At 48.3% G+C, this 69,993-nt stretch overlaps 3 protein-coding genes and 1 pseudogene across 10 annotated transcripts; 2 read left to right on the top strand and 2 right to left on the bottom strand.

Moving 5' to 3' along the window:
• Nucleotides 1-2,867: 2,867 nt before the first annotated feature.
• On the top strand, nucleotides 2,868-7,681 carry HPCA (hippocalcin; the record flags this gene model as incomplete). Its single annotated transcript, XM_080802546.1, has 3 exons — nucleotides 2,868-3,245; nucleotides 7,352-7,457; nucleotides 7,584-7,681. The coding sequence occupies 3 exons, from the start codon at nucleotides 2,868-2,870 to the stop codon at nucleotides 7,679-7,681; spliced, it is 582 nt and encodes a 193-aa protein (XP_080658672.1).
• Nucleotides 7,682-8,328: 647 nt separating this feature from the next.
• TMEM54 (transmembrane protein 54) lies at nucleotides 8,329-14,863 on the bottom strand. 2 transcript variants are annotated; one of them, XM_080802544.1, is made up of 6 exons: nucleotides 14,723-14,863; nucleotides 12,183-12,376; nucleotides 9,742-9,801; nucleotides 9,409-9,597; nucleotides 9,136-9,270; nucleotides 8,329-8,763 (listed from the first exon to the last, which is right to left on the bottom strand). In XM_080802544.1, exons 1-6 carry the CDS (start codon nucleotides 14,736-14,738, stop codon nucleotides 8,689-8,691), a joined length of 669 nt encoding a protein of 222 aa, XP_080658670.1. In that variant the 5' UTR covers nucleotides 14,739-14,863; the 3' UTR covers nucleotides 8,329-8,688. The 2 variants fall into 2 exon arrangements, with proteins under 2 accessions (XP_080658670.1, XP_080658671.1); XM_080802545.1 differs by having other exon boundaries at nucleotides 8,337-8,763; nucleotides 14,535-14,746.
• Nucleotides 14,864-35,867: 21,004 nt separating this feature from the next.
• RNF19B (ring finger protein 19B) lies at nucleotides 35,868-59,386 on the bottom strand. Of its 6 annotated transcripts, XM_080800358.1 has the most exons (10): nucleotides 58,657-59,386; nucleotides 48,778-48,983; nucleotides 47,455-47,599; nucleotides 45,476-45,638; nucleotides 44,918-45,032; nucleotides 43,738-43,878; nucleotides 42,576-42,783; nucleotides 39,734-39,865; nucleotides 38,440-38,941; nucleotides 35,868-37,174 (listed from the first exon to the last, which is right to left on the bottom strand). In XM_080800358.1, the coding sequence occupies exons 1-9, from the start codon at nucleotides 59,289-59,291 to the stop codon at nucleotides 38,479-38,481; spliced, it is 2,208 nt and encodes a 735-aa protein (XP_080656484.1). In that variant the 5' UTR covers nucleotides 59,292-59,386; the 3' UTR covers nucleotides 35,868-37,174; nucleotides 38,440-38,478. The 6 variants fall into 6 exon arrangements, with proteins under 6 accessions (XP_080656484.1, XP_080656487.1, XP_080656488.1 ...); XM_080800361.1 differs by lacking the exon at nucleotides 39,734-39,865; XM_080800362.1 differs by lacking the exon at nucleotides 35,868-37,174 and having other exon boundaries at nucleotides 38,116-38,991.
• LOC308341725 (epidermal growth factor-like protein 7) lies at nucleotides 59,290-69,528 on the top strand (annotated as a pseudogene). Its single transcript has 3 exons — nucleotides 59,290-59,554; nucleotides 65,954-66,133; nucleotides 68,681-69,528. The product of its transcript is annotated as an epidermal growth factor-like protein 7 (transcript).
• Nucleotides 69,529-69,993: the final 465 nt, after the last annotated feature.

Below are 69,993 nucleotides of genomic sequence, written 5' to 3'. Positions count from 1 at the left end.
CCTCGCGGAAGAGCCCCCAGCTCAGTTAGTTCCCGAGTTGAGGCGCGGGGGCGGGGAGGGTGCCTATCGAACCGCCCAGACTCCGGATTCCGCCCGCGGAGCGACCTGCAGCTCCGCGCCCAGGTAGGGATGGGAGAGGAAGGCGGGAGGAGCGGGGGTTGTCCCCGGTTCGGAAAGAGGTCTCTGGGCACTGACCCCTCCCACCCCGACCCCATTTGGGCTACCTGGGTCGAGATGCTGAGAAGGATACCTCTGTCCTCCTACCCCGGCGGGCGCTCCCTCGTGAGGGGGCCAGGGAAGTGAGGGCGTCCCCCTTCCCTCTCCCGGGCAGGGGCGGGGGCGGAGTCAAGAGCCCCGCTCCCCCCCGCCCCGGGGGCTGGAGGGAAAGGGGAGGAACGGGGACCCCTCCGGGGAGGGGCTCTGGGCGAACGCCGCGGGGCGTCTCCCTGGCAGTCCCTCCCCCCGCCCCCCGCCCGCCCCTCCGGCCGCCTCTGCCGCCGCGCGCCGCAGCAGCGCCGCCTTCCCTGCGCAGTCGGTGTCTCCGCGTCGCTGGGTGAGTGGGGGCCGCTCCGGCCGGGGCTGGGGGATGCGGGGAGGGGGCAGCCCGGAGGGAGGGGTCCCCGTCGAGCCTCTCCAACCCCGCCGCTCCCGCGCCTCCCGGGAAGCCTGCCTCCGGGGGCGCGGGGAGAAGGGGGCTCCCCAGGGGCAGGAGCGCAGCGCTCTCCAGGGTCCTGACCGCCGAGTGGCCGGCCCGGAGGAGTCGCGTTCCGGCCGCCTCGGAGCGCCCCCTCCAGGAGGGGCCCCGCGCCCGGCGCTCTGAAGCGTGGGCTCCGCGCGAGAGCTGCGGAGAGGTTTGGAAAGGGTCCCCCGGGTGAGTTTCTCAGGTCGAGCTGAGGGTCCTTCCTATCTGGGGGACTAGGGGGTCTTTGCGGAGACGACAGAATCTCCTACCACCTTCGTTTCCAAGTCTCCCGATTGGGAGGGGCAGCTCTGAGGGTGGCAGGGAGGAGGGGGCACTGGAAGAGCTCTCCCGCTCTGTGCATCTCTCTGCCCCCGCCCCGATGACCCAGTTCCTTGGACCTTGAGGAGGGGACTAAGGGACACACTCCTCCGCCTCAGCCCCACGCATTTCCTCAGTCCCCTCCCACACACTTGTTCACTGGGTCCTCAGTCTGGGGCAGAAGAGGCTGCTCTGGAAAGGAGGGTCACCAACTTACAAAAACATGCGTGTGACACACTGCTGAGGACACACACAAGTCCCCAAATGGCCATGTAGGCACATCGCCCTCTTACTGTGATGGGTGCATACCTAGTCACAGGCACATATATAGACTGAAACACACGAGAGTCAAATGCAATGCAGAAACCAGGGGCATCCATGCATACATGAACACAAGCACTCACACACATGCTCATTACATGCACTCAGCTTCGTGCAGATGCACACACAAGGAACCCCCCTCACTCTGTCTCACTCCCAGCGCCAAGCTAGGGGGAGGGATTCACCAGCCTGTGCCCCTCCATCCTGCCTAGAAATGCCTGGCTGTCTCCTCTCCCTTGCCTTCCCCTCAGCCCCCCACACCCTAACCTCCTACACAAAAAGGTAAGTATTGGGGGAGGGTTGGCTGGCCAAGGCTCTCCCTGGAAAAGAGACCCCCTAGGAGGTCTGAGAAGGGCGGTGGCTCCCTCTCCTGGGACCTGGAAGCACCTCTGGGAAAAGAAAAATGGCAAGGACGCCTGAGGGTCCCACGTGCAGCTGCCCATGTGAGAGGTGTCGGCATGGGAGTTGGCTTGTGATGGCATGTGTGAGACATGTGGGGTCGTGGGCTGCTGTCTTGATGCACAGAGTAGGGGAGCTGTTGTGCCGTGTGTCAGAACATGTGAGTTGTGGAGCTGAGGGAATGCTGTCGTGTGTGGAGACATGGTGACCCATGGGTGGCTGTGGGCTGGTATTTGAGTGGCATGGGAGCCGGTGTGTGGATTTGCTGAGCTGTGGAGCATAATATATGTAAGTGTGTGTTCATCTGTATATTGTCGTGCATGAGCCTTGTAGCATATGGGTCCACGTAAGTCACTTTTGTTTAACACTTAGGTGGCACATAGAGGTGCAGGCATCATTCCAAGTGCTTCACATGTATTAACTAATTTAATCCCCCCCCCCCAAGTAACGAGGTAGGTACTGTTACCCTCACTTTACATATGGGGCAGAGAGAGTATAAGGAGCTTGTCTAAGGTCACCTGGCTGGTAAGAGGCAGAGCTGAGATTCAAACCCAGGTGGTCTGGCTCTGGTGCCTTGTGGTGGCCTTTGTCAGGACCATGTGTGCAGTCAGTGTCTGGGCCGCAGGTGTATTTTGTAGCAAGCAGGCATACGTGAGGCAGTGAAGGAGCAGGAGGGAAGAGAGAGGACGAGAAGGCCTTTTGCACCTCCCTGGGTAACTCTGGGAGTCGGCCCTCTCACTCCATGCCTGTGCGACCTGAACCAGGTCGCTTTGCTTCCTTGAGCCCGCCTTCTCATCTGTAAAGCGGGGCTAATCCCCAGACTTCCCTTGGTGAGGGAGAAATGGTATACATCTGTGACAGCCCAGTGGCTGGCACTGAGCAGGCCCTCAGTAGATGAGCCCCTTCCTCTGCCTCCTGGTCTGTTCCCTGGGAACGTGTAAGGTAGGGGACATGGTGTGGAGCAGGTCACAGTGGCAGGGGGAGGACTCTTGGCCAGCTCCTCTCTTCCCCTGGGTCAGATGAGAGGCTGGGGTGGCTGGTGTCTGGGGCCCTTCCTGGAGTGGTGACAAGGGGCCAAGAGGGCCTGACCATTCCTCTCTACCCCTTGACCCCCTCGGGGACCCAGGTGGGACTTGGCTTGGCGGCCATGGGCAAGCAGAACAGCAAGCTGCGGCCGGAGATGCTGCAGGACCTGCGGGAGAACACGGAGTTCTCCGAGCTGGAGCTGCAGGAGTGGTACAAGGGCTTCCTCAAGGACTGTCCCACGGGCATCCTCAACGTGGACGAGTTCAAGAAGATCTACGCCAACTTCTTCCCTTATGGTGACGCCTCCAAATTCGCCGAGCACGTCTTCCGCACGTTCGACACCAACAGCGACGGCACCATCGACTTCCGGGAGTTCATCATTGCGCTGAGTGTGACCTCGCGTGGCCGCCTGGAGCAGAAGCTCATGTGGGCCTTCAGCATGTACGACCTGGATGGCAACGGCTACATCAGCCGTGAGGAGATGCTCGAGATTGTGCAGGTGGGCCCCTGGGCCCCTCAGGATGCCAGGTGCAGGGCCTGGCCGCAGGCACCTGCCATCCCTTTTTATCCTCTCAACAGTCCTCGTGGGTAGGTAGTGGCAGGTGCTACTCTTGTGGCCCATTTGAAAAACCATTAGGAAATAATTTCCAGTTTCAAGAAAAGTTGAGAAAACTCCCATATATCCTTTACCCAGATTCACCAATTAACTTTAACCATATTTGCTTTATCATTGTGTGTGTGTGCGTGTGCATGTGTGTAATGCTTTGCTGTTGTTCTCAACGTGACCCTCTAACCCTGACTACACCAGGATATATTTCCTAAGAACAGGGACATACTCTTACATAACCCATAATATGATTATCGAAGTCAGGACATTTAATGTAGAAACAATGCTATTATCTAACTTACAGACTATATTCCAATTTTGCCAACTGTCTCAAAATGTCCTTTATAGCCCCTTTTTACCCAGGTCCAGGATCACATGTTGCATTTCGTTGTCATGTCTCTTTAGTTGCCTTTAATTTGTAACAGCCTCTCAGCCTTTGTTTTTCAAAACTTGACATTTCTTCAGAGTACATGCCAGTGATGTTTCATTGATCCTCAATTACGCAGGAGAAAATGGATGGTCAGAGATGTAAAAACATTCACCCAAGGCCACACAGCCCATGAGTGGACCACCTGGCTCCACCATCCACTTCCCATCTGGATACCGGCCACCTTTCAACTGACTGAGGGCCCATTAAGAGCCTAGTACTAACTGAGATGTCTATATCCATGAGCCAGTGCCTCCTTTCATTAACTCCATGAGGCTCAGAGAGGTGAAGTAACTTGCTCAAGGTCACACAGCATGTCAGTGGAGTTAAGTTCAAGCTGGCCACTACTCTGAGCTGCCCCTAGAAAGGGGTCTGGCTTCCAGTTCTGGAGTTGGCTTCAACTCTTAGATTTCTCATTTGTAAAATGGGGTGATGATACGGACCTCACAGGGAGATTTAAGGACCTGATATGAATGCCCTTTCTTAGTACAAGTTTAACTCAGAAAACTTCCCAAGTGCCTACCCCTTTGGCCTGTCATTGAAGTCCATCAGGGCTCTGGTTCTGTTTTATCTATCCAGTTCCTAGTTCACTTTTTGCCTGAGCCTGTGTTTCTTCACCCAAGTGGTGGGGTGTTAGCTCCCTATTTCACCAGACTATTGTAGGTACAGAGTGGGATAAGGGCTCCAGGAGACGGTCCAGCATCTAATTGTTACCGGTAAAAGTTAGAAGTTGTCAGTTACTGTTGTCTCTGCTCTACTCTAGCTAGAATGGCCTTTTCAACATCCTTGGGATATGCCCCGAGTAATCCCACCGCTCAGGTTTGCACATGCTCTTGCTCCCTTTTCTTTTGCCTCTCTGAAATCTTTCTCTCTGGTCCCTCAGCTCTGCTGCTTCCCCTTCCATCTCATCCAACCCATCCTGGATTTTTGCTTTGGCTTCTCTCTTGCAAAGCGTCTAGCTCATGCGATGCCCTCCCTGCCTATCGTTAGGTGTAAAGCCTTAATGTCTGTCTGTGACCCCCCCCTCCATGGACCAGGCATTGACTCTCTAGCTGATGGCTAGTGGGACATTCTGGGGGTCCTGGTGGAAAGGCTGGGGCAGGTGGGGTGATGGAAGATCACTCAAGGGATTGGATACCAACCAATATGAGGGATGTTCACGTTTTACCACTTAGTGTGGTTGCACTGGTATAGACCGGTAAATCTCGGCCCAGCGGGAGGTGCCAAGCCCAAGACTTCAGTCAAGCCAGCCTCATTCCTTGGGCATCCTTAGGACCCCTTCCTGGCTGGCCTCTGCTACCTACGCCCTCATTTCCTTTATGGCAGCCGCGGGCCCCGAGACGGCCAGTGCAGTCAGAACTCTGCAAACCCCAGTGACTGATTAATTACAAGCCAGTTCCCGTGAAACAACGAGTGCACAGCAATTCCAGACAATTAATTAGGAGGCCCAGGAGAGGCTTGTCATGATTGGAGCAGTCACTCTCTAAGTCATTCGCCCATCCTTCTCAGGACCCAACCCTGTGGTCCGGTGGTGGACACACTGCAAGGGAAAATGCTGCCTCTTGGCCTCTTGGGGCCCCTACTCCGGTGGGAGAGAACAAGTGTGCAGCAGCCCACTCGGACTAGCTAAATGCGGCATCTGGGAGTCTAGGGGACTGAAAGGCAGGCAAGACCTGAGGATGCAGTGGATGAGGAATGATGATACTAGAAGCTTCTGTTTACTGACCACCTACTCTAGCCAGCTACTATCCCAACTATACACACCGTCTCCTTCAATCCTCGAGGCAGTCCCCATGGGGGAGACATGAGTAAACTGAGGCTCACAGAGGCTAAGGACTTGTCTGATAAAGTGATTAGTGGAAGCAGGATGCCACTACAGGCACATCTCCTCCAAAGTCCCGGCTGGTCACTACCAGCCCCAAGCATCTATCCAGCAGCTATGAAAGAGCGGATTCTAATTCAGTCTCTGGCATCAATCCCCCTTTCCAAGCCCCCATTTCTTATCTGGAAAGTGGGGATCATGATACCCTCTTTTCAGTGCTGTTGTGAAGTTGAGAAATAATGCGTGTGAAGTATCCGGCACACAGCAGGTGTCGGGTAAGTGGTAGTCAGGGTTACTGTTCCAGGCGGAAGCTGTCCATTCTGGGAAACCCAAAAGGAGTAGAGGTGTTTGGTTGCGGCAGGATCACCTACCAGGGGAGGCCTGGTGATGGAGAGGTCAGCAAGCACCTTGGGTTCCTGGGGCTGAACGGTTTGGACTTGGTAGAAAGAGCAGTGAGAGGTGTCAAAGACTTTTAAACTTTTAAACAGGTGGAGTCCCTGCCAGATGCCGGGCACTGTGCTGAGTTCTGAGGATACGGGCACTAGCTAGATATCCATGATCTTTATCTGTAGGCTGGGGACTAGGAGCAATCCTACAAAGGCAAAATTACTTCCAGAGAGGTGTCCCCAAAGGAAAAGCCCTGGAGACTCTGGGCCAGCATATGGGCCTTGACCCAGCGGGGATCAGAGAAGGTCCCCCTGAGGAAGTGCCATGTAAGTTGCCTCCCAAGGAAGAGTGGGAGGCAGCAGAAGGAGCGTGGGGCAGTATCCAGGAGCTGGGTGCACGGTGGGCTTGGAGGGAAGCCTGTGTGTGTGATAGGAACGAGGGGGCGGCCCATTGGGCTGAGGATGTGGCAGAGATCTGTGTTTGGAAAGATTTCAGAAGCAGTGTAGGGGACAGACCTGGGACAGCGCAGGGAAGAGACCAGTAGGGAGGCTGAGCCATATCTAAGGCAAGGGAAGTTTTTGGGATGGGAGAAGGGAGGCTTCTTGGCGGAAGTGTCAGTAGCAGAAAGCTGGAAGATTGGGGCCATCCGTCTGGTCTTTTGAGTTATGGGGCGCAGGGACCCACCTATCCCACAGACCAAGCCCTACGTGCTCTGTGTACATTTAGCACAAATACCCTCCTTCGCGTTGCCTCCAGAGATCCTGCACGTGGCAGCTGCAGTTCTGGGCTCAACTGAGCGCATGCTGTCCCCGCCCCTGACAGATGCTCACTTGAGTTCATTTGCATAACGTCTCCTCCCGCTCTGGGCCCAGCTGCTCCGGGCCCTCCAGCCCTTGGTGCGTCCCTGCGCCCCCTGCTAAGCCGGTACTTACCCTGGAGCCCGCGGCGCCGGGTGTTCTAGGCCCTTCGCTCTCTGGGCCCTGATATTCTCCAACATCTCTCCTGTCCCCCTGCACGTAGGCACCCCCAAATTCTCGGTGCCCACTCAGAGCTTCCCGCCGCCGCTCCTTTGTACGTGCAGATTGCTCTGCCAGGAATGCCTTTCCCACCTGGCGCTCCAAGGGAACTTGGTCGGGGCCCGCTCCAATAGCCCCCCTCTTTTGGGAAGCCTTCCTAGGTAGTCCTTCCTGAAGCCCCCCTCACCCGCCCTTCCGGTTCTCCGTGACCACCTCTCCACCTCACCCAGGAGGAGCTGCAAACTGCGTGTCTGGGGGCGGTTTGGGATGATGGGTGGGGGTGGGGGTGGGGGTGGAGGGTCGGGCAGGCTCCTCTCACTCCCTGCCTCCCCCTCCCGCCCCTCAGGCAATTTACAAGATGGTTTCGTCCGTGATGAAGATGCCGGAGGACGAGTCGACCCCAGAAAAGAGGACCGAGAAAATCTTTCGCCAAATGGACACAAACAACGACGGTGAGGGGGCAGGGGCGGGGCTGGGTGGGGCGGGTGCCACTCCCCCGTCCTCTCCCGCTGCTCTGCTCTGCCTCCCCTCGCTGCGCGGCCGCCTTCTCCCCCATCACTGCTCCCCTTGCCCCGCAGGCAAGCTGTCCCTGGAGGAGTTCATCCGCGGGGCCAAAAGCGACCCGTCCATCGTGCGCCTGCTGCAGTGCGACCCCAGCAGCGCCTCCCAGTTCTGAGCGAGAGGACCCAGGTTCCCCCTCCTCCCTGCCTTCACTGGCCCTCTCCCGGCTATCAGCTTCCTCTCCCTTGTGTCCATCCAGCCTGGGGGTCACACTGGGCACCCCCCAGGGCCTGCACTGGAGAAGGGAACCTCGCAGTATCCCTAAGGCCCAAGCAAGCAAGCGGTCAGCACCGTCAATCCGAGAGGCAGTATCTCCCTTAGGCAAGGATTGAGACGCAGGCTCTGGCTGGGTCTGCCCTCCCTCGCCCAGACAGAACTTCGACCATTCCCCCACCCCCCACACACCCGCACCCCCACGGCTCCCCTACTCCCACGCAGCCTCAAGCTCCTCCCCCAATCACCGGCAAGCTCCCCAACCCCCACCCCACCCTAGTAGCTCTCAGGGTGGAGGGGGGAAGTATTCCCAGGTGTGGAGGCTGTCTTCATCTGGAAAGGAGAGAAGGATTCCAGAGGCGGCCGGATTTGAGGAAAAAGCCTCCTTGAGCCATCCTTTCCTGCAGGAGGGCCTCAACCCTTCCTGTTCCACTGCTTTTGTTCTCCTGGAGGCCAGGAAAACAAGAGGAAAACCTTGGGGTTCCAGCCTCCCAGCTGTGGGTCCCATGAACCCCCACCTGCCTTCCAGCACTTGGATGAACACAGACCCACTGATTCCGCTGTATATGTTTCCTCCCTCAGACACACACACAGGCCCACAGATGGGCAGACACCCCCAGAGCCCCAGCCACAGCACCCTTGTGGGAAAGCAGCACAGCCCCTCCCATGTCCCTTCCCCTGCTGCATGCATCCACGTGGAGCATCTCTGTTCTTTTTAATAACTTCAGAATAAAGTCTCATTTCAGTGCAGTGGGCTGGGTAGCTGCGGGAGTGGGTGGAAAGCCCCACTGGGGTCCCTGAGTGACCGGCGAGCCCTCTCAGGTCTGCTCCAGGAATCCTGGCCTGGCCACAGTGCAGACTGGGTTGTAGGGCCCTAGTGGTCATGGGGCCTGGATGGGGTATCGGCTCTCAGAGGGTCAGCGGCTCAGAGCTGGTGCAGCTCAGCAGGTCACGGCCCTCCACAGGCTCTGGGCTCTCCGGCCTCTGCGGAGACACAAGAGGGTGCCAGGCTCTGGGTCTGCTCCTCCAGGACACCTAGGGGCTGGTACGACTGCGAGGATCTCAGGGGCAAAGGGGCATCACTATTCCCTCCCATGCAAGAGCCAGGCCATACCTTTGGAGTACCCCCAGTTTGAGCCCAGATACCCCTCCCTCCCCCTCAAGATTCATCCTGGCCCTTGGTTGGGGGAGCCAGGTTTCAGTGCTGTGACCAAGCTGCTCCCTTTTGTCCTGGGGGAAAAAACTTTTGCCCCACTTCTCAAGGCAAGGGGTAGGGGCAGACCAGCCTGGGCTCCCCAGCAAGGGCTCCCACAAATACGGGGAGTCAGGGCTGATGGAGGGGGTGACAGGCCTTACCATGTGGTGACTGCTTTTCCCCCACCAGGGCCTCAGTTCCAGCAGCTGGTGGGTGAGCTGGGCGCAGCGCACGGCAAACACGCTCTCTGTCACGCAGAACACTAGCGAGATGCCCCAGAGGCACAGGCTGGAGCTCTGGTGGGGGAGCACAAGGATAGAGGGGGTGTCTCTAAGAATCCGCTCCCACCTTTGATGAGCACCTGGGTGTCACCCTCCAACCCCCACCCGCTCCCCTACCTCCACCCCCTGCCAACCCCAGGCCTAAGCACTCACATAAATGCGTGTGGGGTCGAAGGGACAGTCAGGCACCAGTACGAGCACTTTGGGGCTTCCAAAAGTACAGGCGGCCAGCAGGGCCCGGCCCTGGGTGGCAAAGGTCACGGCAATCGAAGCCAAGAGGCCCAGAGCACAGGTCAGAGACAGAAGGGCACAGGCCACGCTCGAGCTAAACACTGTCCAGCGCTGGATGGGAGAGGCCACTGGTCAACGGATGTCAGGCTCGGCCCCCATGGGGTCAGCCTTGCCCCCTCCAGGCAGGTGAGGCCCTTGGGGGCAGCTGCTGCCCCTGAGCCACCCCTACAGCCCCTCCCAGGAGGAGCCACATACCAGGGGGACGCTGGGGAGGTAGCGGGACAGCACAATGGCTGCAATGCCTGAGGTGATGACCTGCGGGGAAGGACAGTAGGCAGGGTGTCAGGGCCACTCTCGACAAAGACTCCACTGACGCCAACTCTGGCCCTCCCAGACCCCAGCCCCCCAGCCCAGTTCTGCTTTGGCCCCACTACCTCCGTCTGCACGAAGCCACTGCCTCCTCACAGTCCAGACCTGAAGAGATGTTTCTGGCACCTAGTAACTCCCTGCCTACAACCTTCCATGACTCCCTACTGCTTCTAGTTGTGTATCTCAAACAGGCACCTGTGTCGCCCAGGGCTACAGGGGCAATGTCACAGGATAATATGACACATCTCCCTGGAGGGGAAAAGATTCTGGAAGAAACTAAGTAACTCGACTGGCAAGGAACTAAATACGGAATTGTTATTTTAACAAGTCAGAAAACTTTGTGGAATAGGGACGCCCAGGAGGGCTCAGTCGGTTAAGCCTCCAACTCATGGTTTCAGCTCAGGTCTTGATCTCAAGGTCCTGAATTCAAGCCCTGTTTTGGGCTCCAGGTTAGGTATGGAGCCTACTTAAAGGGAAAAAAAAAAAAAAAAAAAAAAGGAAATGTTACAGAGTAAAATTCTGTGCGCTGGGCTGGTGGGAGTCAGGTGTGTGATAGAGAACCAGCAGTGTCTTTAATTCCCCAAGCAGACACAAGTCAGTGTCCCAGCCTGCTGGGGCCAAGCTCGTGCCACAGTATGAGCTCACAGAAAGGACGCTAGCTGTGGTGTCAGACACAACAGTTTCAAATCCAGTTGGTTTCTTTGTATCAGCAGGGCTCTGGGTGAATCCTCAGCGTGGTCTCCCGCTCTGGGCAGGGAAGCTGGGAGGATTAGCTGAGAGAATGAGGGCAAAGCTGAAGGGGTGTGGCCCAGGGCCCATCCCTGGTGGATCTCCTGACCCCAGCTCACCTCACGGCTTTCCCTGACTTCCTTAAGGCTGGCAAGAGGAAGGAACCAAAAAAAAAAAAAAAAAGAGGAAGGAACCAGAGTAGCAACGAGGCCAGGGGACACCGCACACAGCTCTGTAGCCCCGCCCTGTCCCACTGACTGAGGCTGTCCTGCTTGCTGGGGCCTGTGATCTCCATTCACTCAAGGCTTGGGGCCAGCAGGCTGTATGACCTTCACCTTGTAGAGGACAGAACAGGCTTAGAGACAGAAATAAGCTCCTCATCCAGGATGTGGCAGAGATGGAACTCCAGACTTTGAAATATGGCTGTTGCTCCGAGGCTGCCGCCACCTCTGCCAACAGGTGGAAAAGACCTTTCTGACCTTGGGACTACCGGGTTCCTTCATTCCCGAATTCCTCAAACAGGTACTGGCATCCGGGCCTAACCCTGGCCACCATTCGTTGAGCACATCTCACAGACCAAGCCTAATGCTGAGTTCCTGCCAAGTTGGCTTTTTCAGGGTCTCCAGAATAGATCTGAACCATTCCCACCTCCACACCTTTGCCTCTGCCATTCTCTGCATTTGGAATGTCATCCCAGCTTCCTCTCCTACTTGCCGGCTCTGGCATGCCTCCCATCTGGGTTATGGTAATTACAGCCTATCTTTGAACTCCTACTCATCCATCAATACCCAGCTCTGGGGCCTCCGCCTCTGGGATCCCTCCTGGACCCTCCCAAGCTGAGCTGATGTTCCTTCCTTTTGCCCAGCACTGCCTTCACTACTTCCCTCTTATGTTTTTTTTTTTTTTTTAAAGATTTTATTCATTTATTTGACAGACAGAGACCACAAGTAGGCAGAGAGGCAGGCAGCGAGAGAGAGGAGGAAGCAGGCTCCCTGCTGAGCAGAGAGCCCAATGCGGGGCTCGATCCCAGGACCCTGGGATCATGACCTGAGCTGAAGGCAGAGGCTTTAACCCACTGAGCCACCCAGGCGCCCCTGTTTTTTTTTTTTTTTTAAGATTTTATTTATTTATTTGACAGACGGAGATCACCAGTAGGCAGAGATGCAGGCAGAGAGAGAGGAGGAAGCAGGATCCCTGCTGAGCAGAGAGCCCGATTTGGGGCTCGATCCCAGGACCCTGAGATCATGACCTGAGCCGAAGGCAGAGGCTTTAACCCACTGAGCCACCCAGGCACCCCAATACTTCCCTCTTGTCATGTTAATCCTAGCTCACAGTAATGAACATGGACCAGATGCCGGATACTCATTAATTCTCACCGGGACCCTCTAAGTGGACACTGTTCCCTCCCCCATGTTATAGAAAAGGCAGCTGAGGCAGAGAGAGAGGCTGAGAGTCTTGACCAGTGGCTAAGGTGCAGAGCAGAAGGCGTGGGGCGCTCTACTTGCCCCCCACCCCCAGGCTTGGGGAGGGGACTCACCAAAGGCCTTTCAAGCCCCCAGCCCCCCCTCTCGCCAGTCCCCCTCCTGGCCCAGCCATACCACAATGGCAGACGTGACAGACAGGATGTTGACCACGCAGTACTGCAGGGCCACCGCATCGTGGGGACTAGCCACGTAGCGCAGCACAGTGCCATGGAGGAGGGCAGCTGCGATGAAGCTCACATGACCCAGCACCACAAGCACCAGCCCTGTCTTCATCAGCACCCTCCGGAAGTCACCCACGTTCAGGCCACCTGTGGGCGACAGCCATGTCAGGGTCCGGGGAGGAGGGACACAGCCTCTGGAGGAGAAGACCGAAACCCCAGCAGGAGTAATGGATGCTGGGCTCTAAGTCCATTTCTGCATGACTTGGGGTCATTAACTTGTCTTGAGCCTCAGTTTCCTCATCCGGAAAAGAGGTTCACAATGCCTTCCTGAGAGTCTCCCAAACTCCAAGGCTGGAAAAGCACACCAGTGGTATTTAATAAAGCGTCACAGTCCACATGAGTGCTCAAGGTCCTGAGGGGCAGGGCCATGGCTTGAACCTGGGTCTCTAGCTCCAGATCCATGGTCTTTCCGCCAAGCTCCCCAGTCACTGATTTATTCACTCAGGAGTTTTTACACAAATGTTCACTGAGTGCCTGCTCTGGGCCAGGCCCTTTATAAAGCACCCTGGTGAGTTTGACAGTGACTGTCCCAGCCCAAGGAGCCCCTAGTTCATGGAGCAGGAACCAGGTCCTGCTCGGGATTCACTTTGGAACACAGAGCTGGACACACAGTAGAGAATGAACTCACAATTGCTGAACTGACTCCGGGCAAAAAACTCAAGCATCTGGGTATCCATTTCCTCATCTTTAAAATGGGAAGAATAACTCCCGTCTCCCAGTGGAGAAGGAGGGTCCCACCAGGAGACAGGAAGTGGGGGGAGGAGGGAAGGTGGGTGGGACATACCGCGCAGGTCCTGAGAAAAACAAGCTCTTGGTGCAGAGGCACCAGACAGGGACAGGGCAGGTGGGGGAGGCTGGGGTCAGAGAACACCAGAGAGGCATACGCAAATTCCTTCTGAGTGGCCAAGTGGCTACTATCTGCACACCCCAGGAATAGAGAACCCTCTTTCTTGGGCAGCTCAGGCTGTTCCATATCTGTCCTCTGGAATGCCCTTTATGGGTGCTGGCTTTGTCCCCGAGGCCACACACCATGCTAGCCCCCTGGCCCTGTCAGCTTCCCCATTCCAGCCAGCTCTGGGAGACTGGGAGACTGGCCAGGCGCCAGCAACCCCCCTTCTTTGCTTAGCTCTTCCCAGTGGGACCTGAGTCCCTTCTTAGACCTCAGTCTCCCCATCTGTGGCAGAGAGGATTGGATCATATTTTGTATATTAGCTCTGTAGCTAAAAGAGATAAAGAAAAGAGAGAGAGAGAGAAAAGAAGGAAGGGAGGGCGGGAGGAAGGGCGGGAGGAAGGGATCATTACTTGGGGGCCCTGGGCCAAGAGGCAGTCCTTAGGGAGCAGGGAGGGTAGGGCCCAGCTCACAGCCCTTCTGTGTGACCTTGCCATATATAAAATGGGGAGGGGCTGGCCTAGCTGTCTCTGAGAGCCCTGGAGCCTGCAGGGCCCTCTGGAGCTGGACCAGGTCTGGGAGCAGAGGGCGGATGATGGGCTTGATGGGCACAGTGCAACTGGAATGCCACTGCGTAGATTAGCTGCCAGCCGAACAGGAAGCTCCTTCCCGGGGGCCTGACCCACCTCACTCCATCCACCCACCTACCTGGCAGCCCAGACACCACCTGGCTTAGGGCTGGGCTCATGAACAACAACAACATCCTAGGACCCAGACTCTGTCAAACCCGAGACACGGTGCCAGTGCGGGGCTGTGCCCGGAGCCCTGGACGCAGTCTCAGGGCAGTGTTGGGCTCTCTGTTTCCAAGTGACCATTCTTAGAGCACTGAGCAATGTGGTTGGCACGGCGGGAAGCACTTTACTCTTGGGAGCTCACTTCCTTCTCACAGCAGTCCTAGGCGGTGGTGCTACCATCCCCATTTTACAGATGAGGAAACTGAGGTTCACGGAGAGTGCGTGGGGAGTCCCCAGGTCCGTCTGATGCCCCAAACCAGCATCACTGTGGGTAGGGAGTGAGGGGAGAGGGCACATCGGTCCCACTCTGTCTGCCTCCTGTTCCCTAAAGGCCCTCCCATCCCCACCCGGCCGGAAGAGCAGAGGCTTGGAAGTGCGAGCCTTTTGCCAGGCTGAGGAGGGGAAGGGGCAGGGAGCCTCGGGGTCAGAACTCTCTGGGCCCCGGATCTCTATCCCTCCGCTCTCCCTCGTGCTCCCTCCCCCAGGGACTCTCCTCCTCCCGGAGGGCTCCTTCCTCCGCAGGAAAGGAAAGAGGGGGCGAGGGGCGGAGGCGCTACCCCACCTCCAGAAGAAACCAGCAGCCCTCCTCCCTCCACCTTCGTGCTGGGGAAACGGAGGCCGAGAGCGGCAAGCGACTCGCAGGGAAGGCGGCGCGGACCCCGGGGTTCCGGGCTCCGGCCGCAGCGCTCCGCCCCCGCGGGAGGATCCGGGGCGGCGGGGGGCCTCGCGGGCCGTCCCGCCGCGGCTCACCCAGGCGCAGACACATCTCGGCTCCCGCGCGGGCTCTCCGCGGCCGCTTCAGCGGGGCTCCGGGTGCCGTGGCCGGCGGGGCCCCGCTCGCATCCCGGTCCGCAGCCTCCGCGCCAGCCCGCCGCCCGCGCCGCCCGCGCTGCCCGCGCCACGCCTCCGTCCCGCCCGGAGCCGCGGGGTCGCCGGCGCCCGGCCTCCCTTCCCGTCACCCCCCGGGCGGCCCAGCCCCGGGAGGGCCCTGGCGGCTCGTTTGCATCCCGGGCCGGTCGGACCGGCTGGGCAGCCCTTCCCGGCCCGCCCGGCTGAGTCACGGCGCTGGCCCCACCCACCGGGCCGCCTGCCTCGACGTCTCCCCCCACCCCCGAGCCCACCCCTCCGCGGTGGTTCCATTGCACAGATGACCACTGAGGCTCCGAGGAGGCGCGGTCCTTCGGATGGGGGCCGCGTGCGTGTGGGCTGTGGCTGTCGTGACCCGGTGGGCGCCTGGACGGGGCAGCCCCAGGGTGAAGGTTGAGAATCTCCTTCTTTCTAGAAGATGGGGAGCTGCAGCCGCGGCGGTGCGAGAGCACTGCTTGGGGAACCAGAGTCTGCCCCCGACTTACTGTGTGACCTCAGGCAAATCACCTTCCCTCCCTGGACCTTAGTTTTACCCGTCCTGGGAGGCTTCAGTCCTCGACGCGGAGCAAGGCGCTTTATTTCTCTGTCTTGGGGATGGGGGTGGGGGTTCTCTGTTCTCTCACTGAAAAATCAGGGATAACAATTGTTGTCCTTTAAGGCCGTGGTGAGACAAAAGGAGATACAGAAAAAAATGAGATAAGAAAACACTTAGGAAATTCTCTAGAGTACCTTCAAAGACCAAGTATAGACCTCGAAGAAACACACAGTGGGGGCTTTACTTATCCTGGTTGCTGGTTACTGAGCCGCTTTACTGGGCTAGGATGGACCCTGCCCTCCCCTGTTTGGTCCTCAGCATCTGGAAGGGGACCCACCCAAGAACACCCAGCCGGAAGTGGTGGCTAAGGGGGATCCCAGAGTCCCATTCAGGTCTCTGTGCCCACCTGCCCCGGGGTGGCTGTGCTGTGGCTGCCTCCCTGGGCTTTCTCAGCCCCTAGAGCAGGCCTCTGGGAGGCCCTCTCCTGGTATCCAGGCAGCATGAGTTCCTGGTCTGCACCCCTACCCCACTGGGCAGCGGCCTTAAAGGCAGGGGCTGGCTTGCTGCGTGGAGGACCGGATATCCACCGAATGTGTCCTCTCCTGCACACCCGTACTGGTGCCAGCCATGTGCCCTGTGTGTCAGACACCCGGTCAGCACACAGAGCCAAAGGTGCGAGTGGGGCCATCTGACACTGGGGCTGGGGAGCCCCCTTGGGTGTTGGCCACAGTGGGGCAGGCTGGTCTGATAACCCCCAGCAGACAGGCTTCCCCGTTATCAGCGGTCTGAAGGGGGACCATGCCCAGCAGGGGCAGTGTAGGGAGAAATCTTCTCAGGGTGGAAGACAAGATGCGGCAGGTCAGGAAGCCCTTGGGCTGATCCCCTCCCAGGCTGGCATTTGGATTTTTATGTCCTCAGAGGCAACCTTTTTGCAGGGCGGCTGGGCAGTACTTACCCGCATTGAAGGGGTCAAACACTTGTATTTGCAACCCAGCAGTTCAATTTCTAGGTATTCGTCTTACACACCAGAAAGTGCAAAAGACGAGCATGCCTTTAATGGTGGTTATGGACGAGCCGTTCCTAACAGCAAGCAAAGCACCAAAGTGACAGCTGAGGGAAGGGGTGGCTCCCAAGGAGAGGGAGGGAAGGATTTGGCTTTTTGTTTTACACGGGGTTATACTATAGAAGTCTACAATGCACCTTGATTCATGTCTTGCTTTTGTTACAAAGAGAGCAAAAAAAGTCCCCCTCATTGCCACCACCCTGCCCCACTTTACCAACAACTATCTGTGGACACAGGCCACCTCCCAGGGACCGCGCTGGACAGCCCATCCGTCCCTGCAAAGTGGATGCCAGATCTCCTGTGCCTGAGCGTGTGTGGACTGTCCAGTTGTGTCAGGCAGTTCCCTGGACACTGAGACCACCTGGGCCTTCTGGGAGTTAGGCTGGGGACCCAGGCCTCTTCAATGTCTCTGCTTTCAGATGCATAGAGGAGGGTTCTCTCTTTCCATCCTTGGAACAATACTGAGCTCAAGATTATTACCCTATTTTAAAGATGAGAAAATCAAGGCCCAGACAGGTAAAAGACTTTTCAGAGATGACACAGCAGGGACACCTGGGTGGCTCAGTTGGTTAAGCAGTTAAGCATCTGCCTTTGGCTCAGGTCATGATCCCAAAGTCCTGGGATCGAGCCCCACATCAGGATCCTTGCTCAGCGGGGAGCCTGCTTCTCCCTTTGCCAGTCTCTTCCCCTGCTTGTGCTCTCTCTCTCTCTCCGATAAATAAATAAATAAAATCTTAAAAAAAAAAAAAGATCACATAGCATGTGTCAGTGGTAGGGCTGAGTCTTGTGTACTTGTGAAGACTCCTGAGTGGGGGAGGGGACCGTGAGGGACGAGAAGGAACCCCAGCCTCCAGGGGTGGGTCTGCTCGCCGGGACCTCTGAGAAGGGTGAATTGCCCATCTGTTTCTTCCCAGTTTCCCATGCCCCAGCCTTAGTTGCCTGAAGTTATTTCCATTTTTCTTCCTTATTGCCAAGTGGCCAAAGTCCAAGCCACCCAGTGTTCCCTGCTTCTACCCCACCCTTCCGTGCACTGGCCTGAGCTTCGGAGAAGAAAGCTAGGCCAAGCTCTGGTCCCTTGTCCTCTACCAACTCACTGTGACATCGGTGCAGCTCTCTGCCATTCTCAGGCCTCAGTCTCCCCACCTGTCAAACGGGGATAATGATTGCCTCCCTGCCTCTCAGATCTCTGAGATGCAAATGACTTGTGAGACACGAGAGCACATAGAAACCTGGCCAGAGAAATAAAAGTAGAAATTCCCCCTCTTCCTGGAACAGTTAACGGCCAGGTGTGGCCCAGCACTGAAAGCTGGGACTTCCAGGGGCCGGGCCTCCCTGCTGAGCCACTCCACTGGAGAGGGGGTCAGCCCCGTCTGCTCCTTCCCCCCGGTTACTCCCCCCCCCCATTACTGGAACACTTCCCCATGTAAATGAAACACTCAGGCACAAACCTACCGTCTGTTTGACGTGTGCATATACATGTGCACGATTCTACCACAGGAGTCTGTACACGTGTGCGAAACACAAAAACCTACTGATCCTGCTTGTCTGAGAGGAGGTGGGACTCACAGGGGACTGGAGGATGTTTACAATGACGGATTCTAGATGCTGTGAACGGGGGCGTTTGTTATTTGTATTTTTTTCCCTATCTTTTACATTTCTACAAAAAAAAAAAGATCATTGCAGGAAACTTGGAGGGAATCAGAGGAAGGTGTAAAGAAGAAATCTGAATGACCCACAGTCCTCCCTGCCCTCACAGACAAGACACACTTAGGAGGGTTTTCTCCTGTGCACATAGGTCATTTTCTCCCCCTCTGAGACTCCTGGCCCCTGGCTCTGCTCTCCCAGCCCTTCTCATCACCCTGGCCTCTTGCCGTCCTGGTCACCCCCCACCATCCAGCAAGGACTTGGGTTTCAGAATTTCTGTCAGGTGATCTGTCCTACTGCTCTGATCATCCATGTAAATGACCCTCTGACACCCTTCCTTGACCTCCTCAGTGACCTTCATCGGGACCGCATCGTGTTCTCTGGGGCCACGCCTTGAATGGGCCCCTCTGGAACCCCAGCCTCAAGGGTCCCGCCAGGGCCCCTCCTGCAGTTTGCCGGTCTTCTGCCTCCCAGTGCTTCAACCCCTGACTTCACAGAGGCCACTGGCTCATTCTCTTTCCTTCTGTTCAGTCAGCCCCTCCTGGCTGCTTGTCTGACAAGCCCGCCCCACAAGGCTGAGCCTCTGAAGGTGGTCGGGGTGACGCCTGGACTTGAACCTGGGGAGGAGGGGGGAGATTTGAGGTGTGTGATGGGGGTGCCCATTCGCATTTGGAAAACACTATTCCAAAGCCACTCACCTGCTTGTTCCTCCTCCCAGGCAGGCCTTGGGACTCCACGTGGACCTCACCCCCTCTCTAATTCTCCCCCTTTCAGCTAATGCTCCCCACCAGCCCGGAAACACACCCGAGTCTCTTCTATCCTAAGACCACATCCCCTCCCTTCGACTCCCTTTACATTTCTGGATACTTCTTTTCATGTCCATTCCCTTCCCCTCCAAACTTCTGGAATGAATGATCCTGTGCTGCCTCCATCTTCTCAATGACCCCCTCCCCCTCCCCCACTGCACTGTGGCTCAGCCCTCCGCTGAAGAGCCCGGTCCAGGCCCCCAGCACCTTCTAACTCGGTGAATCCAAGGGAAGCGGTTCAGCGCGGGGCTGGTTGTTGTTAGCCGCTCCCCCTGCACGCAGCACGCTGGTTCTCCCCCTGCACGCAGGACACTGGTTCTCCCTGCTTGTTCCTTCTCAGTCTCCTTTGGGCACAATTTTTTACTTTTTTTTTTTTTTTACTTTGTTTTATTTTAATTCCAGAATAGTTAACACACAGTGTTCTTTTAGATTCAGATGTACAATATAATGATTCAGCAATTCTGTACGTTATTCAGTGCTCGTCAAGGTAAGTGTCCTCCTAATCTCCACCCCCTATTTCCCCTATGCCCCCACCCACCTCCCCTCTGGACACCACTGGTTTGTTCTCTGTCCTTAAGAGTCCGTGTTTTGGGAACATCTGGGTGGCTCAGTCGGTTAAGCAGTTAAGCGGCTGCCTTGGTCTCAGGTCATGATCCCAGAGGCTCCTTGCTCAGCGGGGAGCCTGCTTCTCCCTCAGCCTGCCGCTCCCCCTGCTTGTGCTCTCTCGCTGTCCCTCTGACAAATAAATAAATAAAATCTTTGAAAAAAAAAAAAGAGTCTGTGTTTTGGTTTGTCTCTCTTTTTTTTTTTCTTTGTTCCTTTGTTTTGTTTCTTGAATTCCACATATGAGTGATACCACCCACTATTTGTCTTTCTCGGACTGGCTGATTTCACTTAGCACTATCCTCTCTAGATCCATCCATTTTTTTTTTTTAAGAATTCATTTATTTATTTGACAGAGAGAGAGATCACAAGTAGGCAGAGAGGCGGGCAGAGAGAGAGAGGGGGAAGCAGGCTCCCCGCCGAGCAGGGAGCCCGATGCGGGGCTTGATCCCAAGACCCCGGGATCATGACCTGAGCTGCAGGCAGATGCTCAACCGACTGAGCCACCCAGGTGCCCCTATTTCTTTTTTTTATATTTATTTATTTATTTGAGAGAGAGAGAGAGAGAGAGAGCGAGTGCACTCGGAGAGAGCGAGTGCACTCGGGGAGAGCAGAGTGCAAGGAAGAGAATCCCTAGGAGACTTCCCGCCCGAGCGCAGAGCCCGATGCAAGTCTTGATCTCAGACCCCCCGAGATCATGACCTGAGCTGAAATCAAGAGTGGGTTGCTTAACCGACTGAGCCACCCAAGTGCCCTGTGCTCTACCTTTAAATATTGGTAATCTTTTGCATCCTTTCTGCTTCCTATATTGTTCCTGTTGGTTGGTTCATGTCATCTCTTGGCTCTCCTTTTATATGATAATTCTCAAATCACTGCAGCCAGACTACGGTCCCCTGAGCATTAGACTCAAATATCCAGTCGCCTGCCCTTTCTGCCGGGTGTCCCAGTCATCTCAAGCTCAACATGTCTCAGCTGATGTTTCCTCTTTTCTCCCAGACGGCTCCTTGAGTATTTTCTTAGTATCACCGTGTACCCAAGACAAAAACCTGGGGGTCATTCTTTACACTTTCCTCTTTCTACACAGAGTCAATCATCAAGTCTTGCTAAGTTACCTCATAAATGATTCTGTAACAAGTGCTGTCCTCTGTCCCTGCTACTACTGCCCTTGTTCATGTAGCATCTCCTGTGGCCCCCAGTTGTTTTTCCACACACTCCCGAATAATCTTCCTAAAGTATAAACCAGATCATGTCACTCTTCCGCTTAAAATCAGTAACATAAAGAAAATTGAAAAGACATAAATAAATGATGAGCCATTCTGGTGTCATGGATTGTAAGACTTAATATTGTTAGGAAAGCCATTCTCCCCAGCTGATCTACAGATTCGTTGCAATCCCTATCAAAATCCAAGCTCCCCCTGCCCTTGTTTTGCAGAAATTGGCAAGAGGATCCTAAAATTAGTATGGAAATGCAAAAGATCCAAAATAGCCAAAACAATCTTGAAAAAGAAGTAAGTTGGAAGGTGCATACTTTCCAATTTCAAAATATACTACAAAGCTACAGTAATCAAGACAACATGATACTGGACATAAGGATAGACATATAGGTCAATATTTGAGATTTGAGAGTAAAAACATATATAAAGAAACTAAGAAATAAAAATACACACGTGGGCAATTTTTTTTTTTTGACAAGGGTACCATGGTGATATAAAGAAGAAAGAGTGGGACACCTGGATGGCTTGGTTGGTTAACCACCTGACTCTTGATCTCAACTCTGGTCTTGATCTCAGGGTTGTGAGTTCCAGCCCTGCACTGGGCTTTAAGCTGGGTGTGGAACTTTACTTAAAAAAAAAAAAAAAAAAATCAGTGCTTTCTTAAAGTGTGGTCTCCAAATCCCTGAGCATCCCCAAGAGCTTTTCAGAGGCTCTGTGAAGTCAAAATTATTTTCATAACAATACTAAGATGTTATTTTTGCCTTTTTTGGTGGTGAGAAAGCCATGGCGGGTAGAACAGCTGGCCCCTTTAGGTAAAGTGAGGCATGGCTGCAGGTACACTTGTGGTCATTGTAGTCCTCCCTGCCCTGTCCGCACAACAAAGGAAATAAATAAAGCAGTTTTGCTGAAGAATGACTTGATAAGGGACATTTGGGTGGGTCAGTTTATTAAGCGTCTGCCTTCAGCTCAGGTCATGATCCCAGTGTCCTGGTATGGAGCCCTGCACTGGGCTCCTTGCTCAGTGGGGTGTCTGCTTCTCCCTCTCCTTCTGCTCCTCCCCCTGCTTGTGCTCTCTTTCTTAGTCTCAAATAAATAAATAAAATCTTGGGCTCCTGGGGGCCTTAGTTGGTTAAGTGACTCCCTTCAGCTCAGGTCGCGATCCTGGAGTCCTGGGATCGAGTCCCACATCCGGCTCCCGGCTCTGCAGGGAGTATGCTTCTTCCGCTGACCTTTCTCCACTCATGTTCTCTCTCTCCCTCAAATAAATAAATAAAATCTTTAAAAGTAAATAAGTAAATAAAATCTTTAAAAAGAAAGCATTTTGACAAGTGGGAAGAATTCTGCTAGATGCCTAAGGACTGTGGTTTTCCCAGGAAAAGCACTTGTAATATTTGAGCGGCAAGCTGAACTAGCTGCTTGTTGCAAGTTCAACACCGTTTCTACCCGAAAGAAGGATGGAAAGACACACCTTGATTATGCAAATCTATATCTATAGTTATATCTATTTTTTTTGGTGGACATTTTCTCTAAAATAAAAGAAATAATAAAATAAAAGAAGTGAGCCAATTGATTCAAGGGGAAAATTGACAATAATTGCTGCTAATAATAAAATTTCAGGTTTTGCATGAAAATTAGTCTTTTGGAATATTTGTATCCACCCCTGTGAGCTTAGTAGCTTCCTAACACTTAAAGACTTTCTGATAAGATCAACGGTGACATTAACATTTTTTAATATTGTATAATAACATGTGGACATTTGGAAGATCTGTGGAGAAGAGCTCACTGAACCCTATATTCCGAGTGTTACAAAATCATTCCTAGATAAAAGATGCATTCAGGGGTGCCTGGGTGGCTCAGTGGGTTAAAGCCTCTGCCTTTGGGTCAGGTCATGATCACAGGGTCCTGGGATGGGCATCAGGCTCTCTGCTCAGCAGGGAGCCTGCTTCCCCTTCTTTCTCTCTGCCTGCTTCTCTGCCTACTTGTGATCTCTGTCTGTCAAATAAATAAATAAAATCTTAAAAAAAAAGATGCATTCAAAGTGGAAGATGGACCAATGTGTTTTAATTTAATGAAAAATTGACTGGTTTCAGGTTCCACCCTGAAACTAAATTTTACAGAACTATCATGTGTTACGTTTTGATAGAATATCAAAAAGAAATATCCACAGACTTACCCGGCAGGGGAAAACCATGATCATGCAGATGCTTTGCACAGTTCTAGACCCACCCATTGCACTCTGAGTGTGCTGACCCTTTTGATTTCCTCAAATGTGGGAGACCTGGTTGCATGATTTATGGTAGTGGGGACCGTGTTCACTTTCTTCCCTTAAAAAAAAAAATAAAGAGGAATATCCACAGTTATCTGAATAGAATTTTAAAAATAATTCTCGGGCGCCTGGGCGGCTCAGTGGGTTAAAGCCTCTGCCTTCGGCTCAGGTCATGATCCTAGGGTCCTGGGATTGAGTCCCGCATCAGGCTCTCTGCTCTGTGGGGAGCCTGCTTCCTCCTCTCTCTCTCTGCCTGCCTCTCTGCCTATTTGTCATCTCTGTCTGTCAAATAAATAAATAAGATCTAAAAAAAAATTTAAAAAAAATTCTCCTTTTTCCATTTTTATATCTGTATGAGGCTGAATTTTGTTCATATACTTCAACTAAAACAACATATTTCAACAGATTGAATAAAGAAGCAGATATAGGAGTCTAGCTGCCTTTTATGAAGCCAGACATTAAAAGAGATTTGCAAAACTCTCAAACAATGTCATTCTTTCCACTAATTTTTTGATTTGGAAAATGTAGTTATTTTTCACCAAAAAGGGTGTTGTTTATGTTACATTAGTGGTTTCATTATTTTTATTTTTGAATAAAGAAATGTATTTTTAAAACTCTTAATTTTGGGGCGCCTGGGTGGCTCAGTGGGTTAAGCCTCTGCCTTCAGCTCAGGTCATGATCTCAGGGTCCTGGGATCGAGCCCGAGTCAGGCTCTCTGCTCGGTGGGGAGCCTGCTTCCCCCTCTCTCTGCCTGCCTCTCTGCCTACTTGTGATCTATCTCTCTGTCAAATAAGTAAAATCTTAAAAAAAAATAAAACTCTTAATTTTATTTTTAATTTTTATGTTTTTTGTTTGTTTGTTTGTTTTTAAGATTTCACCTGAGACAGAGAGAGAGCATAAGCAGGCAGAGAGGCAGGCGGGGAGAGAAAGAGGGGGAAGCAGGCTCCCTGCTGAGCAGAGAGCCTGATGTGCGGCTTGATCCCAAGTCCCTGGGATCATGACCTGAGCCAAAGGCAGAGAGGTTTAACCCACTGAGCCACCCAGGCGCCCCTTTTTTTATGTTTTTTTTTTTTTAAGTTTTTATTTACCTATTTGTTAGAGAGAGAGAGGGAGAGCACAAGCAGGGGGAGTGGTAGGCAGAGGGAGAAGCAGACTCCCCACTGAGCAGAGATCCTCAGACCCTGGGTTTATGATCTGAGCCAAAGGCAGGTGCTTAACCCATATAATCAAAAGCTTTTTCAGGTCTTCAGTGTTTCAGAGTGTAAGGGGATCTTGAGACTGAGAAGTTTGGGAAACACTTGTTTTGTTTAGATGTTTATTAGATATTGTTATAGATAAACAGTAATGTGAATCAGCTGCATACACGATACCTTGGTGCACAGGTGGAGGAAACACAAGGTAATTCTAAATAAACACTCCTACCTGGAAAAGGAGACAAAATAGCACCCAATGGTCGGTGGTGTGTGTTGCATATTGGGGAGAACAGCAAGGATTCCCTGCCGTGGTAGAGTGAAGCCAGTCTGTCGGCTGTGCCCTGTTAGGGAGGGTATCCCCTATTTTTTTTTCTTGAAGATCTTATTTATTTGACAGAGAGAGACACAGTGAGAGAGGGAACACAAGCAGGGGGAGTGGGAGAGGGAGAAACAGGGCTCCCACTGAGCAGAGAGTCGGATGCGGGGCTTGATCCCAGCACCCTGGGAACATGACCTGAGCCAGAGGCAGGTGCTTAATGACTGAGCCACCCAGGCCCCCCGGGGTCTCCCCTATTCTTGTAACTTTGTGGCCACCTCTTAGAAGGATTTTGAAGACGTCCCGTTAGTGTTGTTGGGAACCAAGACATTGCCCTGGGGTGGATCACTGCAGGCTTCCTCGTGCCAGGATTTGGGTTTCTTGGGGAAAACCCCTCCCTTAGAAGATGTGGGAGGTTTTTAAGTGTTCATGTTTGGATTACTCTACTAAGAACCAAGTCAGAAGAACCGTGAACTATGGTGTCTGAATCTTGATGGGGGTGGGGAGGATGGGAAGGTGGAGGGATGGGGGGAGGGGTGGGGGGGGCATCTGTCAGCAACAGGACCTCCCAGTCCTCAGCCCAGGGCCTCCCTCTTCACTTCTGCCTCGGGGTCAGCTCTGACCACGAGGCTGCATTCCAGGGGTAGGCTCTTTACCTCCATTTCAGGGGAAGGCTCTTTACCTCGGGGAACTGTCCTGTTACTGGGGACAGGCAGGAAGGGCTGGGGCGGGGTTATGTTTCCTGCCTTCCTGCCTTTGTTCCCACTCACGTTAGCTTTGACCTGAAGAGACAGGCTTTTTCAATCCTGCAAAGCATGTGACCATCAGCCGGTGCCGGCCACAGGCAGTCTGTCTTGGCAAAGCTGTAGGCATGCACCATAGGGGCCAGGCTGCCTGGATTCAAATGGTAGCTCTCGCCTGTCTAGCTTCATGACCTTGGGCAAATTGTTGTGTGTCTCAGTTTCTCAAAGGTAAAATGGGAGAGTAACAGTGGTACCTACTTCTTTGTGTTACTGGGAAGATTTGGTGAATTCTTTTGTGTAAAGCTCTTAGAGCCCGGCATAGGAGGGGTGCCTCAGAAATATTAGCTTTTTTCTTTTTTTTTAAGATTTTATTTATTTATTTGACAGAGGTCACAAGTAGGCAGAGAGGCAGGCAGAAAGAGAGAGGGAGGGAAGCAGGCTCCCTGCTGAGCAGAGAGCCCGATGCGGGTCTCGATCCCAGGACCCTGGGATCATGACCCGAGCCGAAGGCAGAGGCTTTAACCCACTGAGCCACCCAGGAGCCTCAGAAATATTAGCTTTTATTATTCATTATTCTGGCTGTAAAATTTGTGTCTTTGACTCCAAATGAAAGGCTTGAGAAAAGAGCCGACATGCACAACCTCGTGACAGATTTCTACCAAGTCCCCGAGCTCCCACCTGTGTTAGATACGGGGTCTGAGTTTCAAGCGCAGTCGCATTGCAGGGCATGCTGACCTCCCGGACTGGGATGTGGAAAACCTCACTATCTGTACCCCTACCTCAATCCTGCCAGTTGCGTGGGTCAGGGGTCATCACCCCACTTCCTTCAGGTACAGGTGACAGAAGCCTAACAGAAATGGGCTTCCGAGACATGGGAAGTATTTGTTGGATTATGGTATGGGAAAGTTCAGGGGCTTTAGGCATGGTTGGATCCAGGCCCTGAAATGATGTTGTCTGGTGTTTTCCCACGGTGTCCCTGTCTCTTGCCTTCCACTTCTCAGTTCTGCCTTTCTCTGTGTGGTTTCAGTGTCAGGAAGTGTGTCCCCACAGTGAAAGATCCACACTTACTTATGTCTTCCCAGCTTAGGAGTCTCGGGAGAAAGCACCTTCTACCCTCCGAAATTCCAGAAAAGTTTGGGATTGCCTTGAATTTCTCCAGCTCTGGCTGTGTTCTTTAGCCTTGGAACAGCCCTGAATGACGTCACGTGTGGCCTCAGAGGACTGAGGCGGCACAGCCAGAGCGGGGGGAGGAAGGCCTGGTATTTATTTATCAGCCATCTGTTCTGTTGTAGGCATTGTATATCTTCTCAGAGTGAAGATTAGCCCCTTTGGGAAGGACGCTAAATCTCATGGTTGTCTTCATGTCCCTCCAAGCTGAGAGGGGAGGGGCCCCTTCTGTGTCCACAGCCAACCCCTCTGCCGGAGCCTGATTTTGTCTCTCTGGCTTCTAGTGGCAGAGAGCCACGAAATCGCTTCCTTTCTCCCCCTGTTTCCTCCTGAGACTCCAAACATGCACGAGTCTCTCCTAAAATATCTCCCCTTCTTAGGAGGGAGTTGTCTACCGTCTCTACCTCCTTCCCGTCCACTCACACCTCAGCTAAATGAAATCCGTTCTCTACTGCTGCTGTCTCCTGAAATTGCTCTGTCTGAAGTTAGCCATTACTGCCCATCTGACAAAAAAAAAAAAGTTCTCGGGCGGCTTGACCCGTTCCACACGTCAGCTCACCATGCTTTCCTTCCTGGACTTCTCCCCCAACTTGGCTTCCGGTGTTTTGACCCCTCCTGGCTCCCCTTCCCCCTTCTCTGGTTGCTCCTTCCACTGCTCTCATCAGTGAAAGGTTTATGAGAAGGGAAAGACCAATCCTCCCCTCATTCACATCTTTGGTTTCCGGTGCCATTTTGACCTCGGTGATTTCCCAGCCCTGTGGCCTGGGTCTGCCTCTGGGTGTCAGTTTCAACGCCCACGCAGAGAGTCTGAGCAGGGCCCCTGTCCGCATACAGTGAACAACGAATGAACTTCCTCAAAGGCAGGGGCCTCAGAAATGGCCAAGTGGTAGGTGACCTAGAACTCTGTCCCAAGCCACTCACAAAGGCAGACCCACAGAAGAGAAGGGAAGCAGCATCTCCAGTGAGGGCTAAGATGAGGGGCCGTTATCCTGCCCTTGCTGGATCCCTCTGACGACAACTCAGGCTTCAGAATTCAACCTCCCAGAGCCAGCAGCCTCTTCCACTCCCCCTGCATTCAAGAAGCCCCCACTCGCATGTTGCACGGTCTTGTCCAAGTGGAAAGAGCACAAGGTCTGGAATTGCAGATCTGCATCTGTGGCCTGCTTTTTTTTTTTTTTTTTTTAAATCTAGCTGTGATCCCCAGATAACCAGTGGCCACGTTTGGGTATATTCCTGAGTTTCTTCAGGTGGACAAGGAAGAGCCAGGCTCAGCTGACTTTCAGTAATGGGGGCGAGGGAAAGGACAGGGAGGAAATGAGGTTGGCAGGGAAGCCACGTCAGCAGGCCCCGAGGTCCCTGGAGAACAGGAACGATGACATGGTGATGTTCTCTGGGTGTCCTTTAGCACTTGTGTCCCCCATACCGAGCAGTCTCACACCCATGGTTGGCTCCTGTCACATCTAGGTTGTTCACGGCGACATTTGGCTTGGGCCCAAATCCTGTGTCCAATCAGCTGCAGGAAGGTTGGCAGGGCTGGATTTATGTGACCTAGATCACAGATGTCGCGGAGTAAGATCAGCTCAGGTCCACTGGCCGCAGCAGAAGCCGCAGGAACTGCGGGCACTCAGCCTCATGGCTTGTGTGTCTTCCTCATTGCGTCTCAATTTCCTTCTCTGTTTGACAAATGAAAGGGTTGGACCAGTGGATTTTCAAAGACGCTTCCAAATCTGACTTTCCAGGATTGTATTATTGTTTTAGCGTGGTTTCCCATCAGCTCTGGTAAAATGCCACGTCCTATCCCTGCTGGAAGGTTTCAAGGTGTGGTTTTTATCAGTCAGGGCTCAGTCACAGGACACAAAAACTGCCCTTATTAGTTCAAGCAGAAAAGGACTTAACACGGGAAATCCTATGTTAAAAGAAATAGTTGGACGGGCTGGAGGAGCGGGTTCTGGGATGAACCTCCCGGAATGACTCTTAGAACAAGACCCCAGAGCAGCTGCTAACTCTGGCACAATCAGGAAAGTGATGAGTCAGGAGGCCACCCCTAGAGTCCTCGCACTGAAGAACATACCAAGGGAAAAGACAGCCCACGGAATGGAAGAAAGAATTTGTGAGTCGTATGTCGGTTAAGGGAATTTTAGGTATTTCTTCAAATAAAACCTACAAACAGCCAAGGAGTGAGGGAAAAGATGCTCAACATTATTAGTCATTAGAGAAGCGCAAATTGTAACCGCACACCACTTCACGCCCACTGGGATGGCTACAACCAAAAGACAGATAGTATCAAGGATTGGCAGGGATGTGGAGAAACTGGAACCCTTGTGTACTGCTGGTGGAAAAAATGATAGAGCCTCCGTGGAAACAGGATGGTGGTTCCTCAAAAAATTAAACATGGAGGGGCGCCTTGGTGGCTCAGTTGTTAAGCGTCTGCCATTGGCTCAGGTCATGGTCCCAGGGTCCTCGGATCCAGCCCCACACTGGGCTCCCTGCTCAGCGGGAGGCCTGCTTCTCCCTCTCCTACTCTCCCTGCTTGTGTTCCCTCTCTCGCTGTGTCTCTCTCTGTCAAATAAGTAAATAAAATCTTTAAAAAAAAATTAAACATAGATTTTCCATATAATCCAGCAATGCCGTGTCTGGATATAGACCCAAAAGAATTGAAAATGGGGACTTGAACAGATTTTCATACACCAATATTCATAGAAGCATTGGTCACAATAGCCAAAAAGTAGAAAGAATTTACCTGTCCATCAATTGATGAATGGGTGAACAAAATATGGTATATCTGTACAAAATACAATGGAGTATTATGCAGCCATAAAAAAGAATGAAGTTTGGACACATGCTACAACATGGATGGGTCTTGTAAACCTTGTGTCAAGGGAAAGAGGCCAGACATGAAAGGTAATTTATTGTATGATTCCATTCATACAGAATGTCCAGAATGTCCAGAGCAGATAAGGTCATAGAGACAGAAAGTAGATTAGTGGTTGCCAGAGCTGGGCTGGGGAGATGAGGGAATTGGAACTGACTACTACAGATTCCTTTGAGGGTGATGGAAATGTTTTGAGATTAGATAGTAGTGATGGTTGCACAATTTTATGAATATATTTAAAATCTACTGAGTTGGACAGTTTATTTTTTGCTGAGTTGTACAGTTTAAAATAGTGAAGGGATGGTTAAACCCATACACACACACACACACACACCCTTGTGGCTGCAATCTCAGGCTCAGAAGCCCTGCCTCCTGCCCCCCCAACCCCGCCCCCCTCCCCCCCCCCCCCCCCCCGCCTTCCCCCCTTCCCATCACTGCTGCTTTTCAACCTCATGGAGAAATGACTGCATCCCAGAATGCTGCTGGAGAGTAACCTAAGGTTGCCAGGAACACAAAGCAATAACCATATAGCTGGGAGGTGACCTTGACTTTACTTTCTCCTCCCAACTCTTATATAAATGGATGCAACTTGCAGACCCTAATTTGCGTGCAGAATGTTAACCGCAAGGGTTTCTGGGAAATAGAATGTTTAACTTTTCAGCCTTGGCAGTATGAGGAAGAGATTGGCCAGAGATGGCCAGTTTGCCATATTTATGCTAGTTTGGCCTTTTAGGGATCTAAACATGCTCCCTAAAAGGAGATATCCAAAGTCTCATTAGTCATGTATCCACCTCTGGGTGATGTTCATCCTAGTTGAGTCGGAATTCTACCTCAACAACTTAAGGATTACACGATCAAGCTAGCAACAACATATTTTATAATACCAGGGAAAGTGTTGGTCCAAAGGACTCGTTGTTGTGTGTGCTGGTGGAAGTATTTCTCCTCTGGGTATTGAGGCTCTTTTTTTTTCTTTTTTTCTTTTTTCTTTTCTTTTTTTTTTTTTTGAGACAGATTGAGAGAGAGAGAGAGAGAGAACAAGCAGGGAAGGGGCAGAGGGAGAGTGAGAGAGACTCTTAAGCCGGCTCCATGCCCGGTGCGGAGCCCCACGAGGGGTGCTCGATCCTCTGACCCTGAGATTGATCATGATGTGAGCCGAAATCAACAGTCAGATGTTCAACCGCCTGAGCCACCCAGATGCCCCTGGGTGTTGAGACTTTTCAACTAGCAAAGACCAAAGTTGCAGGGACAAGCAGCAGAACAGATAGTGGTCACTGTTTCAGAGCATATACCTCATACTGTGGGATGGAACTTCAACCTCACAAGAGGTTGTTTTCCGGTATTCTTCAGACTGTTCTCTGGGGCCACAGGTCTTAGCCGCATTGGCCCTAGCTTACTTAGCTCACCAATGAGAGGCAGTGTGTAGAACACTACGCGATGAATATGGTTTTATAAGTTCATGGATGATGGTAAATGAAAATGGTATTAGCTAATACATGTAGCACTAACTACAAGCTAGGCACTGTTACATGTATTCACTTAATCCTCACAGTCCCAAATGATGAAAATGAGATAGAGAGGTTGAATGATATGCCCAAGGTCATAAGCTACTTAAAATGATGGCATTAGAAATGTCTATCCAGGCATTCTGACTCTGGAGTCTCTCCTTTTAATCACCGTGCTTCTCAAAGTGAATGCACAGTCAAATTTACAATCAAATTTAGAGTAATGGGAAGGGGGAGAAATGCCTTTGGTTTCATAATAATTGAAATTTAATTTAATGTTTCTTTGTGAATATTTTAGGTTTGACATTCATGGAAACAATCCGTATTTTGAATGTGTCTTTTCCAGTGAGGAAAATCCCAGTGTTCTCAGGGATGGGAAGGATCTCATCTGCTAGTAAGTGTGCAGTTAGTACCCCCAGAGCATGGAGCGGGCTCAGAAGTCAGTCAACATGAGCTTCTCAAAAGGATAGGCATTGGTTGGGGACCCTGGGTGGCTCAGTCATTAAGTGTCTGCCTTTGGGGGTCGCCTGGGTGGCTCCATGGGTTTAAGCCTCTGCCTTCGGCTCCAGTCATGATCTCAGGGTCCTGGGATCGAGCCCCGCATCAGGCTCTCTGCTCAGCAGGGAGCCTGCTTCCCTCCACTCTCTCTCTGCCTGTCTCTCTGCCTACTTGTGATCTCTCTGTCAAATAAATAAACAAAATCTTAAAAAAAAACTTAAAAAAATAGGCATTGTTAAAATTAGCATGACTTTACTCCAAAATCTTAGGGCCCAATGCTATGGTTCTATTTATTTATTTGAGAGAGAGAGAGAGAGCAAGATAGAGCATGAGAGGGGAGAAGGTCAGAGGGAGAAGCAGACTCCCCATGGAGCTGGGAGCCCAATGTGGGACTCAATCCTGGGACTCCAGGATCATGACCTGAGCTGAAGGCAGTTGCTTAACTGAACCACCCAGGCGCCCCCCAAGTGCTATGGTTCTTTTATGGAAGTTTGCTGGGAGTGTATGTGTATGTGTATGTGTACACTCATTTGCCCAGGGACTTTGAACACCACTACATCTCCTGGGTCAGAAAACCCAAACCGGTTACATTGCAGCCTATTCCAACTGGTGACCATTCTCTTTTCCTTGGCCCGTCAAAGTCAGTAGCTGTATGAGTTACTTGATAAGCAGGTCAACACAGCATAACCAAATGTGGTAGTTTACCTTCGATATCAAGAGATTGAATTCTCAGGATTTTTCTTAGTGGTGGCCAGTGAACAGTGCAATAGTTTTGTCTTTCACTGTAGATAACCTACCATGCTCCCGGCTACTGCTCTGGATTTCTAAAAACTTCATGGAGGTGGAAGGGCCCCTAATCTTCACAGGGATTATCTCCTAGCCTCTAGAACACGTGTGTTTTACCAAGGCATTTAGACACCTGCTACTTGAATTAGGTCCCAAAACACGATGTTATCACATGAAGAGTGGTGTTCTGGGAAATGAGATGATTTAAGTGCCTATGGATGAGATTTCAACAGAGCCGGAGAGGTGATATGACCCAGATGCAGGACAGTAAGATGGACTGTTGACCTTGGCAGGTGAAAGTCATGTGCGCGTGATGTTTCCTGCTCATAGTGCTAGAGAAGAAAGCAGCTTCCAGGTCACTGTCCAAGGTGCTGGGGCAGGTGCTGACCTGCTTCATAAAGACATTGTATCTGAAATAACAGCTGCGAGTCAAGTCCTGTACAGGGCAAACAAATACTTTACATGTCACTAAGATAGAGATCAAGTAGCTCCTGAATTTCTCAGTCTTTGACGGGGGCAGGGATATCCAGCATGCCCTCAGGGATGCACTTTCTGCTTTTGAATTATGATTCTGCTGGGGAAGGACAGTTCCAGGGGCTTTCTTTTGTTCTTCTTATCACAATAGCTTTAACTCTAGAGGTCAATGCGGAGACTCTGCCAGTTGCCAAGTATGTCTGTTACAACTATACCTACCGGAACTGGGAAATAACCACAGGATGGATATGTGAAATAGATCTAGGCCAAAATTCCTTTTAAATTACTCGATCCCCATGTTATTAGTTTGCAAGACACGCTATAACAAGTACCAGAAACTGGGTGGCTTGAACACCACAAACCGACTGGGCTAGAAATCCAAAATCAAGGTGCTGGTGGGTTTGGTTCCTTCTGAGGGGACGTGAGGGACAATCTGTTCTAGGCTTCTCTTGTTTCTGGTGGTTTGTTGAGCCTCCGTGGCATCGTCCTGATCTCTGGCTTCATCCTCACACGGCATTCTCCGTTTTTGTGTCTCTGAGTCCAAATGTTTCCTTTTACATATGGCGCCAATCATATTAGTCTAGGGACCTATCCTACCCCAATATGACCTATTAATGCAATTACTTCTGCAGTGTCCTTATTTCCAAATAAGGTCACGTTCTGAGGTGTTAGGGGTTAGGACTCCCAACACATACATTTTGGAGGACACAGTTCAACCCGTAACACCCCATACACCTCTATTCTAACTAGTGGACCACAAAGACCTTTTAGGCTTCTTAAGATTACTGCTAGCATGGGGCTCGTTCCTAAGTATTCCCTAAAGGCCTGGATATTTCCATTTCCCTAAGCACAGGAACATGGGTAAATGCCTTAAGATTCCATTAGGGAGGATCAAAAGCTTTACAATTGTAGTTATGGTGATATTGTTGGGTACTCCGTCCAGGGTACTAAGTAGCCCTTTATTCAGGACCTTGGGTCTAATTTAGTGAGAGTTCATAACTCTCCATTTTGGTGACTCAAAACAGGTCTCTTTTTTGCCAGATCTGAAGTCTTGCTTTGGGTTATACAAACCAAACAGGACCATCACCCCAGCTCTGTTGCCTTGGTACTGCCCTTTGCCCACTGCCACTCCAGGATCCCATCATCCCCACTGATACCGGGGATTCCGTTTCAGCAGCAGCATCTCCAAGTTTCATTCCCAGCCTATGGAGGACATAAACTACAGCATTTTCCCAGGCAAGGTGTTCCACTTATCTGTGTACTTTCCAATTCCTTGGGGGAAAGAAATACCCTCTGAGCAATTCTGGAGGGCAAAATTAGATGAGTAAGTCACACATATGATAAATACGCATCAATATTTTTATCTTCATGTTTTTAGGTTCATCTTCTAATGCCATACTGAGGAATGTTAGGCATTTCAATTTGAGTGTAGACCACTGTTCAGTCCAGACTTCATCTAACCGACCAGCTAAGAAACACTCTTAGCCGCTAAAGCCAAAATATTGAATTCGGTATCTCTAGAATTTCCATATTAATAAATTCAACCCAAATTAAAATAATGTTCTTTTTTTCTGGTCTAATTTAAACTTTTAAGATCCAGGCTTCTGCTGATTCAAATTAACAAAACCTGACAATTCTTCTGTAAGACGTCTCTCAGATCACACTTTGTTTTTGCTTCCAAAAACGTCCTGGGATCAGACTCTAGTTACAGATCTGGTGGCAATATAGGGTAGTGGGTGGGACATAAGTACTGGCTTTCCCTTTCAAGACAAGTACCCAAGGGTGTCCAAGTAAGACAGAACCAGTCATATCAGTGAGGGGAAGAAAGGCTGTTTCTGTTGGTGAGAAGGTAAGTGGAATCTGGATTCAGAACGCTGGAGTTTATCCAAATCTGTTCAAATGTCCCCATTTCTTTTTTCAGGGTCCCCTCTTTCCCAAACAATGCTGTAATTTTCACATAAGAGACATCATAAGGCTATGAATTTAAACTTATGTTGTAATTCTATAACCCAGAATCTCCTTTTGATTTTCGTGTACATGAGCCTTGCAGTTGCAAGAGATGAAATTCTTCTGGGGGCGGGGGGCACCTGGGTGGCTCAGTGGGTTAAAGCCACTGCCTTCGGCTCAGGTCATGATCCCGGGGGTCCTGGGATTGAACCTTGCATCGGGCTCTCTGCTCAGCAGGGAGCCTGTTTCTGTTTCTTCCCCTCTCTCTGCCTACTTGTGATCTTTGTCAAATAAACAAACAAAATCTTAAAAAAAAAAAAAAGAAAGAAATTCTTCCAGGGCTTTCCTATACATGGCTTGAGCTGTAAACTTAAAGCTCTTGAGCCTTTGGTTTTCTTTCCTTTACTTAAAAAAATTCTTATTTGAGAGCATGTGTGTGCAAGTGCACCCATGTGTGTGTGTGTGTGTGTGTGAGAGAGAGAAATGGAGGGGCAGTGGGAGAGGGAGAGATAATCCGAAGCAGACTCTGCAGCTGAGCACAGACCCAATGTGGGTCTCAATCCCAAGATCCTGAGATCATGACCGCAGCTGAAACCGAGTCTGATGGCGCCCCCCCCTTTCCTTTACTTCTTTAGCATAGCCGCCACCATCTAGGCCCTCATTTCTTACATGATGATCGATAGTGGCAGCCATTTGATCTGCCAAAGTTCTCCAAAAGACATTTCAATTCAAGTGACCATAAATGTAAGTAATCTTGTCTACTGCTTCCCAATGGCAATTTTATCCTCATTTCCTTCAAATCCAACCAAGTCATAACTAATCTAGGGGTCCCGTCTTTGAGGGTGTATTGCCTATAGCCATTTTTGGAACCAAATACCGTTATCAGCGTTTCGTAGCAGTAGGAAGCAAAACCCTTCTACCTATTTTAAGTAGAAAAGGATTCAGTACAAGTAAATTAGGTGCTTGTAAGCACTGGAAAGCCTGAGCAAGTGGGCTCTGGGCTGGACTTCCAGGAAAAACTGATCAGTCTACCCTAGTAGCTGTTACATCTGCGACCATCCACATGAGGCATCAGGCGGCCACCATAGGCTGACTACAAGAACACACATCACTGTTATTTACAGATCAGGAAGCCCTTCCTTTGAAAAACTATGGAAAGATACTGGAATACCATTGAAGAGAAACCCAAGGTCTCTATATCCTTGCAGTAGCAACCAGTCAAAGTAGCTGAAGATGATTCCTCGATCACTTCTTCTTCCACATCTTGTTTGCTCATTTAATTGGCAAAACTTAAATTATATTCAGAACCTTGGTTTAAGGAAGTTTAAGATGTGTAGTTTTTAGCTTTCCAGCCTCTGGAGTACAATAAAGTACTAGTACAATAATATTAGGAAGGGTCAGAGTGAGTAAGTACCCATTTACCATATCCATGAGTTTCTTTACATTAGCCCATCCAAGCAGGACTGGTGACCAGACGCACCCTCCCCCAGTTTTAGCCCCTTTGAAAGTTGACTGCAAGCATCCCATCTGTCTGGCTTTGAAGATTACCTCTCTTCCTGGCCTCAGAGTCACATCCCTAGCCATACAGGTCTCTAAGCTGTGTGTGTGTACGTGTGTTTTAATCAGACTAAGTATGTTCTACTGAAGGGCCTTTGCACTCTATTCTTGCTGTCTGGTATGTTCTTCCCCTAGATATTCACTTGGTCCTTTCTCAATCCCCTTAGGACTCTGATAAAATTACGAAAAAGCCTATACTACCATCTGAAGTAGCACCATCTACCATTCTCTTTTCCCTCTCCCCGCTTTATTTTCTTCAGTGCACTTATCCTCATCCAGGCTATAGATCTTATGGTCTTTCCCCACTACAGTGTCAGTTCCACGGGGACGATAATTTCGTGTTTTCTTCTTTGCTGCATTCCACACTTGAAATGTAGGCATTTCAAAATGAATGAATGCTGTACAAAGAGCAAGTTACTTTCCCCATTTTCTAAAGGGAGAACTAACTTTTCCAATGCATTACTCACGGTGTCCTCCAGGTGGCGCTAAAGGGCTTTTTAATCCTTGCTACTGTCTAGGATCTACAAGAGCGTTGCAAAGGATTAGAGTAAGCTTAGTTTTTCATAGCCTCTGGTCTAGAGTTCTGGGCTTTTCTTAGATGACACCCATAATCTCCCTTATTTCTTCTTATTCCTGCAGGAGGAAAAAAACACGGGTCTTCACCAAAAGCATTTCAGTACACTATGTCACTTTACACCATAGTTAAGGATTGTTTTCCCCATGTTGGCTAAGTGAAAGCCAATCAGAGGCAACTGCCCAAGTCTCACAATGGGAAGAAGTGGAGCCGAGATAACAACACAGGTTTGGCTGCCAACTCTTGTCCCTCCAAAAGACTTCTTTGCTTTTATCCAAGTTAACTGCTGTTCTGGTGAGCCTTCAAGAGAATTGTAATCTTGAGTTATTTGCATTTCAGGGATTTTCAGACTGTCTGCCCCTTTCTCCACCAGGTTCCCTTTTTCACACAAGGACATTAGGGCATTTTCTTCCACAGACCCGAAGTCCACTAGGAGCATCTCCTGTTCCATGTGCAGGAAAAAGTGCTCAGTCTAGCTGCAGTGCCCAAGAGACAAGGATCTTCCAAGTTGTTGTCCAGACTCATCCTCCTCATTGTGGTAAAGCACAGGTCAGCAAGACGAGGGGCAGGTGCATCTGTGAAAGGAAACAGAAAGCCATCTGGTCCTCAGGGAAAGGATGTTTGCAACTCTTCCTCTGGGCCCAGGACTAAGGTGCTAGAGAAGTCTGGCACTGGAAGCTCCTTAAATATTGTTTAAGAGTGGGAAATCAGGGGCATGAGAGAGATACTGATTCACAGTCACAAAGTTACTGCCAGATTTAGAATCTTACATCAGGTTTCATGAATCTTTTAGTTTTTCTGCTACACTATGTATGAGCTTTCTTGCTAAGGTCATTATTCTAGACAGAGCCAAAATCCCAAGTAGTACTAACTTAGCTCAATTCTGATGAATTTATAAGAACAGATAAAATTAAAGTTGAGATTCTGATGGCATGTTTCCTTTCTCCTTTCATTACAAATTTCAGTCAGATTCCCCAGGCCCTCTTACTTAAACTACATTGGCAAAACGGAGAAAGATTTTTGGAACAGGGAATGTGTACCAGAGAATTTAACAATCACCTGGGTTATTGCTTGTTGACTATGCGAGTAAGAATACTCTGTCCCCAACTAGTAACCCTGCACCATTCCCTAGGATCTCTCTGAAGAGCCACTGGAACAGCCACCTCCTTTCCCCTCAATGAAGCACATTTCTACCAGTGACTACAATGAGGAGAAGAAATAAAGCTTTAACAGCAAAACTACACAGCTGCCTCTAGAGGGCAAACAAGGTTCATTGTAATCTACAGCTTCTCCATATGGCTAATTCTTTAGTCTAACAGCCCAGTCCAAAACAAGCTACCTTTGCTTCCTGGCAGGCCAGGAGCCGTGGGTTCATAAAGGACTCCACTGCAGTCTAATTAGAATATAATCCTTTCCTGGGACTGGGAAAACTCTGGTCTAGAGACTGTTAAAGACGTAAGTGGTCTATTCAAATACTTGGCTCTGTAGGACTATCCAAGCCAAGGAAAATGAGATTGAGTTGAATTACGACAGAAATCTTTATTAAAATGTGTCCTTCAGTAATATGTTAGCATACATACAATATACACACATACATCTGTACACTCTTTGACACACCTCACGGATTGCCACCATCAGTTTAACCAATAAATTAAAACTAAAAATGGGAGGGAGGGGGTGGGGGGGTAGGGCTAAGGGCAAAAATCTCCATGTTTTTTCCTGGTAAGAAATTGCAAATTTCTCAGAATTTCCCTGGGGAAAACCTGTGACCAGAGAATCTTTGAAATAAAATACATAAATCCCCGCCTTCCCAAAAAAAGATTCCAAAAGATGCAGTTACAACAAGTGTGCTTCTCAGAACAGGAGCATTCATTCCACTTCATACTCTGGCTTCTGCACCTTCTGGCTTCAAGACAGTCTTCCCCTCGGCTGGGGCAGAGAGGTTCATATGGGCACTTGGGCTCGGTGCACCTTGGGCTCTGGGAGTTGAGGGGCAGGCTGCCGTATGGGAGCGAGGGGAGCCACACTCATCTGAGGTGATGTCTGGCACATCGTCTGACTGCGTATCAGAGCTCTCCAGGTCACTGCGGATGCTCTCGGGCTGGGCCAGGCTGATGTCCCAAGCTTTGCTGGCCACGCAGTCTTTCTGTTCACAGTTTTGGTGTTTGCAGGAGGGATCCTCTTCATTGCTGCCACTGCCGCCATGACCACTACCTTCTTCTTCATTCTCTGCCATCTGAGCGTGAACATGGAGCGAGTCCTCCGTGCTGCTTCCACTCACCAGCTGATAGTGGCTTGGTTTGGCTTCAATGTCCACTTGGATTTCCATATTGTTGCAGTCTCTGTGGAGACAAAATCCACTTTGCTGAGTCATGTATGGGTCATGCTATACCTGTGGGTACAAGCAGTTTGTGGGTTCAGGATTAGGAAGTCCAAAACATAGGTAAACTGTAAACTAAAGTTCACTTTTAGCAAAAATAAAAATTTAGCCTAACTCTCAAATAAGATGAAGAAGAACTAGATTCCTTTTGATGATTAAGAACACACACACCTCTGCCAATTTCTTTACGCAACCAAAAAAGAGCTTTCAAAATTCAACTAAAGGTTGGACCCTCACACTATCTTACTCAAAATACGAAAGAGAAAGAAGATTCGTAGTGTTTTACTACTGTGTCACAATTAGAAGAAACCAGAACCTCTCCAGGAGGGAGTGCTGCAATCACACCCTATCAATTACACTAGCTTCTCAAAAATAAAGAGAACTAGGTGACAGGAGTCACATCAGGCAAAGGGCGACATGAGAGCAAAAGCCACAGATCCACAGACATCAGTGAACAGCAACCTAGCTCAAGTTTCATGAGAATAATTATACAACAGCCAAAAAAGACCCAAAAAATGGGGGGAGGGAAGAAAAGGAAGAAAGAAACCCCTAAAAATCAAGTGCTAACAAGAAGAATCAATCGAGAGATCCCAAACACTCCTATACCAAGAACCTACCCAGGAAACTTGGGGCACACACTATATATCCCATCTGATGGTACACACAGCCCTAACATGAGGCATTGAGCTTCTGAAGGCCTAGGACCCGACCACAAACTGTAACCTCTCCTGGGCATCTCTGACTGTGCACATACCTGTCCTGTGGGTTGTAGGAACTGATTATGGAACCGGCCATAGCACGAGTACTTGCGTTGTCACTAATTGCACCAAGACTGGCTGTGTCTTTGGGGAAAATTTCCTTTTGGACATCGGCTTGGACTTCTAACCTGTGTAAAGAGGGGACGTTCAAGTTAATATGAGACCTGGGTATTTCAAGACAGTCTGCTTCCTGGCACGCATCTCTTCTATTATTCTCTGGCAAATTGAGTGGATCTGATCTTCTCTAATTGTCAAATAACTCAAATAGATGCCCACACAGTTTCTCTCTTGAATAGCTACTGAAATCGTCCCCTCCTTTCTATCCCCGTTGCTACTAATTAATTTTAGGCACTGAACATCTCCTGCCTGGAAAACTGCATTTGGGTTCTCTCTCCAGCAGCCCTAAGTCCAACTCCAACACCTTCTAGATCAGTGCCAATGTGGACAAAGCCCCAGTCACTCTAACAGTCCTCTCTTGGCTCTCTACTGCCAACAGTCCTCTCCTGGCTTCCTGATCTGCCTCCAAGCTCTCTCTCCAGTTCCATTTCTCACTACAGGTCTCAAATCATAACCACTCTGAATTCTTTCTTTCTTTACACACCTATATATGTTGTTTACCTCCATGACTTTGCACATGCTATTCCCTCTCTGTGGAGGTTTCTTTTGTCTATGTGACAAACTCCTATTCAGTCCTTAAGGACAAAGGAAGTATCATCCCCCTCACTCTCCCAGCAAACCAGTCATTTCCTGTTAAATGCTCCCACAGCATCTACCTATTTATTAAATCAATTTATGCATCTCTCCCTCAATCATCTGTGAGCTCCAAAAAAAGGAGAGACCACATCTCATTCACACTTTACCCTCTGTGTCTTGCATACAGGAACTCAAAACACTTAGCAATCAAATTACCCCCAGGCTACAAGATTAAAGGACATAGAGGATTCGACCTCCCACAAGAGCAGCAAACTTTCCCAATGGTGTCTCGAAGCTGAGAACCTGTAACTATTTCCCTCTTTGGCTTTAACACCAGTTTGCTGCACACCTAAGTATTTCCTCTTAATAGGTTTCATAGTCAAACCCATCTGACTCATCCACTTCCTTTAAAAGGCTTTCACAGAACTGGAACAGCTGGACTGGCTAAGCTGCAGTTTCAGCAAGTCAGTCTCCAATTATGTCTGCCTGCTTATTTACAAGGGTGATGATTTTAAGAAAGCCCAGCAGTGAATTCTCTGGCATGGGGGGGCGGGATCCCCTAACAAGAGACCCCCCAGAGTTATGAGACACAGACAGGTCAACAGCAGCCTTCAGCTGCACATTCGAGCAACCCCTGTCCTACAGCCTACACTTTCACTCTGCAACTCCAGCCTCAAGACACCCTTCAAGAATGTGCCACGGCCCCAGAAAGTGAGGCAGTGCAATGCAAAGTCTGTTGAATCAGAGACCTGGGTTCTAGTTTCAGCTCTTCCACAGAATCTCAGAATTGGAAGAGGCTTTCACAAACACCACAAGTGCTTCCCAGATGCTAGCCTGTGCAACGACTCTGCTAGAATCACCTGGGGAACCTTTTCAAAACACAGATACCTAGATCCTACTCCAGGAGATTCAATTTATTAATTTTGGGATAAGACCATGAAATCTGTTTTTAAGAGGCTCCCAGGTGACTGACAGGCACTCAGCTGTGGGATCCAGTCCATCTGTCATCTGTTGCTTGACTCCTTCTAATAGCCAGATGGCCATCTGGTCTTACTTTAAACACTTCCAAGGATAGGCAGCTCAGTATCTTCTAAAGTAATCCAACCCTTCTTTGGACTTTTATATAGATTTCTTATATTCTCTATAATGAAACAAAATTAAGTTTCCCTCTAGCTTCCCCCAAGTTGTCTTAATCTACCTCTTGGCATGAGTCAGAAGCCGTTCTTTCTGTTCAAAGTCCTTCAGATATCTGAAGGCAACAATTTCTCCTACTTCCCTACCTCGTTTTGCACTATCTGCAGGTCTCTCTTTATTCAACTAACTGCTTCTCATATAACACATGTTATGCTCCTCTGAATATTTTCTGGTTTATCTAACTGGTAAAATGACTGAGCAAGTTGTAACATTTTTAGTCATAAAACTTAACAGTTTCTCTGGGGTGCCTGGGTGGCTCAGTGGGTTAAAGCCTCTGCTTTCGGCTCAGGTCATGATCCCAGGATCCTGGGATCGAGCCCCACATCGGGCTCTCTGCTCCGTGGAGAGCCTGCTTCCTCCTCTCTCTCCCTGCCTGGCTCTCTTGCCTACTTGTAATCTGTCTGTCAAATAAATAAATAAAATCTTTAAAAAGAAAAAAAAACAAAAACTTAAAACAGTTTCTCAATACAAATTCATAGAATTGATTTTCCTTATCTATCAAATGGGAATAAGAATAAGAAGGTAATAAGGATTACAGCACTAATAAGCCAATAAGATACAGTATAAATGCTGTTCAATTGAAAGTAAAGTCAATGACAAGCCTAATGGGGAGCACAGCCTTGGGAATTCTACAAAAATGCATGCTTTCTCTTCCCGAAGCAGGCAACCTAATGTAGTAGAGGGAAGATCTTAAGCCAGGATTGCTCTTTATATGGAGCCACTATGGTGCAGTGTGGAAAGAACACTGAACGTTGTGTAAGTTTTGAGCCTATTTTCTCATTATAAAATTAAAAACAAAAACCACCACAACAACAAAAAACCAAACCACTGATGATTACATCAAAATGAGATGATATATGAGATGTGCCTAGCACAGAGAAATGGCTCAATACAGGTATGTTATTTCTTATCATTCCAGCTGGTTCTGTCAGAAATTATCTATTTGCTTACCGGCTATATTTTCCCTTGCCACTGGAAAGAATGCCACCACTCAGAGTGCCCCCTGAGAGGGCTGCAAAGCTGGCTGTCTCGCTGTATGGACCCTGCATAACACTAAGTCCATCTGTAGGGCTTCCACTGGTGCTCAGTACACTAGTCAGGCCTTCAATGCTGCTTTCCCCAATGCTGGGATTCTTGAGGGCTCGCCAGGCATCAGCCACTGGGGATGGAACCAAACATTTCAATTCAAGATAAGACAACAACAAAATAGAGTCTATTATTTTCCTGTAATGATTCTTCAGAGTGGAGAATATTCATGCAGACTCATTTACTCACTTAATGAACAGCTACTATATGCAGCTACCACACATCAGGTGTTTTAACATATTGTTAATATTTAATCTTCCCAATAACTACACAATAACAATCCTAATTTTAGAGGAGAAAACAAAAGCTTAGAACTAAATGACATGTCCAAGTCATGCCTGGTCCCACAAATCTACGCTTTTGATTCCAAGTCCACTATTCTGTCCATTATACCGTAGATGCCATCTAACCAAACATGAAGATTTCAAAACATGTTTAGGTCATGTTAGGTGTTGATTCTACTAGGGTGCTTCAAAAACCTGTGGGACTCTCTGTGCCCTAGCTTAGTTAATATGGTAAAGTGAAAACATCAAAGTGGAAGTCACAGGAACAGAAAAAGAAGCTGGAAGACTTGCTCCAGTTCCAGCTCTGCAGAAGCTCTTAAACCCATTTAACAGATGTTGAGACAAAAGCTTAAAGAAGTTCCCATTAAATGGGGATAATAATAGCCCCTGCCCTCCCTATTCAGAGAGCTATTGTAAAAACCAGGTGAGATAATAACTGTGTAAAGTCCTTTGAAAATTATAAAGTACTGTACAGATATAAGACTTTATTATAATCACTACTATTACCAGCATACTTGGAGTTACTTGGAATCCTACTAGTTTGTACCTGCCACACAGAGCCAAGTACCAGAGGAATTAACCTAATAACTCTGGAACAAAGAAATGAAAAGCTAAAAATACTTTACCCCCTACAAAGCTCATTATCCAAAGTAATCCAATGACAATCTCGCTGTAAAATGTGCTGAAATCTACTGAATTTTCTGCCCCATAAATTCAAAGGGAAATTAAAAACCTCCCTTTACCTGTGATTGGACCATCATCTTCATCAAACTCAATTTTCACCCCCTTTCCGTTTGCTGTGCTAACTCCACAGCCACCTCCACGACAGAGGGAAATGGGCACAACCCCATAGACATAAGCCAGCATAATGGGGACGCCAATACCTGGGGGAGGAGAAGGAAACAAGTCAGCAGGTCACTGCTCTAAATTCTCCTTCCCAGCCTGAGCACAGACAAACCACTTTATAAAGGGCCAAAGACAGAAAGAAGATGGTTATCCTAAAGAGGCAGCTGGGTCTAACAGAATGATGACTGGATTTGGGAATTAGAAAAGGCCTGGATTAGAATCCTGGCTCCAATTTATTAGCTGTATAATCTCATGTATCTTCCCAGGATTGTCAATGATCAAAAGAGAAGGTATGTACAGTGCCCAGCACAGTGAGTATATGCTACTTTCATTGTCCCTCTTCTACTCACTACTGACATGCTAATCCAAGAACCAATCAATACTCAAACATTAAGTAAGTGATTCCTGGGGTTTAGGATCCCCCCAGAATATTAATTCCAAAATCTTACTGCTGTGGAGGCAGAATGACTTAGCTGTTAAGAGCATAGGCTCTGAAGACAGATTGCCTTGATTCATGTTCCAGCTAAGTAACCTTGAGCAAATTATAGCACCTTTCTATTACAACCGTACTGCTATGAGGATTAAATGAATTAATACATGCAAAACATTCAGAACTGCTCCTGGTACATGGAGAGCCTTAATAAATGTTAGTTATAATATTCTTATTCTAAAACAAACCCTCAAGCCTTCCAAAATACGGTGAGGCATTAAACAAATCAAAATAAAAGTAATTTTATTTTGTGGGTTCCCTAGCAAATAGGGAAGGAAGATAAAAGGTGAAAACTAGGCCTTAAAGTAATATTCTTTAATTTAGCACTTTCTCTGAGCCAGAGAGTTCTAAGCACTAATTTAGGACTGAAAGACCCCAAACTCTGACAATTTAGTGTGGCTGATAATCCTAACAATAGTGCCTAAAAGAATTAGCCCTCAAGGTGGGTTTGGCATAAAATGTAGGAGCCTCCAAGGTGAAACATCTGGCCAGCCGGCTAAACTGCTGTAGTCAGAAAGCTGGGTAGGTAGGGGGTATGGTGGAAGAGAGGGCAGGAAGGAGAAGAGTCGCGGTCCAGGCTAGCTTACCCACACTAACTGCAGCAATAACTGGGGATGCAATGACTGACAAAGTCACTCCTCCTGTGATAGCCAAATTCCTCTTATGTTTGGAGGTTTTCCTTCCCTCATACCTACTGTGAATCTAAGAATAAGAAAGAAAATCCAGGTCAGCAGGTTAGGATATCAATTTTTTTGCCAGGGTAGAAAAAGACAAGTGAATATTCTAACTATATTAAAATACATCCCCTACCCACCAAGAGGCTATCTTTCTCAAATTTTAACCTAACTCAGACCTGGGTGACATAAACTAATACAGAAAAAGTTAATCCAAGGAGAGACAAAGTAACTCAGGGTTTTGAGGAAAGTATTTCACCTTTAAGTCACCAAGACAAATGAGGACCAGGATGCTAATAAGAACTTTTAGATCTCTTGGGTTTATGAAAATCCATTTACGAAATTAAGGTTATTTTTATCTAAGAAGTGGCTGGTTTTCAGGAAGCTCTGAAATATAAACTCCTCCCTATTTCCTTCAAAACTACCAACAAACCTGGGGATAGAACACCCACAGAACTCAGCATGTCTTACCTTCCTGCCAACATAAACAGGAATGCCGATGACCATGGCAGGAATGGCAATGCCAGCAATGAGGGAAATCCCCACTGGAGCACCAATCAGTGTTCCCAGCTGCCAGAGAATTTTCTTCTTACGGCTCCATGGCTTCTTGCCCCAGAATGTGCATCCAGAGGGGCTGCAGAGGACACATGCTCAAGTTAGTATCGATATTATAAATGCAGCTGTTGTCACCACAGGGCTTGATAAGAGCGAAAGCCTTCTTTTCCAATAAGAATGATTAACAGTTACAAGAGGTTACAGAAAATGAATATATTACATGAAAGGGAGAAAAAGACAAGGTCCAATTATTAGAGCTCTGGGCCCTTCACTTTTTGTTTGTAAAGCTAGGCTTCCAGGCTTGAAACCTCTTTTCCTTTCTCTGCTGCTGAACTCTGTCCTCCCTAACCCAACAGTGATGCAGCTTTTTTAAAGATTTTATTTATTTGAGGGTGGCTCAGTGGGTTAAGCCTCCGCCTTCAGCTCAGGTCACGATCTCAGGGTCCTGGGATCAAGTCCCGCGTCGGGCTCTCTGCTCACTGGGGAACCTGCCTCCCCCTCCCTATCTCTCTCTGCCTGCCTCTCTGCCTACTTGTGATCCCTCTCTCTCTGTCAAATAATTAAAAAAAAAAAATCTTTAAATAAAAAAAAAATAGTAGCTGTCATGAGGTGCAGCCTGTGAAATTATAATTTAAAAAAATTTTTATTTATTTGACAGAGACATAGCGAGAGAGGGAACACAGGCAGGGGGAGTGGGAGAGGAAGAAGCGGGCTTCCTGCTGAGCAGGGAACCCAATATGGGGCTTCATCCCAAGACCCTGAGATCATGACCTGAGCTAAAGGCAGATGCTTAAAGACTGGAGCCACCCAGGCGTCCCAGATCCAGCTTCCTTGACTGATACATATACTACTTGGGATCCTGCACAACCTACACACTTGACATCTCATTCAAAAGTGCTATGCCCTATCCATATCCAATAGATAGTGTAAACCATGTTCCTGGGGAAGGATATAAAAACACTTTGTCACACCCTTTATGTCAGTTTCATTCTCTTTGAGTTTGGCTACTTTTATACTCCATCCTTCTGCGTTCAACCATTTTTGCTCACTCCCTTTGTCCTGTCTTCTCTACTAGATAGGATAAGCAATTTTGAAAGAAAGGATCATGTCTTACACACCCATGTCCCCGATAATCAGTACAGTGTAAGTAACTCACTGTTTGCTATATTGGAAATGAAAATGTTTCATCCACACAATGTATGTTGTTTGTAAATATTAACTCCTTCAGGACAATATTTTAATATTCACTCTGAATTCTTTGTAAAGTCATTACATGCAAGGAACTGTAAAAGGTAACTCTGACCTTAATAAACTTATGCAGTTTAGCAAAATTGGACATGTATATGAAGTAAAAGTAGTGATGTTTATAATGAAACATTTAAGGAATGCCAATACAAAAGAATGAGGCAGAAAAAGCTGGGGAAGACATCATAGATGAAATGGCATTTGAGTGGCCCCTGAAGGGTAAATAAGAACTGAACAGGTTGAGATAAAAGGGGGCTGCTGGGAGGGTGATGTGATCAGAAAGCATTCTGGGCAAACAGAAGAACATGAACAAGAAAGACAGCCAGAGGAGACAGAGCAAATAGCAAACCCAGGTTACTGGAATATAGCATGTATAAAAACACATGGAAAAAGCTAGAAAAGGACACTAGGGCCAGACTGTGGCAAAGCCATGCTCGGGAAATTGAACTCTATCTGGGAGGTAATAAAAACAGTCCCTGGAATTTGCTGGAACTGAAGAAAAACGTGGTCACAGGAGTGCTTCAGAAGAACTTTTTACAGCTTCCTTATACTGTAATGAGAGGACAGACAACTGTGTCCCTTTGACATCCTTTTCCCCAAATCATTAAAAGAACAAGACAAAAAAGCAATGGACACATTTCCCATCTCACCTGAGGTAATGCAAGTCTGAGATCTCTTTCATACAAAGCCAACAGAATTCACAGCCACACACTGCACAGGTCATATGATTACAGCTTCCATCATTCATCTTGATAATGTAAGCACTGCATCGTGGGCATGGCTTGATGTCATCTGCTAAGGGGGGAAGGAAGATTGGGTAGAAAAATACCCCCAGTTAAACCCAATTTGATTTACTATTCCTAGGAATATATATATATATATATATATATACAAAAAATGAGGAGACAGTCAAGAACTCTTGGCTGAGAATTCCAAATTGTGCAACCCACTTCTGGCTATGTCTATACCTCTGGAATTTTCATAAAACAGATCCTTGTCTCATACTGAGCTGCCTATCCCCAAAACTGGCATCTTACACAGCACTTAAGCCACACTCTGAACAAGACTTCCCTAGAGACAAAGACGGTTCTAAGAAAAATGGAATTCCACTAGCCAATAGGCTGGCAGAACTCAAAGCAGAGTTCTGCAGGAAGAAGAGTCTGCAGCTTGGAATTGGCTTTAAGTTTTGAAAAAGTTTGGCTCAGGAAATTAATTTCTTAGGCTCAGCAAGTATCATTGTGATGTGCTGTTAACACAACCCACAGACCCCTCCCATGATACTTTCAAATTCAAAACCTAAAAATAATTGGGTATGCTATGTAGCACACACCTAGTAATTTTCACAGCAAGCTAGGAACTATCCTATTAAAATGACAATTTAGGAGATTATGCTATGCCAGGAAAAAGTGAATGGTAAAATCTTTCCTACCAGCCTCTCCCAAATGACATCAGTGAAATAAAATACATTTATAAAAGGCAATAAACTCACTGACATTTTTAAATGGGTTTACTCTGACTTGCCAAGGTTCCTCCTTTTAAAGTTAATCATTAATCCATACTAATATTATTTCCTTTCCTTAAATCTGTACCCTACTTCCAAAAGCAGTGATGCACTTAAAGCTAGTAGGATAACAGTAGAGGTTTAATACTAATTGTCTCTCTGTTCACAATGAAAGTTTTGAAAAAATTCTTCGCAAAAGGACCTAATTACTCTCCAACAGGAGACATATTATTAAAAAGGTAGAAACTACAGAATTCAATTTTGTTGCATTCCAATTTTATCAATTTATAGGTTGGAAAATCTACAGTTGTCAAGAGAGAAGCTACATATCAAATATTGAATGTATTACCAAGTATTTTTGCTCTCTGATCCCAGGAATACTTGATTATAGAGTAAAATAATCTCTCCCAGCTTTAGGCTCACATTATGAAATATCAAATAAAGAGAAAAATGAGACAATGCCAACTAATACCTGGTCCAGATTCTTGCCCGTAACTGAGACCTGAAGTGTGCTTGGTCCGTACTCGCAAAGTCTGTGCCCTCTGCTGACGGGCCATATCGCATGTCTGATTTGGATGCCATATTTGCTTGCAGTGGTAGCAGAACTCTGTCTGGCAGCCTTCCCTCTCACAGGTCAGCTTTGGGCAACTGGCACAGCCATAGGCAATAACAGCATAACTGGGTAAGGGAAAAGGAAGAGATATCAGTAAGGTAAGAATGATCGGAACAAGACAGACATTATTCATCAGTTTCAGTGGGGTAATACTGACACTCCTTACCACTACACATGATAAAGAGAAAAGAGTACACATATAACACATAATATAACCACACACAATCATGCTTAACAAACTGTAAAACATATTCCGTGTAAGAAAGTAAATTTCTCGAGATTCTAAAAACAAATCATTGACCTTCTGAAAAATAGGGGAAAATACTAGATTTAGCTGGAATCTAGCATGTATTCCAGTCACAGTTTAAGCTACTTTAAAAGGAGTTTACCACAGCCAAGTTTCACAAGTAACAGGGTACAAAACTATAGCATTTTGACGGTTTGCTACATTTACAGAGATTAGAATTTGGTTACACTAAAGGACAGAAGATTTGTGAAACAGAAGTATGCGAAACTGAAGTATACTTTTTCATTTTTAAGTTCCATAGTGAAGCTGGTCTGAGCACACACAGCCTGAGACAATAGCCACAGACGGATTCAATTCTCCCACTGAAAGCTCATTTTATCTTTCAAATTTCCCCCCCTTTTTTAGCTCAAATCTATATCTTGAAATATTTACTTCCTTGACAGGCTCCAGAATCCAAGAATACCACTCACCCACCTTACTAATTAATACATGATAAGGCTATTATCTCCCTCCCCTTTCTTTTCTCTCCTAACACATACTCTTAGTAAAGATATGCAACTCAGAATCCATCTGCACCAACATCAACTGTTTCTTATAATTCACACTTATTTTCCAAGAATTACTGTCTCACAAAAAATCCAATATATTTACAACAACTAGCCCTTCTGACTAGTTCTAAATATGTCAACTAAGTGTTCAGATTATCCTAACAAGTGAACACTGAAGATTAAAAAAAATTAAAAAGTAATTTAAAGAAACAAATAAGGGAAAATAGTAGCTGTGAAAGTTCAAACAAATTTTTTAAATTTAAAAAAAAAGAAGATTTTATTTATTTATTTATTTGTCAAGGGGGAGAGAGAGAGCACAAGCAGGCAGAGTGGCAGGCTGAGGCAGAGAGAGAAGCAGGCTACCCGCCAAGCCCGAGGCAGGACCCAATCCCAGGACTCTGGGATCATGACCCTAGCCGAAGGCAGCGGCCCAACTGACTGAGCCACCCAGGTGTCCCAAGTGCAAATAATTTTTAAACAGGTCAATGATTGTAGACTTAGGTGTTGCCATTGGGCTTCTTTGTCCCCTATTCCACTTCCTCCTCCAATAGCTAAAGACCTCAAGCAACTTATAAAAAAAGGTTAACAACATTTTCTTGGATTTATTCTACTGTTTGTTTATTGTATATTAGGTATTCATAACAGCAACAAGACTTCTCAGGTTTATTATAGATTCTGCAAATTGATTTGATAATGACACTGAAAATATCAATGACATATCATTTATGTTATATAATACAGTCTGTACTAAAACTCTTCTCAGAAAGAGCAAAGTGAGAATAGGTCAATGTACGAATGCAAATGATTCATATCCTGTAGGAGTTCTGAGCAAATTTACCCAACCTAGCTGCAAAATAGCTACTACAGATAAACAATGTTTCTCCTAAAGAAAGTGACCTGCTTGCTATTTTGTGTTAAATGGGAAAGGTACTGGATGACCTCAGTATCTTACTTAAGTCAACTGCTGATGATACAAATTACATAGACAGTCAGGAAGCCTTGAACATTTCCTGATCTATTCCTACCTCACCTGGTGGGAGTAAATATTTATTAACAGATTTTTTTTTTTTTTAAGAAGAACACTTGACAAGATTGATAATGTCACTTTTGGGTGTGGAATTTGATTCCAAGCAAGTAAAATAATCCCAAATACTCATGAACCTGCAACGATCTATTACCATGACACAGAATTACTCAGGGCACTGAGACTTGGCATTCCTGTTTTTGGGCAGCTGGTCTGGGCTCCTTGCCCCTGACTCATACTGCATGACACTGAGCTAATTTAAATCTCCAAGCCTTAACCTCTATCCCAAAAATGGAGGCATAGGTGTTTGCCACCTTCAAGTGTAACCATATTCTAAACTGCATTTGAGATCTTGCCCTGAAAGGTATGGTATAAAAATATGGCACATTTTAATCCTACTTTTGGCCTTTGCATAATCTACTCCTTCTACCTAGAATGCTCCTTCCTTTCTTCTTGCCCTGACAAATACTTACCCATTTAAGAACCAGCTCAAATGTCATCTTCCCTATAAAATCCACTTAACCTCTTCAGGTAGCTGGTTGCCTACTTTGTGCCTTATGTACAATTACTTTATACTACTTATCACATTATACTGTAATTATCTGTCTATATGTGTGCTTCCCCAACCAGACTAGACTCAAGGAAAAGTATCACCCATATTTTATTTTTTTTCCCCAGTAATTTTTTTTTAAATTTCTTTTCAGCATAACAGTATTCATTGTTTTTTCACCACACCCAGTGCTCCATGCAATCTGTGCCCTCCCTAATACCCACCACCTGGTTCCCCCAACCTCCCACCCCCTGCCCCTTCAAAACCCTCAGGTTGTTTTTCAGAGTCCGTAGTCTCTCATGGTTCACCTCCCCTTCCAATTTCCTCCAACTCCCTTCTCCTCTCCATCTCCCCATGTCCTCCATGTTATTTGTTATGCTCCACAAATAAGTGAAACCATATGATAATTGACTCTCTCTGCTTGACTTATTTCACTCAGCATAATCTCTTCCAGTCCCATCCATGTTGCTACAAAAATTGGGTATTCATCCTTTCTGATGGAGGCATAATACTCCATAGTGTATATCACCCATGTTTTAATCTTCAGGGTCTAGCATACTGATTCATGTTCAAATGAATGATAGAGACCCTCTCTATCTTTTAGTTTTTTTATTTTCCCCGGGCCATTCTAACTCTTCTCCTGGGCCTACCCTAAAGCAATCTTTAAACCTTACTAATGTATCTACTGGTTTACTATGTGCCAGGGACTATAACTTAGACCTCAAATTTTGTCTAAAATTTTAGGAGCAAACTCCTAAATTCTGAATGGGGTACTCTTCCCCAGGTAGTTGAAAAAAATTCATCCTTGAATTTTAGCATCCATGCTGCTAAAAAACCAAAAAACCGAATGTATCATTTTCCTTCCCCTTATGTTTATATAAATTTATTTTGTTAATTTCCTAAGTATTCGGAAATATCGTAATATATGACAGGCTAGACCACAGCATTAACTAACTTCAGCCCTGGAGAAAAAAAAAATCCATTATGAATTTGATTATGCATTCACTGACCCTAGTAGTTACAAATGTATTCCTAAACAATGTTTGAACTTTCTAGCTCCCGGCCACATAACTTCATTCACAAATGGACCCCGAGCAAGTGCAAGGGTAGTAGAAATACAATTGCAAGAGACTAATATCTAGTCTCCCTATTCCCCACTCCAATCCAAGTTCCAACTTCAGAAGGTTATCTATCATTACGTAACTCTTTTACTTAAAATTCTTCAACAAAAAAGAAAAAAAAGTCCTTCAAACCTAAACTTCTATGCATGGCTTAGATAAGTCTATCAACTGGAGTCCAGTCTACCTTTTCAGATTGATCTCTAGTTACTTTCCAGATCATGCTCTCCATATTGTGTATCGAGAGATGGATCCAAACTAGATTCTAGACTTACTACTATATTTTTATACCTCTATGCAACTGCAAGTACAACTGCAACTGCACTTGCTCAAAACACTCTGGATTAAGATGCTTTTTTTCTCTACTTGCATCATTGTTTGCCTGGTATGAATTCCTACTTATATTCTTCAAGGCCCAGATCAAATATTACCCCCTCTGTGAAATCTTTCTTGACACCATCATGTAAAATCTTTTAACTACCCTCTAAGAGCATTTGTGTTTTCTTTAATATGTATTATACTGCATTTATAATCTGTTATCTATATCTATCTATTTAATCTCTTCTAACAAGCCAAACTCCTTGTCAAGAGGACCATGTCTAAGTTCTTTTTGTAATACCCAATATTCACTTAAGGTTCAACACTACTTAATTCTCAAAAGTGTCTACTGAATGATCATCTGTCTGTCCTCTTCTTGCCGTCCACCCTCATTATCTGTTTCTCTTTCAAAAAGTGTGCTGTTGGGACGCCTGGGTGGCTCAGTTGGTTGGGCGGCTGCCTTCGGCTCAGGTCATGATCCCGGCGTCCTGGGATCGAGTCCCGCATTGGGCCCCTTGTTCGGCAGGGAGCCTGCTTCGCCCTCTGCCTCTGCCTGCCACTCTGTCTGCCTGTGCTCTCTCTCTCTCTCTCTCTCTCTAATAAAAAAAAAAAAAAAAAAAATCTTTAAAAAAAAAAAGTGTGCTGTTCATTTTCTTTATCTACCTCATCAAAATTCAACTATCCCATTCTTCTGGGATCTAACTGAAAAATTTTGTTCACAGAATTGTAGAAAAAAGGATGCCTGGGTGACTCAGTTGGTTAAGCATCTGCCTTCAGCTTGGGTCATGATCCCAGGGTCCTGGGATCGAGTCCCACATGGGGCTCCTTGCTCGGCAGGGAGCCTGCTTCTCGATCTGCCTGTTCTGCCTGCAGCTCTCTCTCTCTGACAAATGAATAAATAAATAAATAATCTTTAAAAAAAAAAAAGGGATTGTAGAAAAAGTTGGAATATGGATAACCTAGGCTAAAGAAACTCTCAATCTATTCAGAGCACAAGATTCACTGTTAAATAAGGACACTAACAGAAGCCAGTGTAACTGTACAGACCAACTGTTAAAGGAGTTTAGAAAACTGTAAATAGTCAGGGAAAGTGTCAGTGTAAGATGCCACAGAAAAAACAAAAACATGTTTCCTGTTGATCTAAGTTTGGAAGATTTGAAGATTTACACTGTATATTAGCATTAGCAAAATTTACTATAGTGTATATTAGCATGTTTAAAGCGTCTAAAAAGCTCAGAAATAAATTCTGTTCAATCCAATACTTCCCAAGCTTATTTGATCACAAAATGTTTTCCTTTCCAGGATTACAAAAATATACACTGGAAAATATCAATGTAAGTGGAAAAAAAAATAAGACAAAAAAAGATGGTAGGAGATGGTAGGAGACTGTAAATGGGTTTAAATTATAAGGGTAGATCATATAAATAATCAGTTCTTAAAGACATAAGAAGTCATTTTATAGGCAGGTATGAACAGTTTGAAGCAGGGGAGTGATATAAAATGTTCCACTTTAGAATGATACACTGGCAAATATGGGAAATTGTATGGAGCTGGATGCAGATGGGCAGGTGCAGGGATGGGGATAGAGTGAAGAATTGTGAAATAGAAGGTACAGAGCTAAATTAAGAGATGTCTAGATCAAATATATCTCAATTTTTAAAATGTCATCCCAGAGAGAAAAAGGGAGAGAGAAAGAGGATGTAGGAAGGCTTCAGAGAGGGAAAAAACCTCCTTTTTCACTGACTGAGAAATTTATGTTGCTCAAGGAGCTGTTCCCTCCTAAGTGTGCTAGAGATGAACTGAAGCTTCCTGTTCACAGGATGGTCCAGTCCAGTTGTCCAGGAAGGCCAAAAACTGATACTACCTGTTTGGGTCAGGTAGGAGGGGGGACTGTAGGAGAAAGAGCCAGCAAAGAAAGGCTGGAGTGGTGGACTTGCACAAAGAATTGAGGTCAAGACAGCTTTATCTCCTATTCATCTGCACAAAAGATCTGCCCCTGGACTCCAAGAAATTTGCCTCCTTTCTCATCCCTCATAGAGATTCTGAAAGTGTTTAAAGATTGGTAAGAGGGTACTTAAGAGGAAAACATTATATATTTACATGATGTGAGGGTTACTGAGAAGACTCATGGTTAAGTAGAGACTCTAAGGGGTATCAACCGCACCATTTATTAGCTGTAAGACATTGAAGCCCACACTGTAACCTCTCTGAACTGGTTTCTCCTTTATAAAATAGGTTTACCACCAACATCCACCTGTATGAAACTAAAATTATTCCTGAATGACCTTACAGTCTGAAGATCACAAAGAACTACAAAAATATCAGTTATTTGTATTTTGAGTTAATTTTATCTCATTTGAAAGTACATTTTAAATATATTTGGTGGGGTGCCTGTGTGGCTCAGTGGGTTAAAGCCTCTGCCTTAAGCTCAGGTCATGATCCCAGGGTCGTGGGATCGAGCCCCGCATCAGGCTCTCTGCTTAGCAGGGAGCCTGCTTCCTCCTCTCTCTCTCTGCCTGCCTCTCCGCCTACCTGCCTCTCTGCCTACTTGTGATATCTCTCTCTGTCAAATAAACAAGTAAAATCTTAAAAAAAAAAATAAAAATAAAAAATAAATATATTTGGTAAGGGGTGCCTGGGTGGCTCAGTCATTAAGTGGCTGCCTTTGGCTCAGGTCATGATTCCAGGGTTCTGGGATTGAGCCCTGCTATCAGGCTCCCTGCTCAGCAGGAAGCCTACTTCTCCCACTCCCACTCCCCCTGCTTGTGTTCCCTCTCTCTGTTGAATAAATAAATCTTAAAAATATATATACATATATATACTTGGTAATATTGTACTTAATATTAAACAGTAATGTAAATGTTGCCCCACTGAAATTGGTTCTCTTATTTATGAATAAAATAAGATCATATTCAAGTATGGGGAAAAAAATATTCAAGACCCTGCTTACAAATATTTTGTAAACAAATGATCTTTTAATATATAGTGTTCTCATTATTGTAATCACAGTGAAACTAATGGCCAGAACTCTGTAAGACCACTTACATGCCCCCTTCACCCTGCCAAATACAATTTTTTAAAAAAATATTTTATTTATTTGAGAGAAAGAGAGAGAGGGAGAGGGAGCATGAGCACAGGTAGAGGCAGAGGAAGACGACAACTCCCCACTGAGCAGGGAGCCCCACCCTGTCAAATATATACACATACACACAGAGCGAAGGGAGTTCTTGATAAATTTGGCTGTAAGAACTTCATCTGCGAGTAAAAAAAAAGATGGTCAGGTACAAGAAGAAGAGATAACTAGGGATCACACTTACTGCTCATCCATGATTTTTACCAGACACAGAAGAATAGGACAGTTTGACTAAAACAAAACAATCAAGCTGTTTTTCTCCCAGCATTAAAGAGAGGTGGCAAAACCATTGGCCACATCCCTAAGGAACTCAGATACCTGTCTGGAAAGTGACAGAATTTTAAAGTTACTCCCGATTTACCTAACACCTCCAAATGCAGACCTCAAAACACTTTGCAAACATTAAGCTTCTCAAGTCAGGAAGGGATTAGGCTTATTTCAGATAAGAAAAATAAAGTAGATAAGAGGCTGTTCACAAAAAGTATCAGAAAAGAAACTAGATTTCGGATCCATGGCTCTCTTAAAGTTGTCCTTAGGCCACATTTGACAAAATGATACAAACAGCAGTATCCCCAATAATGCCAACAAGTGCATGCTTTTTAAAAAGAAAAGGTTGAGAGTAAAGACTATTGGCTTTGGTTGGAGTTAAGACCAGTGTTTCAAGCCTGGTTCCACCACCCACTAGCTATATGACCCTGAGCAGTCACTCAATTTATTTAAATTTCAATTTTCTCATCTGTAAAACGAAATCAAATCTATTTTACAATGTTGTAAGGATTAAATTAAATTATGTACACCTGGTACATGGATACTTGGATGCCAGTTTGCTTTCTTTCCACAGACTGCACCTTCTTTAAACCCACTGATAACACATTAAAAAATATATAAAATTTGTATAATGCTTTTAACTAATTAAAAAAACCTCTAGATGATACTAAGCCAATACTTGGCTACAATAAGAAATGGCCTTAATTCTTCATTAACTTTTAGTAATGGTTTACGTTGTCACCACAAAGACGCTAAATTAATTCCTGTCCATGTTTATTGTTGTAAGCAAAGACAGTCATTGACTTTAGAGAAACAAAAACAAAAAGGGAGCTTTTCCAGAAAGATAATCAGCAATGCCACATTTCTCAGCCAAAATTCAAGGAAAGACATCTCAAAAAGGAGTTAATATACTATTCCAAAATTAACCATGCTGTGTTTTAAGTAAATATTCCTTTGGTTCAGAAAATAGACCAATAGTATCTGTAAAACCTATCATATACATTAGCCTCTTAAGGCCAGTGAGATCACCAGGCCACCAGATATAAGAACCTACAAGGTTGTTTCCAACACTTATTAATTGAAAGTGAAAGTGATCTACCCTAGACAAACACCATACCTTTGACCACAACACTTCAAAGTAATTTAGAAACCCCATCTCAGGGAGGTTAAATAACACACCCATCTCTAAACAAGTCTGGCAGAATAGAAAGACAGAAGTTTACTCTTCTTACTCTCCTAGACACTCTTAAAACAGCTTCTTTTGAAAGGGACAAATAGTAGCATCATGGAAATCTTAAAACCGGCTTGGTATACAGGCTACAATTAAAAGCTCTTAACTCCTTTGAAGCATTGGCCCATGCAGCTTTTTTTTTTTTTTTTACTGGCATTACATTCACACACTGCAAGGAGTCCCTAGCATCTTTCTGTACCCAAAACATAACACACAAGAATAAAATGATCTGCCCAAGGTCATAGAACTGGTAAATGGCACAGTCTCTCCCTCCCACCCCCCAACTTCCAGTCACTCAGATAAGCTCTTCCCTGCTGCATGCAGCCATTCATGGGATGTACTGACAGTAACAATTTTTTTTTTTAAGTGGTGGGAGGGTGGTCTTCATTGAGTACTTTAGATAGTAAAATCTGGTGGTATTCTGTCTCTGCACATACTGCATATTCTCTCACTGACTTTAAAAATTCAGGATGCATAGTGCCTTAAAAAGACTGTTGTCAAGAACTCAAGATCAGAGGGGCTCGGTAACACATTTTCTCCTACCGTGTCAGCGTCTGGGCATCCTTCTTCTCAGTGCCCCGTTGCTTCTCTGGACAAAGAAAGGGTCCGTCCACTCCTCACCCTGCCCAAGGCAGCAGTGTAAGAACCACAAGGGGCCTCCCAACAGCTTGGCACAGAAGGCACACAATGGCCAGGGTGCCCCAGAGCTGCCAGTGAGTTGTCCTTCCCCCCTAGTGATATTTCCAGCACCTCCATCCCAACTTTCAGCAGCTGTGGTCAGGAAGAACACACCTTCTCCGGCAATGCTGCTGAAGTCTGACCCTGGCCAAAGGGACACACCCCTCCGAATGCTGTGAGCCCCTCAGAATATTCTCATCCCTTCCTTTGCCAGTTAATCCCCTCCCCGCCCTCATTAAGACATGGCCCCTACCTCTGGACAGAGGGGCGTGCACCCCACCTGAAAGCCTCTCCCTGCCTCCTGACTGGATGGACAGCTCCTTTCCCCTCACCGACGGCTCAGCCCCTACCTCAAGCCCGGGGGTAGGGCGGGTGGCGGGTGCCTTCCCCCGCTCGTCTGGGCGTGCGGACTGTGACCGCTTACCAACCTGCCGCAGCTGCCGCCTTCTCCTCCCTCCCGCAGCTCAGCCCTCACCTCTCCCTCGGTGCTGGGACACACACACGCACACGCTGCCCCGAGGACCGCTTCTCCGGGTCGGCCACCCGCGGGGTGGGGGTCCGGTCCCTCGACTCGGGTCCCCTCCGCCGCAGCCCCTGCCCCGGCGGCCACGCCCCCGCGCTCACCCGCAGTCGGGGGCCGGGCACCAGCGGCAGTCAGGGTCTGAGGCCAGGTAGCGGCGCAGCATGAACTCCTCGTACTTGTGCATGAGCGGCGGGTCGGCGAGCAGCAGGCGGATGTCGTGCGGGTTGAGTCGCTCGCTGCACTCGGGGCAGCTGATGGGCACCCGGCTCTCGCTGATCTCCAGGCGCAGGTAGTGGCGGAGGCAGTCCCGGCACGAGCGGTGCGGACAGCTGAGGAGGCGCGGGGCCCGCTCGGGCGGCAGCCGCACCAGGCAGAGCGGGCACTCCACCTCCTCCGGGCCCGGGCCGCCGCCCTCCGCCGCCTCCTCATCCTCGAACCCGGGCCCGGCCTCCGCCGCGGCCTCCGCCTCCGCCTCGGCGGCCGGCTCGGTGGGCAGCGCCTCGGGCGGCGGGGCCTGGGCCGCGACCGGGACCGGGGCGGGCGGCGGCGGCGGCGCGGCCGGGGGCGGCGGCTCGGCCTGCGGCTTGGCCCGGGCGCGGCGGCCGCGGGCCGAGGCGGAGAAGACACTGTGGAAGGTGAGGCGCCGGCGCCGGCCGCCGCTGCGGCACTTGGGGTCGGGCGCGGCCGCGTGTAGAGATGTAGAGCGCGGCGATTCGGAGTCCTTCTCAGAGCCCATGGCCCCCAGAGGCCGAGGAGCGAGGGGCGCCCAGCGCCGCCACAGCTCCCGCCTCAGCGCCCCCTCAACCGGCGCCGCGACCGCCGCCGCCTCGGCCGCCCTCCCCGAGATAGAAACCGAGTGGCCGCGTCGAAGTGGTTATAAAGCCTCCGCCCCGCGCGCCGCTGCCCACTGCGCAGGCGCTTCGCTGAGACACCTCACAACCCGCACCGCCCCCCTCCCCACGGCGCGGAAGGGGGCGGTGTTGGGCGGGGCCGAGAGGGGTGGGGCCGGGCGTGCTGGGGCGGAGCTCCACCTCCTCCCGGTCATGGGGTTTCAGGGCAGCCATCTTGAGCAGGCACCAACCCAACTGTTTTTCTTGGCGTCCTCTTGGAGTTCCGTCACCCTGACCCTCTTCATCCCCAGGGTGGAGTTTTCGGTTTGCCTTTCCTCGTAGACAGGCTGATTGCCCCTTACAGTAAATGATGCTGAGGTTACTTCATCTGTAAAACATAGGCAAGGATAGATCACATGGTGATTCCCAACTGGTCCACTTTCCAACACTTCTTGTTTAAATTAACAGCATTAGTTAATAAAGAATAGAGTCATTAAGCATCTACAAAGTGAAAGCATTACTAGGTAAGACAGACAGGGTCCTCTATCAGCGAGGGATTTACAAAATAAAGCCCGAATTCCTTAATCTAGCATTCAGTGCTTTCTCTGAACTAATAAACCGTATTGCCAGGCCCACCTCCCACCCTATCCTCCTGTCGGCTAGGTTATTTACAATTTGCGGTTATTTACAATTTGTGGAAGGAGGCCTAGCGCTTTTTTCCCCCTGGAAGTGTCTTCCTTGTGCTCTAGGCAGGCTTCCTGATGGGAGGCAAACATGCGACTACAACAGCAACAGGAACGGTCCGTTAGTGTTGGGTTCAGTTGCACATAACTAAAGAAAAAAAACACTTAATAGAAATTTATTTTCTTCTTTCCCCTCCCTCCCTTTGTCCCTCCCTCCCTCCCTTCCTCTTTCTCTCTCCCTCTCTCTTTCTTTCTTTTTCTTTCTTGATTTTATTTGACAAAAAGAAAGAGAGAGCACAAGCAAGGGGAGTGGATGTGGAGCTCAATCCCAGGACGCTGGGATCATGACCCCAGCCCAAGGCAGATGCTTAACTGACTGAGCCACCCAGGCGCCCAGAGATTTATTTCCCTCTTCACAAAAAAAGGAGGTAGGAAGTCCAGGGCTGCTCTGGTACACTCAGCACTTGGTTTCCAATCTTGAGGTCACCTCATTATGTTCCACCTTTGGAAGCAGTGAGGCGAAAGGGGGGAAAGTGCACCCTCTCTTTTTAAGAGAGGGCCTTGGAAGTCCCACACATCTTTGCTTACATCTCATTGGCCAAGGCATAGTCCCATGGCTATACTGAGAAATGTAGTCTTTTAATTAGACACAAAGTACCCAGCTAAAAATAGGGGCTCTGTGATTAATAGAGAATGGTAGAGTGGATACTGGAAGGTACCAGATGTCTTTCTCATGGGTGGCATGTAAAACCACAAGAATGTTCCCCAGGAATAAGCCCTGAGAAACTTCAAACTTTTGAGGTAAAACATTGAAAGAGGAGATAGCAAGGGAAACTGAGAAGCAGGGGCTGTGAGAGAAGAAACACCAGACAGGTGTGATGTCACAGATGGCAAGATAACATGTTTCCAGGGGGAGTGGTCAGTTGTGACAAAGGCTGCTGAGAAATCAGGAAAGAATAGAGAAGTGACCACTGGATTTGGCAAAACCATAGGAGGGGTAATGTTTCTCCTCAAATAGGGAGGTTTGATACTTGATGGCTAAAACAATTAATTTCTGTATATTGGTCAGAATAGGCTAGGCTTTTTTGAAGTAACAAACACCCCAAATAGCTCAATGGCTTAACATAACGATGGTCTATTTTTTCCTCACTCAGAAAACGCTGGATATGGGTTCAAGGCACTTTCCGAGATACATATCCTCTACTCCACTGGGTAACTTAGAGATCCAGGCTTTCCCATCCTCGCCTCCACAACTTCCACACAAGGCTTTCAGGATTGTCTCAGTAAGGGAAAAATTGTTGGAGGGTTGTGCACTGGCAATTAAATATTCCTGGAAACGGCACTCATTACTTTTGCTCAGACTATTAATTGGAACTTGTCATATGAGCTGAATCTAACTGCAAGCAAGGGAGGCTAGGAATTGTAGGGGGGATCCATGGACTAGTTAGTAAGCAATATTATGAAAGCCACAGTTCCCTGTAGTTATGTTTTACTCTATCCTTAGTGCCAAATGTCCTGATCAGCTGCAGTGCCCCCTTCAAGAAGGTGTGTGCCCGTGGCGGGGACGAAGGGTGGGGGAGAGGGCTGCCTTGTTTCTTGGGTCAGATTGTGTTGAAGGAGATAGGGATCCCCTGATTCCAGGCAGACCCAGATAGCTTTTAGGTGACTCTCCCTGCACAGCTGTCAGAATCCATGCTTGCTGAAAAGCTCAATACACTGAATGTTTGCTTGTCTTGGCCCTGGCACCCAAACAAACTGCCTCAGCTCTAAGCTGCCACCATCCGTGTTTGGCAGAGAGCTGACCTCTCATAAATGCCATTGAACTTTGCAATGGCCCCATTTCTACTGGGTTTTCTTCCCTCTTGGATCCATCACCCTTGAGTTGAGGGACTAAAGCAATTCCTCCCACATTTTTTTTTCTCTGTGTCCCCACTTGGTTGAAACTGAGTAGTGACTCAGGGAGATGGCATGAAAGAAAGAAGGGTTCTTACTCATCTATTCATCCGTTCAGTAAACATTTAGGATACTTTGCGTGAGGCTGTCAGACACAAGGGTCGTGGAGAGCAACACTGTAGCCTGATGACGGTTACAGACAAGAATGCGGGTCATTGGGATACTGGGTGACAAAGACATGTACAAAAAGGAAGGTATGTACAGAGGAAGGCATGGCATGACTTGTGGTGAGGGCTGGCTTTCCAAGGAAGAGCCCTTTGAGCTTGGTCTCTATGGATGAGTAGGAGTTGACATTTGTAAGTAGGGGAAAGGGCAGAGGGAGCCTGGAGGAGCGGCACAGGAGGAGACACAGGATTGGTCTGAGGAAGCGTGGGCAGCGGGGCGTGACAGGAGTAGAGAATGTCTGAAAGGATGTGAGAGAGAAAAGAGAATGGAAAGTTTCTGTGTTAGGACTGCATCAGATGCAAGGAAAAGAAGCCCAGCGTGAACTGGCCTATGCCAAAAAAGGTCATTTTTTGGCTCATGCAACCCTTTGAGACAAGTACTCTAGCAACTGGGCCCAAGGACCAACCCTATCCAGGGAGCCACCTGCCTTCCTGCAACTTTCAACTTTGCTTGTCTGCCTGGCAGCTCTTCCTCCTCCTTCTCCTTCTTCTTTGAATTGTGGTCAAGTGTACATTATATAAAATACCATTGTAACCAATTTTAAGTGTGCAATTCAGTGACATTAAATATATTCACATTGTTTTTGCAACTTCCAGCACCACCATCCATATCCAGAACTTTTTTTAATCTCTCAGATTGAAACCCTGTACCTAGGAAACAATAGCCGTCTCTTCTCCCTACCTCGGTTTTTCAGGCCACTTGCCTCTCCAGGCTGGAACTGTGCCCAACAGCTATCCCCAGCTCACGCCTCCTAGCTTCCTAACCAGAGAGATGAGAAATTCTCTTCCCTTTGTTCCAAATCCTCCAAATCCTTCAGGAGGATTCTGATTGACCAGGCTTGGTCACATGGCCACTCACAGCCTTGACTGGGGGCATGGGGTGCCCAAATTGATAGTCCCCACCTGGACCATATGGTTGGACCAGGGGAGGAGCAATTCTTGTGTTTTCAGAAGAAGGGAGGGGCCAAACATGACCAAGTGAAATATGAACCATTCACCAGAGGTAGGTTGGGGCCAGGTCATTAGAAGCCTTTGAACACCAGGCTAAGGACCTCAGCTTTTATTCTGTTAGGTAGCAGGGCACTGTGGGAACATTTTGATCAAGGAAAGCAATATATACAAGAAGTTGGTCTGCAAAATCTGCTCTTTCTTTATTTGAGGCTCTATTTTTGAGCTTTCTCTTGCCTTTCAAGGTTATTCTGAAAGCTAATTTTAATCAGATATCGCCTGAATACTGACTGGGCCCCAGCTCCTTCCCCTGGCCTCAGAAGTGACCTCTACCTCTTATGACCCCTACTCTTCTGGATCAAGACTGGTGAATGCCACAAGTCCAATGTGGGTCGTCTTCTGTCTCCGGGTTTCCTGGCCTTCCCTTCTCCCTGCCTGCTTCAGTGAATGGCCTCCCCATTCAGCTGGAAGTTCTCCTGCCCCTGGTCTGTCCTCCAACCCTCACATCCAAGTCCAATTTACCTCTAAAGTGCTTATAGAACCTTACCTGGCTACAGGCCTCATTATTTCTCTTGCCTGAACTTTGGCCCCAGCCCCTCAATTGGTCTCTTCTGTGAAGCCACCAGCTCGTGTCAATCCCTTCTACAGTTCCCACTGCCAGTCCCATCTCCTGTCATGCTTCTTAAAATAGAGCTTTTTTTTTTTTTTTTAAGTAATCTCTATACCCAATGTGGGGCTCAAATTCATGAACCTGAGATAAAAAATCACATGCTCTACCAACTGAGCCAGCCAGGTACCCCTTAAAAATATGGACACTTCACAAATTTCCATGTCATTCTTGCATAGAGACCATGCTAATCTTCGCTGTATCGTTCCATTTTTAGTGTAGGTGCCACAGCGAGCACCATTGGGCCTTCTTGATCTAAACATGTTCCAAATTACCAAGTTTTGTCTCCTTTGCAAATGCTGGTCCCTCTGCCTGTTATGCTTTTCCTCTCTCTTCACTTGGTGTAATCTCTTGCATACTTCCAGGCTCATTTCCATGGTCACAGCCACCCTTCCTCCAAATCAGCCCCACCACCCTCTCACCTTTGTGTCTCCCTGGCACAATGGGGATAACTCTAGTGTCACACCTATTACTAGGATGACCACATAATTTATGGTGCAAATGCAGGACACTTCTGAGAATGAAAGGGAATGCTAAGATTAATTGCCCTAGTTCAACAGGTGTCAGCTGGTCTGTTCCAGGCAAAGTAGGAGGCAAGGTCACCCACCTACACCCAGCATTGTTGTAAAACCTGCCACTTAGTGTTTTCATTTATCTCGTTCATATCTCTCACCCCTTTTAGACATTACTGTTATCTCCCATTTTTAAGATGAAAAGTTGGAGCCTCAGAGAGAGAAGAGACTTGTGGTTACACAGCCAGAAGGAGGCAGGGCTGGCCTGGGAAGCCAGATCATTCAAGTCTAAACCCTGGACTCTTCTGACTCTGGAAGTCATTATATGCTACCACACCTGACCCCTCCAATGCAAGTCTTATTGTCTTATTGTCTAGGTTGGTCATGTGTGGGTCCCTCCAGATGAAGGGGGAAGGTAGAAACGGTGTCTGTTCATCTTGTGCACCAGTCCTGCTCAGGGGCTAGTCTAGAAGGCCTCAGTGCATGTTTGTTAACATGCATAGATGATTTCTTTTCTTTTCTTTTTTTTAAGATTTTATTGACAGAGAGATCACAAGTAGGCAGAGAGGCTGTTGGGGGTGGGGGGGTGGAGGAAGGCTCCCTGCTGAGCAGAGAGCCCCACGAGGGGCTTGATCCCAGAACTCCAGGATCATGGATCTCCGGGATCATGTCCTGGGCCGAAGGCAGAGGCTTTAACCCACTGAGCCACTGAGCCATTGAATCACTCAGGCGTCCCGATGATTTCTTGAGGATAAAATTGTGTGTCTCATCTTAAAATCTGTGTCCCCCTCCACACTTAGTACCTAGCACAGAACTAGCCATACATTTATTCATTTAATAAAATTTTACCAAGCACCTACTCTGTGCTGTCCTGTGTTGGTGATACAATGATGAGCAAAGAGACGAGGTCCTTGTTCTCATGGAGCCTACTGTACAAAAAAAATCACAAACGTATCAGCACAAATTGGGATACATGCTAAGAGAAAATACTGGATATTGAGGTTTAAGAAATATTTTGGAGGTAAATTTAATAGGTTTCAGTCATAGATTTGATGGGGGACAGCAAGATGGACATGGCTATCAGGTTTTTGCTTACAACAGAGATGGGGACACAAAGAAGAAACAGTTTGGGGGAGAAACTGGCTCGTTCAGAAGCATGGCGCTTGAGGTGTCTGTGGGATTTCTATTTGAATCTTCCCCACGTCCAGCCTATTAGCTGATTTCCCCAAAGCTGCAAAATCGTGGCAAGTAACAGAAACCTGCCTCAGCCAGTCCTAACAAAGCTGGCCTTCAGGTAGCACAGTAGGAAGAGGGACAGATGGGGAAAGGCAGGAGAGAGGCAGAGAAGGGATGTGTTCACGGAGACGATAATCAGACTTCCCAAGCTGCAGTGAGGACCGCGGCGAGAAGCCAGGAACCTGGCAGCGTTTAACAGGGAAGGGGGAGCGCAGCTCCCGCCCTACCCGGCTCTGCGCTGGGCCCGAGGATCCTCTGCGCGCGGGAACACGGGAGGGGAGGCTCTGTGCCTGGAAACCCGAGCAGCCCGGCAGGATCGGCTGCGGGAAGACCAATCGGACTGAGCCTGGTGGCGGCGCCACGTGACCGGCCTCCTCCCCCCCACCCCCTTCTCCGGCCTTCCAGGGAAGACCGGCATCCCCGCCACCCTGCCGCCCCCGCCCCTCGCGTGCCGCAGCGGCGCGGGGGGAGCAAAGGCGAGGGGCCGGGATTCCGCCGCAGTCTGCTGCAGCACGGGGGTGGGGAAGGGGAGGAGGCGAGCTCTTCGCAGCCGCAGCGCCCGCAGTGTTTCCGTCAAGGTCAAGCGTATCCATTCCTGGGCAACCCAGTCTCTACAATCCCTCCCTTCCATCCTCCGAGCCATTCCCACCGCCGCTGCCACGCGCCTGGCCGCAGCATCTCTGCTCCTTCTGGGCCACTGCCTCAGCCTCTCGCTGGGTTTGCTGCGGGGATGGGGAGGGGGGTGGCCGTGATGGGAGGGTTTCAATACATCCTGCCCGCGAGCTTCTCAGCTTCTTTTGTCATACGCACACCTCTCGCTGTGCCCCTGCTCTGAACCCCGCACTGGCTCCCAGTGTTCCGTAAGAGAGCATTAAGGGCCTTCAGAACCAAGCCCCAGGTTAACCCTTTCCAGCCCCACCGTCCCCTCTCACCAGAGACCCAGTCCCTCCGGATCCTTTGCCCTTCCGGGAACAGTCACCGCTTGCCTGCTTAAGTGACTACTGTTGGTGTATCTTCTGCCTCGGGTGCCCTTTGTGTACCTAGCAAATTCATGGACCCAATCTGATTGCAATAATGCAGTGGAGGGTGGAGACCGGTCCTGAAATGCCCTTTAGCAAAGGTCACAAAGTTGAAAGCCTACAGGGATCAAGCAGGCGAAATAAGGCCAGTGGAGGAGGGCATAAGAAAAACCTGTCTAAAGGGTGGGGATCCTGCTCTCCGTTCAGGGCAACATGCTCCTTGGGGGGAATGTGAGTCCTATGATGCCAGATATTATGAATTTACAAGAAAAGGCACAAATCCAGATTTTCATGTGTCATCTCTCAATTTTTAAATGTTGATTTGATTTAAAAAAAAAAAAATCCCTGTGGACCAGATAGAAACCCTGTAGATCCTCAGCACGTGACTTCCTGTCCTAGCAAAGAGAATGGCTTTCATTGGAAAAATGCTTTGAAAAAATGTTGAAGGTGAAGTTTTGCTCTTGAAGCTCTGAGAGGCAGCTGCTGTGGAGGCAACAAGGAGTGGACTAGGATTTGAATTTGTTCCTAAAATGACATGAGATGTTTTAAGCTACTGAGCGCCAGAGAGAATCTACCAGAAACTGGAGGACTGGGTTTGGGAAATGGGCAGTAACCAAGGGTGGGGAGTATGGTGGAGGCCAGTGGGCAGCCAGCAGCTAGCCAGGGTCACCCACCCACCAGCATCAACCACCATGAATGATTACAAACATTTCTTCCCATCCTTGTGCGGGCTTCCTGAAGGCCCAGGAAGCCCCCTGCAGAGCTTTACTTGTGGGGGTGGGGTGGGTGGGTGAGGGGGAGATAGGAGGGGAAGTCAACCCCACCCCCACCCCCAACCTCTCAGGCTTCACACAGTGGGATAATGCTCCCAATGGAAATTTGAGAGCTCCTTAGGAAGAGAGAATTAGAGATGGTAGCCAAATTTTGGCAACTGTCCCAAGGCTGAGGGTCTGGTGACAACAGGGAAGGAAAGTCTGAGGCCATCTTGGGAACCAGGTTACTCTTAGTTCACCCTGAAGTTTTTTGTAGCTATGATGTGATCCCCTTCTCTGTCTCCCATCCCTGGAAACGTTAAAAAAAAGTCTCCGATACTCACCGAGGCTGCCTTGACTGGGGTGTTTGTAGAACTAGTAGAAGGGGCCAAGTTTTACATCTGTTTTGGTATAGTGTTGACCAAAGACAGTACGGGCTGAAGCCAGAGCTGGATCAGGAGAAATCAAATCACACAAGAATTTGCAGTAATCTTGGAGAGGGCTTTGCAGTGGTTAACTAGGGCTTATCCTGTGAAGACCTCAAGGGGTCAGGAGGACCTTGGCTGACATCTCACTGACAATAACGAAGAACCAGCTACCATTGACTGAGTGCTTACTTGTGCCAGACACTAGGCTACATAAATACATTACCTCTTTTCTCCCTGCAATGATTGCATGAGAGAGTCATACTCTCTCCTACGAGACTATCATTATAGTTCCCATTTTACAGATGAAGAAATTAAGGCCCAGAGAAGTGAAGGGACTTGCCCAAAGCCACAGGGATAGAAAAGTGGACCGACCTGCTCTCCAGCCAATTGCCACCCCCGCCCCACCCGCGAAAGTAATTGTCATCGTGTCTGCACTCATCAAGCACACAATGGGTGCTGAGTACATGTTAAATCTATTCATCTAAGGAAGGCCAAAAGCAGTGCCCTTGACTGTCAGATCTCTATGCCCTTGGGCAAGTCATACACCCTCTCTAGGCCTAGGTTCCATCTGTGGAATGGGAATTATAATATGGACTATTATATTATTTTATAATATTATATTATAATATGGACTATTATTGTGGGATTTACATGAGACCAAGTCATAGAATCTCTGTAACTTGCCATACATCCAGTGGCTGTTGTTGCTGCTAAAGATGAGGACAGTGGGGAATGAGGAAGGAACAGGGAAGGAAACCACGATCTGGAAGTACCAGCACTGTATCAGCTCAGACGGGAAATTCTCAGGAGGCCCTGCCAGTTTGCAGTTTCTAAGACTACTGTGTCTTTATTCGTTCATCATTCCTGGAACATTTACTGTGTGCCAATGCTTGATCTCATTTCATTAAAAACTCTGTTTCAGTGCGCTCCCAGCTCAGGTGGCCATCCTGAGGACAAGGCCATCTCACCTGCAGACACAGGCCACGTGTGAGTCCAGGGAGCTGGTTCCGGCCCTGGCAGTGGGTGGCAGCGAGCACGACTGCTGGCCTGGCCGCAGAGTGTGCGCCATTGGGGCTCCCAGGGGCCCTGAGGCTGAGTCTTTCGTGCAGCAGGTGTACCAGCCAGCCCTTCCTCACCATCTGTGATGACACCAAGCCTGCAGCAGCGACGGTACCATCTACAGGACTGCCTACCGCCGCAGCCCTGGGCCAGCCTCTGCTCTGCCTGCTGGCCTGGCGGGAAGAGGACTAGCAGGCTCCCCAGGGCTGGTGGAGTGGCAATATGCCAGCAACCCTCCCGGGATGGAGGAAGCTATGTCCAGCCAGGCCTCTGTCGCCACTCTGCAGGATGGCAGGGCGACATCTGCCAGACAGGCGTGGACAAATGCAGTGCTGGAGGGGGCACCTGTCCCCTGCACTGTGTCAGCACCACGGCTAGTTACCGGTGCCAGAAAGGGCACAGCCCATTTGCAGATGGTGTGCTCTGCCTGTCCGAGTCAAGGACTCCCAGGGAAGCCCCGAGCCCCACGACAGGAATGGACAGTGCGGTAGAGGAAGAGATGCGGAGTCTTCGGTCCAGAATGGATGTGCTGGAGGAGAAGGGGCAGCTGGTGCTGCCCCACTGCACAGCTGGGCCTCGAGGGCCTGGGAGCACAGGCTGCCTGACCCCAGCAGACTCCCCAGTCACGCCTTCCGGCAGCCGGACCGCATCGGCTCTCTGCGAGAGCGATCTCCTTCCTGGAGGAGCAGCTGGGCTTCTGTTCCTGCAAGAAGGAGCTGTGACAGGCCTGGCCCAGGTCCCTGGCTCTGGCTACTGAGAGCCCGTGCTGGCTAGCACCCCGCCACCCCTGCCAGTGGGCCCATGTCTGAGGAGAGGTACAGGGGCCCTGCTGGCTGGACAGGGTGTTGGGGGCACCTCTGATCTGTGTCAGAATAAACTGAGGGTTCAGGGCAGGGAAAAAGCTCTGTTTCGATATGAACAGGTACTCAATTAGTTTCATTTTACAAATGAGAAAATGAGGTTAGAGAGATGAGGGAACTTCCCCCAAAGAGGACACAGCTGGAAAGTGTCAGAGGCAGGATTTGAACTTGGATCTGGGTCCCTCCAAAACCTTGTTCTTTCTGCTTTCTAGTAAGTCTTTCCTCCGTTCACCAGAACAGTTATCTGGCATTGATCAAGTGCCAGGCCTTCTGCAGTGGCAGGGGATACAAGACCCAGAGAGTCTGAAAGAAGTTTCCGGGTCAAGC

This window comes from Martes martes (assembly GCF_963455335.1).
Source record: "Martes martes genome assembly, chromosome: 4".
NCBI lineage: Eukaryota > Metazoa > Chordata > Mammalia > Carnivora > Mustelidae > Martes > Martes martes.
The sequence above is the reverse complement of the archived record's forward strand: the minus strand, read 5'-3'. Positions and strand labels throughout refer to the sequence as shown.

Coding starts and splice junctions, on each gene's coding strand:
- TMEM54 (XM_080802544.1), bottom strand. Junction 9,802..12,182: donor CTGTCACGTCTGCCATTGTG/GTATGGCTGGGC, acceptor CCTTCCCCGCAG/GTCATCACCTCAGGCATTGC. Junction 8,764..9,135: donor GGAAAAGCAGTCACCACATG/GTAAGGCCTGTC, acceptor GTGTCTCCGCAG/AGGCCGGAGAGCCCAGAGCC.
- RNF19B (XM_080800358.1), bottom strand. CDS start 59,291: ATGGGCTCTGAGAAGGACTCCGAATCGCCGCGCTCTACATCTCTACAC. Junction 48,984..58,656: donor TGCCCGGCCCCCGACTGCGG/GTGAGCGCGGGG, acceptor TCCCTTACCCAG/TTATGCTGTTATTGCCTATG. Junction 42,784..43,737: donor AGATGATGGTCCAATCACAG/GTAAAGGGAGGT, acceptor TTCCATCCCCAG/TGGCTGATGCCTGGCGAGCC.